General features: G+C 35.7%; 4 protein-coding genes across 5 annotated transcripts in view; 1 reads left to right on the top strand and 3 right to left on the bottom strand.

Moving 5' to 3' along the window:
* The window catches only part of LOC129001065 (neurotrimin-like), a 17,832-nt gene extending 2,453 nt beyond the window's left edge, over positions 1-15,379 (bottom strand). Inside the window, exons 1-10 of one of the 2 annotated variants that reach the window (XM_054428219.1) lie at positions 15,225-15,379; positions 7,343-7,456; positions 6,290-6,444; positions 5,330-5,387; positions 4,722-4,843; positions 2,927-3,068; positions 2,614-2,711; positions 1,807-1,984; positions 513-640; positions 70-265 (exon numbers count right to left, since the gene is read on the bottom strand). In XM_054428219.1, the coding sequence (XP_054284194.1) occupies positions 70-265; positions 513-640; positions 1,807-1,984; positions 2,614-2,711; positions 2,927-3,068; positions 4,722-4,843; positions 5,330-5,387; positions 6,290-6,444; positions 7,343-7,456; positions 15,225-15,261 (1,228 nt within the window). In that variant the 5' untranslated portion in view covers positions 15,262-15,379. The remainder of the gene's footprint in view (positions 1-69; positions 266-512; positions 641-1,806; positions 1,985-2,613; positions 2,712-2,926; positions 3,069-4,721; positions 4,844-5,329; positions 5,388-6,289; positions 6,445-7,342; positions 7,457-15,224) is intronic. The other variant, XM_054428220.1, reaches the window with a different exon arrangement.
* Positions 15,380-19,905: 4,526 nt separating this feature from the next.
* LOC129000437 (UNC93-like protein MFSD11) lies at positions 19,906-33,585 on the bottom strand. The gene is made up of 8 exons (XM_054427401.1): positions 33,511-33,585; positions 28,675-28,844; positions 24,431-24,607; positions 23,463-23,713; positions 22,471-22,596; positions 21,709-21,883; positions 21,020-21,155; positions 19,906-20,454 (listed from the first exon to the last, which is right to left on the bottom strand). Exons 1-8 carry the CDS (start codon positions 33,550-33,552, stop codon positions 20,257-20,259), a joined length of 1,275 nt encoding a protein of 424 aa, XP_054283376.1. The 5' UTR covers positions 33,553-33,585; the 3' UTR covers positions 19,906-20,256.
* A 2,628-nt stretch (positions 33,586-36,213) lies between these two features.
* On the bottom strand, positions 36,214-40,167 carry LOC129000765 (deoxyuridine 5'-triphosphate nucleotidohydrolase-like). The gene is made up of 4 exons (XM_054427754.1): positions 39,943-40,167; positions 37,831-37,967; positions 37,264-37,409; positions 36,214-36,708 (listed from the first exon to the last, which is right to left on the bottom strand). Exons 1-4 carry the CDS (start codon positions 40,155-40,157, stop codon positions 36,652-36,654), a joined length of 555 nt encoding a protein of 184 aa, XP_054283729.1. The 5' UTR covers positions 40,158-40,167; the 3' UTR covers positions 36,214-36,651.
* A 2,606-nt stretch (positions 40,168-42,773) lies between these two features.
* LOC129001525 (COP9 signalosome complex subunit 8-like) lies at positions 42,774-48,243 on the top strand. Its single transcript, XM_054428848.1, has 4 exons — positions 42,774-42,958; positions 45,326-45,393; positions 47,337-47,518; positions 47,965-48,243. Exons 1-4 carry the CDS (start codon positions 42,887-42,889, stop codon positions 48,198-48,200), a joined length of 558 nt encoding a protein of 185 aa, XP_054284823.1. The 5' UTR covers positions 42,774-42,886; the 3' UTR covers positions 48,201-48,243.
* The last annotated feature ends 23,846 nt before the right edge of the window (positions 48,244-72,089 follow it).

Genomic DNA, 72,089 nt, shown 5'->3' with positions numbered 1-72,089 from the left:
ATTCCACCCCAAAAAGTTAAAGTTGTTGCCAGTTATTTAATAAAAATCGTCCTAAGCTGGAAATTTTACCTTTTCCTTTGGTAGCGAATCTGAATATGTGTGAGGGTCGACTCCAGCCAAACCTGTTCCGTGACAGGACGGCAGCCTCGTATACCATGGAGCCCTGCAGTCCAGGCACAGTGTAGGACTGTGAGTGTATGGGACCAGGAGACAGTGAGTCAGCGGGCACTATCATCTCTGCCCAGTCTGTTTGTTCTGATGAACTCTGTAAACATGTTGTAGGTTATAACACCATGTAGCCCTGCAATCCAGGCACAGTATAGGACTGTGAGTGTATGGGACCAGGAGACAGTGAGTGAGTTGTTAATCCATAGAGAGTTGTTACCTAAAAGATTCCTGCAGCTGTCTGTAAATGTGAAAGGTTGGAGAGGCCCTTACAGCCTTTTCAATCAAACCACATTTATGTTACTTATCATTACTAAACACAATATTTTTATATTAAAAATCTGCACCTGATGTTTCCTGAACATGAGCTTGTACTCTATGATTGGTGAGTAACTTTCCACCTCCCAGATGAGTGTGTAGTTGTGCAAGTTGGACTGTCTCGGGCCTCTCTTGAACTCCGCAGGATTTGCCACTCCTGTAAAATAATTAAGTCATATTACTGTTAATATTATTTCAAATAAAAATTAATTTCAAATCCTTTACATTAGAAGTAATTAAGATTACAAATTGATAAGTAAATGATAACTTTATCACATATAAGGGGTTAGTTCATACATATTTATGTTTTGAATAGCAACCGATGAAAAAGTACCAAATGAGTTTGGTTTTAGTGCAAATTAACATATCTTTAATAAGTATTGTAAATTTTTATATATTTAGGAGGTTCTTATGAGACAATACTAAGAGGAGGCATATTTCGATGCTCAAATGCATCAAAATATGCCTCATACAATTTACATATGACCAATTGACAATTGACCATTCAACATACAGTATACTAGTCTATAATGTATGTTACTTATAAAAAAACCAAAATGTGCAATCTTAATCTTTAATACCAATCCCAATGCTAACAAGCGCTTCGAATATCCTATACACAGCTATACAGGTGTACAAGTAAAATAAATAAACTAAATTAAAAATATCTTCCATAAATTTTTAAATTTTGTCGTTTAATTTATTGGCTTGGGTCTTATTCGCAACAAATCAATTATTTATAATTATTGCTGTTTCAGAATTTCTAAAGCTGGGTTTTCCTAGACGCGGAGTCGGCCAGCGGAGAGCGGACAACGGAGAGCGGAATTGAAATTAACATGGCATTCCGCTCCGCTGCTAGGAAAACAGTAACATTAAATTACCTAAGACAAGCTGAGTCCGCTCTCCGCGTTCCTCTCTCCGCTGGCCGACTACGCGCCTAGGAAAACCCAGCTTAAACGTAAATTAGACTATTACCTTTGATTATGGATGAAACTATACTTTTTAATGACATGTTAAAGTTTTCCCATTGTATATAAATGAATGTAGTTTAATGGAGCCATCCAAGCAACAAAGTGTGCTGAAGTAAATTATTGGTTTCTGTTGTAAGCTATAGTTTCTATTATTGAATCAACTACGTAAGTACAGTAACAAAAATAAAGGGGAGAAAATGTAATTTTGAACAAAGCAAAGTATAGCACACTCTAAAAAGCTCATTCAAGCTATGATACACAAAGACTAAAAGCCTTTTTGTCCAACTTAAACATTTCTATAATCGATCAAACAGTTAATAACCAGCTCAAGATAAAGCCTTATTCAGTTCACCTGATAGATGGATGCTCTGTTGCGCACGTCCGAACATGTTAGTCGCTCTGCAGGTGAAGAGCCCGAGATCACCGACGGTCACTCTTTTGATGATCAGTTTGTGTTTGTCTCCTTCCCTGTACGCCATGATACGTCCGTCACCCAACTCTACGGCTCTTTCATCCAGGAACCACTCCACCTAGACAACTTGTGTGTTAAATATATTATTTTCAGTGCATGATTTTAAAAAGTATTGATTTTCGCAAAAATATTCCAAAAGAACACCTGCTACTCCAGTAGCCACAAGTTTGTTTGTTGTTGTTCAAAATATTTTTCAATATGTTTTGAACTTTTTGGAGAGTTAATTTGTTTTGTAATAAATAAGCAATGATTAATTGTTGCCCTGAGGTTATCCTGATCTTAAATAATGTTAAACATAGTTCTTAAAGAATACAGCATCACAGCCACGCGTATGGATAGAAATGGAGATGTAATAATTAAATTCACATTTTCCTTCTATCACATACTTTGTCTAAGCTGACAAAATTTTTAAAATACAAAAGTGTCTAGAGATTGGAAAACCAAAACATGGATTATATGGATTTATATTGAGTTTCTCAACACTCACACTAAACATTTCCGATCTGATTTATTACTGAACTGTTTTGTACATCACTAAAGACTAAAATCATTAATGCAACCAGTAAATAAAAATGCATAGGTACATGTTATTTTTATAAATTAAAAACTTTATCTTTCATGGTTAATCACTGTATGCAATCTTTAAGCAACCTTTTGTTTAAATATCAATGACAACTCTTTGCTTACTTTTGCCTCAGGATCAGCATGGACTGTACAACTGATTTCAGCTCGTTCACCAGGAGCAGAATGTACCCACAAGCGCTCGGCTCCTACTTCTGGTCGATCTGTAATCAAGAGAGGTAATACTGTATTAGGGGAAAAAATCATAGGAAAAATAAACAACTTTTTAACATAGAGTGAATAATAGCAATAGGATTAAGGCACTATATAGGGCAGTAATTCGCTGTGATGGAAGCCATGTGCATGTTTTTGACATGCTCAACGACTCATATTGTACTGAATATCTGTAGTACAAGGTTGAGTTGTATTGGTTACTTACAGAGAACTTTAAGTTTGATGTTTGCAGCCGTTGAGTCACTAACACCATTGCTTGCCGTACATTGGTAGTTGCCAGACATTTTACGATCAGTTGCCGTAAACCTCAGAGTTGCTCGGTTGTTGATCAACTCCATATCTTTTCCCTGAATAGAAAAAAGGTTGGTTTTGGTTAAGAAATGTTTGCTTGGTAACACTAGCTATAAATCAATATCACTTATCGTTTGTAAGTTTTAGTTGAGTTCAAATTTCACTCTAAATCCTTAGAATTTCAACAGATAATTAATTAAACTGTATGTTTTGAATGTTGTACATTGTATTTGAGAGTTGTAAGATATGACGATGTACATATGGATATTTTTGCTATGGATTGTTGTGTGTCAAAAATTAGGTATATCGTAAGCTGAACTATATTAATGGAAAATTTGGTGCCACTTGAGTTATAAATACCAGATAGACTATTAATAGTGGTTTATGAATTGATGTCTTTCTGAAGTATGTGTTTTTGTGTAGTTGTATGGATGTGTACACATCTGGAGGCCAACACCAACTTTGTATATTTATGTTATTTGAAATGATGATAATATTCAACATCCTCAGGCATTAACTGTGTGAACTCTGCGGAACTACACACAGTACAACTAGCAGTTGATAACATTTTCCATAGCTACTGTACCCACGTAGCACAGATGGTTGGGCCAACGTTGGCCAACTGTGGAACAGTTGGTCGATGGTTGGTTGGAGCTTCCACAACCAACCAACCGTTGTCCAACTGTATATCTCGTAGTTGGGCCAACCAATATTTACAACTGTGGACCAACATTGGTTCATTGTTAATGAAATACATTAATATGCATTGCTGGGTATCATACATCAAGCCAACCGTTGTCCAACCGTTTTTCACTCCGTTGGACCAACAAAAGATACTTTTGTTTTTAAACGATGGTCCATAGTTGAGTTTACACGACTTTCATTCTCTGGGTCTAGCTTTCACAACATAATTATAATAAAATATCTGGTTTTACAATACCTTTATCAGTTCCAAAAGTTTCCAAAAGTTTTTGGAACTGATGAAGGTATTGTAAAACCAGATATTTTATATATTACAGTTCCGGGGCTACAACAATGAATTTTAATAATTATAATAATGCAAATATTTTTTAAATTAATATTCTTTAACTTATTTGCAACAATTTAAGGGGAAAGAGTAATTAATCATATAACAGTTAATTATAATAGCATTATAATAATCTAACGGTAATTAATTAATCTATATTCAAATACCAGTATCCTCTCTAACTCCAAAAAAATAAAATATAACTACTTATGATGCCTTAACAGATTAACAGAATAATATTATACTGTGTAGTATCAAAAATGTTTGAAGTATTGTGACCATTGCAACTGTCGGCTACTCTTTCACCACTTGAAAACTCTCTTTATCAACGATCACAGATAGCTCAGTGGTAAGGTAAGAGGCTCATAAGTCGAAAGACCCGGGTTCGAGACCCGTCTGGGCCAAAAAATGTTGTTCTAGCTTTTTTTCAAAATTTGTTTTTATGAACTATTTAATCAATTTACTCAACTAATAATTATGCTTTACGTACTAAATCTTTATTATTTTGTGTGAAATAAAACGGTTGGGCCATTGTTGGACAATGGTTGGCTGGAAAACAGTTTAAAGAGGTGACATTTCTACCGTTGGCCAACTGTGTGGCTCCACAATTTACCAACGTTGGCCCAACCATCTGTGCTACATGGGTACTATAAATTGCTAGATCCAGTAATCTCTTTCTCACCTTGAAGGACCAGGTAACTATCGGAGGAGGGACTCCTGTAACTATGCAGCCCATCACTACCTCCTGTCCTAGCTCAACCTCCAGCACTCCACCCTCCGGCATCGTCTTGATGTGTGGTGGAACTGTACAATACCATACACAAACATCAGCTGAAGTCAATTAACTGTTTTTGCCAAACTAAAGACATAACTCTCAGATAGTGCTAATGAACAAATTTTATTTTCTTGTTATTTTAAGTGACACAATAATTAGTCATGTGTAACATAAAAAGCTGCAGTTAGTTCAATAGGTTTACTTTTAATTTATTGAAAAGTTCACGTTTGAAAGAAAAACAATATTTGACAGCTTTGCATCCACCATGTTACAGAATATACAATCACAAAATCTAACAACTTGCTACACCTTTAACATGACAGTGAGATGTAAAAATAATAAAAAATAAACAGTTTTTTGCTTAACTTTTTTCAATATTAATAAGTTAGTTTTGAGCTAGGTTTTGATATTTGGAAAGAGACTTTTAGGGCTTCTTTAGAATAGGTATAACTATACGGTATACTTTTTGTTTTGGGCTAGGAAACCAACTAAGGAATAATAATGATTATACATACCCAAAACCTCTATGGCGTGAGCTTGATTCACAGGGTTCCAAGGCTCTGGCCGAACAACCTGCCAAATATTTTTATACTTCAGCAATCTTCATACTTTGTGTCTTTTTTGTACATTAGATGATGATTTATAAAGTGTCAGAATAGATTAATTTTGGTCTTACTCCTAACTAACATTTTAATATAAATATTGTTTATGGCAAAAGTTCAATGTAACTCACCCTAATAAAAATCACATTAATGTGTCTCCTTAATGAATTCCTCAAGAAATGGAATGGTTCCATGCTAAAACCAAAAATATAAGTTAATCCTTTTCAATCGGAAAAAGTCCTGAGTTTCCAGAAAGTTTTATTTCATTTAGAAAAAAAAATTAGTTAAATGAAAGGTTCTGGTTAATTGTAGTTTCAAAGCGAGCCCCAGTTCTTGCAGTGACAAATGCTTCAAGGGAAAAAAGGTGTGAAGATTTTTTTCTACTGATAGCCTTTTTCGAATTCAGAGTGAAAAATACTGGGTATTTTCCATAGTTTAGGCCGTTTCAGCCAAAATGCCTTTCAATCTGTTGTTTTTATACATCTTTGTTAACATTATTTAAAAGCAAATTTGTGTAAAGAAAATGAGAATGTTCAAATTGTTGTTGGTGTACAGGTAGCAGTTTATATTAAATGTATAGAAATAGTCTGCATAAAAACACAGTACTTGTAAATTTTATAAAGTGACAAAAAGGTATGTGCAATGTGCATGGCAAAATTGTTAGAAGTAAGGTTATGTAATTTTCACAATTTTTTTTTCAACGTTGACAAATGTTTGACTGCAATCATTGACTATTGAATAGTCAAAGCTACAATCTAATGCACTGCTGCTGTTTTTTTTTTTAATCTGTGACTTTGTATGCCATAATTAAGAAAATGTCTCCCAATTGACGTACTTGATGTATTTCTGCCTATAAATAGTGAGTTTTCGTACCTGACAGATGTAGTCCCCAGTGTCAGAGTCCTTGAGATCCGCCACCTCCAGCGTCTGGTTGGGGAACACTCTGATGTTTGGCGGAGGAATCACAGAGGGATCCTTGGAGTCTGACAGCAACACACTGTCCTTCCACCACCTGATGTTGCTCTCACCTTCAAACAAATATTATCATATTAATCAACCGTAATTTACTGTCATTCGGCATTTACAATCATGCACAACACCACAGAAAAGTGATGCACAGAGGAAACATTCAATGGTACATTTAATGGTGTCTAGGCCAAAGTCCAACACCGTCCCCTAGTCCTCATGTACTCTAACTCTCAAGATGGAGAAAGACCTTGTACCATGTGCAACAGGAATTTCCACACAGTGCTCACTGTTCAGGCTCTTCCTTCTACAAAGTATATTTCTGGCACAACATACCAGAGCTGAAAGCGTTATTGTCCAGAAATCAGCGCTAGCAAGCTATAGATATGCGAAAGCATTGCTCAGAACTTGGTATTTGATGTATAATGAGGGCTTTTTTGGGAGTGCTTTGCTTAGTTTTAGTTTTCCACACCACGTAGTGTTTGATTTAAAAAAAATCATTGAACTAAGTCTCACTGTCCTAGAACTGCAAGTTAAGTGTTTTTGGGAAGAAGAGTGAAAAAATGCAAAATGAATTGAGTCAATAATATTTTTGTTTTTATAACTGAGATTGTTTTTACCAAAATAAACAGAGATTATTTTTTAAGTACAAAGAAAGTGAATAGGTTTTTGAAAAAAAAAAATCATTATTCGTACAACAATTCACTTTTCACCTTAGAATATGTATCCTGGTATGTTACAGCATCCCTGCATACAAGAAAACTAATCTAATGTATATGCATTAACAATAATCATAATAAAAATATACAGTTCAACTGAGGTAGACTGTAGTTTAACAATGTTAACGGTGTTACTTCATTAATCCTCTAAAAATAATGTGTACAAGTAGTCGGTGTTACTTCATTAATCCTCTAAAAATAATGTGTACAAGTAGTAGTCGTAGTCATTGTTGTGGCATACCTAAATTTTCAACATAGCAGGGTAGGAGCACAGTGTCATGTAGAAACGTTTTTATTGTTGTAGGTCTACTCTTGAACACTGGGCTGGGTACTTCCGTGCATCCACAGAAAATTACTGAAACATAAATAATATTTCTACTTCTAATTAAAACATTTTCTGGAAATATCTTCAAGAAAATATATACGAGGCAAAATATTAATCCACTATCAGCTAATGGCAATGTTTTCGAACATTTACCGTAGGTACAGCCTAAAAACTAAACAAATAAAATATAAATTTACAAGTTAAAATTATATTTGCTCCTGCAGGTGGAGATTAAAGAGTAACAAACTCACACAACTGTAAAATTTAACTTAAAATAATAGAAAGCAATTTTGACATAATTGCTTTCAAACGTAGTTTATAAAACTAACACCGCTTCAAATTGTGCAATATGAGATGAAAGGTCTACAAGCTGTTACCAAACTCAATAGTTTCATGTCAATGGGTCTAAACAAGTCAAATTGTTAGCCGAAGCAATTGGCTTGTACAGAATGAGACACGCAAACGATAGGGGAGAGAGAGTAATTAAGTAATTGCCAGCAATAAACCGGCTAAACTGCCGTGCCTACTCCTGGCCAAATAGCGTATTATTAATGACATCTGTTCCAATCTTGCAGACGTGAAAATTATCCCTACAGCCATTAATGGTAGTTAGGGCAAACTATTAAGTAATTGAGACATTTTCTCTGAAAAGGGTAGTTGAAAATACCATCTGCTAAAAACAGAGTATGGTATACAATGCCATTTTAGATATTTTTGCTTAAATTTAAAAAACATTACATCTTGCAATCACTGAGAACAATTTTGTAACTTAAATATGTACAGTGAAATCTAATTTAAATACTAAAAGAGTGTGAGAGATGTGTAGGTGGGATTAATTGTCTTCACATTGCAGACTGCAAAGATAAAGAACGAAGCGACTGCGAGAGTTAAAAGGTTAATTACGTATGTAAGTGCTTCCACAGAATACGGTAACGACCGACCTAAACAGCTGTTTTATGACGTCATATCCTGGCTAATTCATCCAGGTCCAGCTGTTAAGCAAAACGTGAAATTGCGAGTTTCAAACTTTTAAGTTTACGATTCCCTTACAATTTAGAATCATTGAATCAGAACCAAAATTTCTCGTTCATTAAAAAAAAAGTTCCAAATCAACATATACCCTCTACTAGTGGCAGTTATTGTTCGAGGTTTTGTGAACCGCTATCGTGTCGGATTTTCTATTAAATCAGCTGATTGTAAATCAACAATCAACCACATGAGCAGTAAACTATCTCAACCAATCAAATCAAACCAATAGGAACAATTTGTGTTTACTTGGTTGACTCTCAAAAAGCCTTTTTTCAACAATTGAATATCAATTTCGAGCAACATGTTTACTTTTACATACTTAAACCACCTTGCTTTTTTAATTTATAGAAAATGAAAACCCCATACAGAATTAGCCACAAAAATACTATGCAACATTGAAGGCAAGATCGGAGTACACTCGGCAAGACCGCGGAAGTCTATCCCACACCAATTGAGAACATTCCAACATCACTCCTAGAATCGTGTAAAAATGGGACGTGTAAAATTGTGTTAGACTTTTACACATTGCAGCATACCAGAGTTTAAGTGCTATTTTCTTTCAGATTATGAAATAAGTTCTAAATACAAGCAATACACACGATTTTGCTGCTTGTGATTACACAATTTATTAGCAAACTTTAATTAGGGCAATTTAAGTAACTTTTGATTCGAATTTTACGTGTTGGTGCTAATGTATAGGAATATAACAGATACGTCTAACAAAATGTGATACAATTGCACTTGTATTGTAAACATTTACATGACGTTAATACAAATACGTATATAAAATATGTTACGATGATTGTCCGGGAGTCTCCGATCGTGCCTGAAGATGAATTGTCGAAATCGATCAATCATTGTAACATTTTTACATATTTGCCGTCTTATGTTTGCAGTATAGTTTCAATATATCGGATAGTGCGGGAATACGTTTTTTTTTTTACATTCCTATAATTAAGGATCAGTTATTTTAACCCCGTGACCTAAATAACTTTCATGATCAGCAATACTTGACATTTATAGTGTCGTTCTGGAAATTAATAAACAAATCAATTAAATTCACATATTAGTAAAACAAATTAAATATTGGTCAGTTGTGTCAATCAAACTCCCCAAGACAAAATCTTTTACAGTAATTTTTATAAAAGTTGAGTTATCAGTTAACTGACACCAGCCTGTTCGATATAGAAAGTAGCGATAACAATCCCGTCGTTGCAACAATTGGTACAAACTGGGTCTTTGTGTGAAGCTTTGTGGTACAATTGGAAGATGGACCCACCTTCAATAGCTTCTAACTTTCAATTGAACGATATACGGGCCGTGGGCGGGTGTTGTGGGAACTTATACTCACTGCTATACCGTCTACCTCGGCAAACCAATAAGTGCGAATGTTTATCGTTAAAGAAAATAGTGTTTTTTATACGTCCCACCTTTACATAGGACGGAACCGTATGATGTTAACCCTACGGTCTAGCTCGGAACCCTTTTACACATTATTTAAGACTAGTCCTAGAGGGTTACTGCATTATCACTTGGCTAAAAATCCCTTGGTGGTTTGTGGGATTTGAGTCCGGGACCTCGGACACTGCAGTCCCGCTCTCTACTATTACACCAGCTTGCTTCCCATAGAAGAATAGTATTAGTTGTACTGTAGTTACTTCAAGATGTTTGGTAAAAATTCTATTTAGTAGTTTTTGAATTTACTTTTGATTTGAGATCTACATATACTGTAACTTCACGGGAACATCACATATAGCTGGGTAGTTGAGTGGAAAGTGTCTGCATAGTAATTAGAAGGTCGCTAGTTAGATGCTGGAAAAAGGTAAGCTTTTTGATGTTTTGGAACTAGACCCTTACATGTCATTCATTCAAAACACATTCATTCACTTGCCCTGGCTTTAATAAGCCTTTAATTCAGGCATTATATACCTATGCAATATAATCTAACCTATAACACAGCGAATAATTTTGTTGTCTACCTATTCGAGTCTATCTAGTCTATCTAATGGGGCAGTTAAACAAAAGCGCCCTAGATTTACATTCTTTACAAATGCGTTAAGGTACGTAACTACAAAAAATGTAGATTAACCATACTCATGGCAAATGTGAGTCTTTTCTGATTCTAAACTTTTAATTTAAATTCTCTCACACATGTCTAAGTAGTCTCACCACCTAATTAAATTTCTATATCTGCCTGTCGAAACAATACAAGGTATTAAACTGAGCTATTTCGCTCCCTCCGCTGACAGAAGGGTTGATGTTCCAGTGAGCTGATATTTCTAACTTTTATCCTCTTCAGCCTCAGGGGTTGCATGATACAGTACAATGATATAACATGCAGCCTGACCGGTTAGCGTCGTGGCTACCCGCGGTGTCGTGTTACTGTCAACAGTGTCAACAATCAACACATCAAACACATCAGGACCGTGGTCTGTACCGGACCACTGGCTGACAATATAAACGGTCTGTCTCTTGATGTCAAATAATAAATAGCTTATTCCCTATATGAGGAATTCGCTAAAAATGACAATTTTTTTACACTATGGGAACTGACAAATCAGCTGGTAAAACTGAGCCTGATGAAACAGCTGAACATAGTAGATTACAATGCTACACAGGCAATCTCCAACTTGTTTAATAAATCAGCCATAAATACGATACCGTACCCAAATTTCGTTTTATTCTTAGTGTAATTAATTGATCTTGTGAACCAGTGAGCAGTTCTTGTACGGTTTGCTTCACAAATGGAAATGCCCTGTACTTTGTTATGTCTTGTTTGTAGCTCAAAGTGTACGGTAAACGGTACTTCCAAATTCCGATGCAGAGGAAGGAATCATATCGTATATCTCAGGATGCGAGATTTAAAAAAAAACATCAAATATAAAAATGGATAGCCTCCAGGATTATCAAGATATACTGTTGGAAATGATCTGTAAAAATTGAAAAACATAAAATTACCCTAACAAATCTATAATTTCCAAACCATTTTAAGGGAATGACATTTTTATAGAAAATTCAGGTTAAGTGTAAGAAAGGGCCATGTGGCCCTAAATTTGCCTAAAAAAAACGATTTTTCATTTCATTTAATTTTTTTATAGTTGGTATTTTTTTTTTACTCATGGTTTACGTCACTAAATTGGGATAATTACGATTATTGCGAACCTTTTAAGAGTACGTGTTGATTTTGACCAAATTTAAGACATCACCGTCAAATAATGTACATGTTTTGGAATGCAAATTCATCGTTAGGAAAACGGAAACACCAGCAAACCAACCAACCATACTTTCCGCCCGTACTGACAGTATAGCACCATTGACTATTGGATTGATAGTCAAAGATAGCACTGTCCAGCGTCCACGAATTCTAGAATAGACAGGGTATGGATCATAAACATAAACAAATGGTGTTACTGGCCCGAAAATAAACACGATTTAACATTGCTTAGATGGAACTGTTAAAAACGCATGCTATTAGTATATGACTTGGGCCAGCAACGTCATTTATGTTTATGCTTCATACCGGTTCTGTTCTAATATTCGTGCTATTCCTATAGCATAAATGCCCATCAAGTTGTAACCGTTAACAGCCCAGGTAGTATTACAGGCGAATTCGTGTGGTTTGTTTTATTTTTATTTTATTCTATTGTGTTTGGTAATTATGATTGAAGATGTGGAAATACTAATTTTCAAACAGAAAAAACTGTGTGTGGATCAAGTTAACTAAAAACCCATTAATCGGTTCAAAATTCATTGCATTAGATATCCCTACAGTTTGAATGACAATGCAGTATATTTTTTCGGATTTATTGATGAAATATTACCTTTTATTCTAAAAAATTACCATTGTAGTTGTTTTAAAACTACGTACTACGAAAATTTTAATTAGTAATGTTGGTATTTATTGTTTAGAGGTAAGAAAAACCATGAAAAACTCCCTGCCCTTTAGTACATAACATTGAAAGTTATTGAGTTATCTAGGCGGTTTAGTTTTGCAGTTACACATTTCCTTATAAGATACCAGAGTTGTCCATATAACCTTATTTATTCTATGATATAACTAAGGTCTGCAACGAGCACCGGTCGCGACCAAACAAAAGGGTTAAAATCTGACCGTAGGTTCTTGTTCATCCACTACTATTCTATCCCTTCCCTACTTGATGAGTAGGTGATAACGGCGTCGGTGGTTTGATAATCGACGTGCAAGTATGAATCACGTTTTGTGATTTGGGTTCTGTGGGAGTGGGGGGTCAAACCCTATAACAATTACTTAGTTGACAGACGCATAAATAATACGGTTGACATTAACCCTTACCCGTAGGCCTACTGTCACGATGCAGGTTAATCGATTTATATGAGTAGGCTACAAGTCTAGACTGTTAATCAATTAAGAATAAAAATAGTGCTGCGCTCTGATTATGCTCAGATAAGAAGTTATTTTGTTGACGTGCGACGAGAAAGGTGGGAAGCTGGACAATAGCACGGAGTCATGATTATTGGATTAATATGTTACAATTAGTAAACTACCTATATGTATAACTATATTTTTGATTTTTCTATTACAACGTATTGATAGTTGATCATGGTGCGGTGACGGGGGCCAGTAAAATAAATATGGTGTAGTATTTTTACGTATTCAAGATATACTTCAATACGCAAAAACTGACAATATACCATACGTGTAGAAATACGCAGGATGGAATAAAAACTCTAAAGAAGTTTTGTTACATGAAATTAAAATATACTGAAAGTAAAAATATAGTAAAGTATAAATTATAAAATAATATGTACCTACTCTTTCAACCTAGTAAACGATTGATGATGTATAATTTACAGCATAAATCGTATTACCCGTAAATGTTTTTGACCCATGCCGCATCCGCATCGGAATTCCATTTAATTATACTTTGTATCAAGCTATGAACCGAAACCATTAACCGTTGAACGCACAAATTAATATTCGAGACACTATAATATTAGTAATGTAAAACGTTTGAAATTTAACTACCTACCTATAATTTCTGGAGGTGTGGAATTTATAACTGATGATTAAACTTACACTCGGCATTTCAACACGAGCTAGACACCGATGTGGAAGTGACGAGTGTAGAGTGTAGGATATGCAGTAATTAAACCGTTGTCAACTATGATTTGATAATAGTGCTTAATAATCCTGTTCCCGGCAGCTGCCTGCGAGGCCATCGGCTCAGCTGATCAATAGGCTGTGCTGTGAACGTCTTTCAGGTAGGTACGTACAATGTTTTATGAATAAACCCAGTTGATAACGATAACAGTCTGTGCATGTATTACATAGATCTAGATAATGTTGGGGTTCTTCTCGTTTTGTACAGTAACCAGAAACGAGAATACTACCTATCTGTCTGTCAGTCTGTCTGTGCGATTGTCTCTTTGACATGACAGTAAATCAAATGATGGCCTCCTCTTTATTAGCTTCTGTTTCGTAGAATCACGAGTAACCCTTTGTTGTTGGATATATTTCATAAGTTTTAGGCTAAAAATTAAATTAAAGACGTTTTCAAACAGTTTTAGAACACATTTTGATCATTAATAAATATTTACGATTTACCGATAACAGATTTACTGATAAGTTACAATACAAAGGTTTTCTGAGTTTTATAAATAAATGTATAAAACAGCATAAAGCCCCACGGCTCTGTACACATTTTGAGATAGGTATTGTTACTTTCAAAATCCTTCATATAGTTTCACCAGCGGTTATTTAAGCTGTATCCTTATTAGAACATTTTCCGGTTTCGCTCACACATTTGCACTGTTTTAAAACAAATATAAAAACAATCTGAAGTGTCAGTAGGCTTTGTCACTTTTTATTAATTTTTTGTCTGTGGTGATAATGTGTTTATTATTTGATTTGTTTTGTACTGAAATACTATTTGACGTACCGGTATTCATCTGCCACCAATTGATCTGATTTAAACAAGATTTGATATTACGGTTGCAATGAACAGGTAAGGGAACAAATTTGTACATTTATTTGATTAGCTGTATTTTATACACACTCTTACACATAAATAGTAATAAATTTATTTTTCTCTGATTGGAATTGTTAACAAGCTTGAGAGTTTACCCAACAATCAAAATCAAAATTTCTAAAATATCAAAAAAATTTATATCTTGAAGAATTTTTATTGATTGTGCACAAATAAAGAATTATTATAGTGATTTGTAAACTAATGTCACTAAAATATAATGTCTTATAAACTATATATTAAAAAATAAACATCTATATACTTCTTTAAAAAAAGTATGTATAGTAGGTTCGAACACAGTTTAGAGTGTGTTTGTTTCATGGACACTATTTTATTTTTGAGACAAGTCAATTAATTGCAAGTACGGCACTCAGTACCCTGTGTCTTGTTATCTTGGAGATGAAATGGATATTCTCAACTTTACCTGAGATTATTTAAGGCCCAACATTTACACTTTACACTAAACTCCATCCAACCACACTAAAATTAAAAATATGAAAAATGACATAGTCTCAAAAAAATCTACAAAACTCAAGGATGTGAAGATCCCTTATATTTGGCACATAAGCTGAAATTGGTTGAAACAACTGCTTTTTAAAAAACACCAAATATAACGTAAAGTAATCAAACTACAAAATTTAATTGAAAGTCTTTTTCCTAGATAAAATGCTAGAAAAAATTATAATATTTTAATGACAATTTACTATTACAATAATTTTACTAACTTCTCAATTACAGTAATTGCTTACAAAGTGGTGACTTACCGTTGGCAATTAGAAGTAGGATATGTGTAGCAGTCATCCTGTGTTAGTAGTTTAGTGTTGTAGTGAGCTCACTAACCACTGACCACTGACCACTAGCCACTAACTGTCTGTAGGAGTACCTCACTGTAGAGGCATCATTACAATTACCACTCTCCCCACGCCAAGACCCTCCTACTACACACACACACACACACACTTGGCACTGTCTCTGGTGACTAATTGTATCTGTAGGGATTGATAATTCCCCCTGCTGCAGAACCCTGCAGACTAAGTAAATTTCCCTTGCTTGGATTTTTTTTTAATATTTACCCATGTCAGGTTTAGTCCCTATTTTAATAATAGGTTTAAAAGTACTAATGTTTGTTGCTAAAGGGAAGGTAATAAAGTGTGTTAAATATAATAAATTATTTGGGTTTTAAGCTTTACAAAATGGTTTAGAAATGGAGAAAAAATGTTATATTTTATTTTTAGGGATAAAAAGGGGAAATATATTTCCATTTCAACAGTCTGATCATGCTGGTTGATAAACTCGTTTGAATAAATGTAGGTTAAACATTTTTTGTTTCGTCAAACAAAATTGGCTCATTTTAGCGAATTTCCCTATAGGGAAGTAGCTATTACCGTAGGTGGCACGGTAAGACCTAGACCCGGGACCGATTTACTTTTTCATTTTGATGTCCCCAGAGGCCAAAAACACCATTCGTTCAAATTTTTATATATGTATATATATATATATATATAGACTTATATATATATATATACGTCCGTGAACGCGATAACTTGAGTAATTTTTGTCCGATTTTGATGAAATTTGGTTTAAAGGTGTAAAGCGGGATAAACTTGAATGAGTTCGCGAACCAGCACGATCAGACCATGGGAACGGGGCTTTACGGGGGGTTTTATGGGGTAAAAATTGGTTTTTCTCACTTTTGACCCTCAAAACACAAAATTTCCCGATTTCTCTTTAGACCTTTTTAAAGAGCTTAAAAAAACAAACAATTTAGTATATAAAAGTATTTTTGTTTGATTATTAGTAACGGAGAAAATTAAAAAAATTGTAAATTTAAAATTCCCATGTTATTCTTATGGAGAATATTGTCAAATGTTGTAGTTTGCTTGTTTATGGATTATATTTTGATCAAACTTGGCAAATTTATTTATTTTGTACTAAGCTATCAATATTTTACTCAAAAACACACTTTATTAGTTTCCTTGTAGCAGCAAACCTAGGTACTCGTTAAACCTAATGTTATTAAAATATATTTAACTGAAAATAAATTCAGACAAATGGAAATTCGCTTAGTCGGCAGGTTTGCTGCGGCGGGGGTATTTACTAATCTTATTGTCCTAAGAGACTCACATATATATGAATCCAAACGGATATTATTTTTGCTGGGGTTGTCAGAATAAAAATTTAGATATTATTTTTGCTGGGGTTGTCAGAATAAAAATTTAATCAGTCCCGGGTCTAAGTCTTAGAATGATACCAACAGCAATTGGTAACGTTTTGTGGGAAGTTCACTAAAATTATTGTAATCAATAGAAATGTAAATGTCAACATCCTATATACTCCAAAAATTGGATATAGGTTACATAATATTGTTTTATATTGTTACATGAAGAGGTTAAATTTTAACATTCAAGTTGGACAAATCAATCAACATTTAAAAGCGGTTTAGCTAAAAAAATTGATTATTTTAAAATTAAATTATTACTGCTTCCCCTTACATGAATCTTAGGTAAAAAGTGATAATCAAAGTACATTTTTTTAAAAGAGGGAATACATTTTTCAAGCATTGTATAACAGATGAAACAACCAACCTACGATAATTTAATGAATCATATCCAGCAATACTATGGATTAGCTTAACAGCTCTAGGCCCTATACTAAATGTGTTATTGAGGTGGTGAAAACAAGACTGACATATTCTACATAGTTACAGCTCAGTTACAGCTCTACACCACATTGGCATATCAGTTACTTCCAGCTGTTACATAAACCTGTGACCTGTCTGTCACCAAATGTGGGACAACAGATCCTTGTTGCTCTGTGTGACTCATTTGTACCATAAATTTAGAGTGTCTTCTAATAAGTATTAAGTACCGTACCAATCAGCACCACAAAATGAGCATTATTTCAGTATTTTGATTGTGGGAGAAACAAGATTTTGAAAATTGAAAAAAAACTCTAAAACTTGTCCCTCCTTCCCCCCAAATAAGTCCAATAATCAAACTTTTTCTTTGTTTCTATGCCAATGGCTTTTTAAAATCGTTTTTGTAAGGGAACGGCCCAAAGCTGTGGTCTTGTTACTATTACATTTCAAAGGACCCTTTAAACACATTAAGTTGGACAGACTATAGTTTTTAAAATTGCAGATAGTTTATGTACCCGCAGGGGGCCCACGCTTGCGTGGGTACGTGGCCTGGCGACCACGCGGACCCTAGCTCTCCCAGAGGGGAGGTAATTGCCCGGTGTCAGACCCGGCACTTCAGGTAGGCCACAGTTATGGACGACTGGTAAGCGCCAGCCCCTTAGGGGGAGCCTCCAGTGACATTCCCTCCATTCAGGGTGGGGGGGTGTTTAGCTCTCAGTGACGCCATTAATTCCGCCTCTCCTCATCTACCTGTAACTGTGGTTGTGACTGAGTTCTTCGGGCTCGTCCTACCTGTTGTGTTCGACTGGCATTTTGTGAGGCATATCCTCGACTTTGGAAGTAGCCTCGTCCTGGGAGGTGAAAAACCTAGCCCCCAAAGGGGAGGTAACTGCTCGGTGTTGGTATCGGCATTTTCAAGTAGGCCACAGACATGGACGACTGGGCATTGGGTCCCAGTGACATTCCTTTATCCAGGATGGAGGGGTGTTTAGCTCTAGGAGAGATGGAAGTGCATCATATTCTCTAACCTACCTGTGTCTGTGGTTCTTTGGGTTTCGGCCTGCTTGTTGTGTGCGACCAGCATTTAGTGTGGCAAATCCTCGACTTTGGAAGTAGCCTTTCCTGGAGGTGAAAACGGGCAAGTACCCGTAGCTCACGGGGACACTCAAGGGCAACGTAACTTTCCACAGTGTGAGGGTAACGGTTTGTAGGCACTTATGCAAACCAATCCCTGTCTCTGAGCACGGACGGTATGGTTATCTTGAGTGTGGGGGGTTCTTCCCGGAACCTCAATTGAGTCAAGGGTGTCGCCACCTCTGGTGGATAGGTTCATCCGGGTGGGTCCCACTTCTATACCTGCCTCCTTTTGGGAAACCCTGATGGCCTGGCAGTGATGTTGGGTCTGACGGGCAAACGAAGTAGATCGGGTGCTGGGTCCGAGCCCGCCAGGGGTATCTGGGGATCTATCGCTCTGGTTATCTCTGGTTTCCCAGCAATGGGTAAGGCCTCGATCGGGTAGTGGTGTAAATGGGAGGTTGGGGTTCCCCCCGTCAGCGTGCTGACGGTCCCCTTCCTTCTGGCTATGATGGCGGGTTCTGCCTGTCAGGGATTAGATAGGTCCCGAGTGTTGCTTGCACTAAATGCATCGGGGCGCTCCATTATGGTCCTCTAGGGCTTGTACCTGGTGGAACCCAGGTGGAGTGACGCTTAAACAAGCAGCCGGAATCCCTGGTTAGGATTGAGGGGCAACCCTCTTTCCGAAGGGTCTGCTTCGGCAGCCGGCGAGCCTGATGACCTTAAGTCATCCGCCCATGATGTGCTAAAGGTTGATGCGTAAGCTTCGGCCTACATCATGGGGCCCGGGTATGTCCTCAAGGATAGGTACCGGGTACGCAGTCAGGGGGCTTCGGCTCTCATGACAAAGAAATAATAATAATAATAATAATAATAAATAGATAGTTTATGTAAATATTGTGAAATTTATGTTGCGATCTGACAACAACAGCAACCTAAAAACAACAGAGTCAATCCTTTAAACTATGTGAAACTAAGTAAATTTTTATTCTCTTGCATCTAGTTTGACCCGGTTGTCCAGGCTTGATGGTCTTTCTAAAGTAAAAGCTGATCTGCTGATATTAATCAGTAACAAAGCAAAACAGGAAATCTCACTCCATTCCCATCAACATCAACTACCACGTATTCGATATTCAAAGTAGTCATTTTTCTCTGATAGTTCTGCCTAGTTTCATATTAAAAACGTTGGATTGTCTAAAAAAGGATTAAAAAAAAGTAGTTGAAAAAATATTGCTCTTTTTTTAGAAAACAACATACAGTCAATACAATTTTATCTACAAATAGTGATATCTTAACATTTAATTTACAAATATTGAAATATTGAGCATACCTAACGACAAAATATACAATTACTAAACTATACATAAATACATAATTAGCTAGCAAACACTAGTCACTACTTACTGTAAAATCAATTTTAACATACACATAAGTAATTTTTTAATGAGAGGAAACTGAGTATCTGATTGCTTTATTCATGATTTTTACAAAATCATTCAGATAAATATAATTACATAAGGATTTTTTTTTGAAAACGTGAATTCAATGAAATTCTCAGGGAAAATCTAGTATGAGAATTCATGTAACCAAATATAATAAGGGGATAAACTTTCAAAATAGCAAACTAAAAAAAAAAATATAAAAAAATGTTTACTCAGTTAATGATATCAACATAATCAGCTTAAAAACATAGACTAACCAACACAAGTAGACTTCTCATCCCATGGTAAATTAGGATGCTCGTTTTTTGAGTCTAGTTCATGTCCGGTGACGCTAGTGTCAAAGAAATTGTGTTTCTATTATTTGAGGGTTAATGTCATCAATTGTGCTTTACTGTTTGGTTATATAACTAGGGAACGAGTTATTGTTTATGATTAGATCGTTTTATTTGGATAAAACGAGGATTTAAATTAATGAAATAACAAGAAACAAATTGTAAATAAAACACAATCTCTACCGTGCACCGGACAGAAATAACAATAAAATTGGCTTCAGCTGTTCCAAAAGGATGAGAAAATCTACTAAGGATTTTATCTATGCTAACGGTTACTTATCTCTAAGTTTTGGCCATCCATTAGTAACTGTCACGAGGCGGAGATGTCTTTTTTTATAGTTTCCAGCTGAAGATCGTTGTTGCCTTGTTGGCTAACAGCTCGGACGACGTTCTTGGTAACTTTGTAGAACGCAATGTTAGCGATGACAGCACATGGACCGAGCACTGCGGCTTGTTGATGAAGGTTGAGGTGGTTGGAACAATAGAACATCAGAGCCACCATGAGACCCTGCCAGGAACACAACCAGTTTAAAAGACTAAAAAGCTAAACAGCACAGGTTTCAAAAGAGAGAATATTTAAAATGGTAAATCTGTTTATTTTAAATTTTTGTGTACGCCTGTGGCACTTTTTAGGTTTTTTTGTAAGAGAATGACCCAAACCCTGGTCCATCTAACACCGACCTTTTGTCAGATAGCATCATTAGTTGAGAGCCAAATGACTAATGGCATCTGGGTCTGGTAACGATCTCACTTGGAATCGAACCAGCGATCTTCAGATTTGAATGTAAAACTATTCGTCTACCCAGACAGTGAAACTTCATAAGAGGTTACTTTACAAGACTGTTACTTCATAAGACTTCTTCTTAAGAGAAAAAAATAATGAAGTTGAGATTATCATCACTTAATTTGATCCGTATACTACAATCCAATTGCCTCTAATTTTCTAGTTAAGCATCTAAACTCTTTACCATACAAAATTGCTCAATCATCCAATCCCATAACACTTTTGCCTTATATAACCTAAATAAAAAGAAAACGGTATTAGGAAAATTAAATTGATATAAAGGACACACCTTGGTAAACTTATAGATGGCGCATGTCTGTGAGCTGTCCTCTGGGAACATGACAGCCATGAGAGAATACACCTGTGTGTGGCAACAGCAGTCAGCGAATCCCAGGAGAAAACTGCACATCATCGCCAGAACTGCACTGGAAAACAGAGACATATTGTAAACAACTGTCCAGAAGAAAATTAGTGTAGCTTTTCATGGTTCAAGATTGGACCCAGATGTCATTGGTATTTTTGTACATGGTCTCGGCTAAGGAAATAGCTAATCTTACTCCATAAAGAAACTACACCCAGATCATTTCATTTCATTTGAAGCTTACCCTGCTTAAAAATACATCAATATAGTTTGTTGCTGTTTCAGTATAGTGATTGGAAACGGATCAATTAACGGAATTTTCTAAATTTAAATTAATGTAATGTTAATGTTCTTAAACCTTTCCATTTATCAACTGCCTGTCCGAAGTGTAAGTATTTATCTTGTGGCTTTGTATTCTAGTAAAAAACGTTAACTTTAAAACTAAAAAATTGTATGCCATTTAGAAAAAGTACTTGATAAATTTACCAGAAACCAGGTGATTTTACTGTACTTAAGAATCAAATCAAATCAGTTGGTCCCTTTCCTCAAACAACGATATTCTGGTCCACAAAGAGTAAAGCAACTAACTGTATAGTGAGGTCTATACAACATTGTACCTAGGATCCAGGTAGGACTGGTCCAGTGTGTTGCCAAAGACAGAGTCTGCTGGTAGATTGAGGCACATGGTGGTGTAAGCTACGAGTTGACAAAGTAGTCCAGTACCAAGCACCCAGCATTGTCCAAACATGTGACGTTTGGTCCAGCCACTCAGCCATATCTGGTACACTCCACCTACAAACATTGGGTATTAGTTGACTGGAGGCTTACTGGTGAATAAGTCTCCAACTTGAACCAGAAGTGGAGGAGGGACAGTGGCTAACCACCTCTTTATTGGGTGATCTGACCTTAAGAGAGAACTCCTTATGATTAGCATAGATGTAACAGAATTGTACACTGTTGGCTATTTCTTAAGTAGATACATTCGGTCTGAAAAATCCCAGCAGCTTGAGAAGATGGTCATATAAAAAAATACAAACATTCAAATTGATATGCACCTTTGGTAGGAGCTAAATTCTTCATAATGCTCATTTCCCAGAAAGTTAGGATAGAAGTAATTTGGCAAGAACAGATTTTAGGAATGGGTTCTCTTATTTGCATGCGGTTGTTTCAGATGATTAATTAAACTTTCACAATAAAATATAATAGCTTTGAGCAATATTTTATAGAGTTTTACATTAATTCTGATTTTATTGATTCAAAGGAGTCGAGTGAGTATGTCCTAAGGGAAAAAAATCTCCACTGCAACAATAATACACGATAGTCACAAAGTACAATAGATAATTGTAGCATTTTGGACTTAATTCACAAAGTAAACTTACCAACAAGTTCACCGGTGCCAAGGAACACTCCAGATAGTACGACCAGCTGTTTGGCCGAGTCACCAAACTTGAGTGTAAAGCCGACACTAGCGCTGTAGATGCCACTGCGGAAAGCCTGCTGCATGCCTACACTGACAACATATCACCTAATACACTCCTCTGAGCTACACCTTGTGGGAAACTAGCTTAAAAAACTTACCTCTTTTATCATAAAGCTTTCTGACTGAGAAAACGGATCTCAACAACCCAGTAACAAAGCTTTACGGTAATGATTATTCATACGACGGCAATACTTGGTTTTTTTACTACAACCTTTGGTGTATCAAATTCTTGTCCAAGGTACTAAAAGATTAGTTACAGCTCAGGCTGTGAAGTTCTTAATGAACAAAACATTATTCTCTCTTAACAATCTGGTTCCTGTACTATGTACAGCACCACACTGTCCTTCTTCATTTATTTATTTATTTATTCATTTATTTTCTTCATTATTTATGTGCTCACTGATAATTATTTATGTGAGCACATAAATAATTACAAACGTGAAGAAGGACAGTGTGGTGCCTTCTCAGTGCAAAAGCATAGAGCGAATCTACAAAGCTGGCAATAGCTTTTCAACTGTCATAGACACCACCAACAATCTATCCTTGACCTTATGAAATATAAGGTCCAGAGTGAGGAATTTGCTTGGTTTTCGCCGAATTAATGTGCACTAAGATAGAAGGTTCAAAGCTGGAATATATATTTATCTTCCTCCCTCTCTAGGACATTGAGAGTCTCCCAAAGAAGTTGTATATAGCCAATATATCGTTCATCTGGTTCTCCTCAACTAAGGGCATGTCTATACAGCACTCAAAACTCTATTCATATGCAATACTCAGTCGAGTTGCTTTTAGACCTTAGCAAGTTGATCTAAAGGTTTTGATAATCACATATAAAATTTGCTAAAGTCAAAAGTTAAAAGCTTTCTCCTTGCGCAACAAATCATAACTTACCAATGAACATGAACGTGATAAGCAAGACCCTCATATCAGGAGTGTTGAAGATGTGCCAAGTCCTCTTGAGGGCTTGTACAGGACCTTCCTTGTGATCTTCAGTGTCCTTGGAGCCTCCCAGGACTGTGAACATGAGTAGAGAAGCTGCTGCGATGCTACTCATCACATAGATAACAGTCTTACGTGTCTCAGCGTCTATGTACTTCTTGCCTTCCAACTTGTAGTAGACGAATATGTTGCCGTACAACTCTCTGTGGATAGTGAATTAAAATGAGCTTAGGCTATTGACAAAGACAACCATAATTATTTATATTTTAAAACAAGTGTTGAGAAAGTTGCTGCAAAAATTCAACGTATTAAGCGAAGTAAATTTATTTAAAACAAAACTACAAATCCAGAATCCAGCAGTTAGAACTCTCACACAGTGTCAAATAGACAGTGAAACATTTATTTCTTCCGCTTTTCTTGACTATGGCAAAGCATTCAACTGGCAAGGACAAAAAATTAAGCATCACGGACTTGGTACTTTGTAACATTTTAAGTTTTATGCCTCCCTATGTTAGATGCAGAACAGACCACTCTACTATATCCTAGTGTTAGTCCACACACAGAGGCCGATTGTTGGCATGGAGCTAAAATACTGCTCTTTCATGGCGAAAGTATTGTAACTGCACAAACAAATCCAAAAGTTGCTCCAGAGACCTCTGTTTACTAGAGTGTTAGGCTACCAATCTTCTCTGCCTCAACGCAATTGAACTTTGTCCCCCGCAAGAGGCTACTGTACTTCATTTCATTTGTGTCGTTCAATAGACGATGGTTCTATACTACTTGGGTTCAATTCATGACACAGTAAGTTTTCACCTTGTATTAAGAGGGTTCACAGCAAGCCAGAAATCATATTCAAATTTAGACTCTTCATGCAGCAATTTGACACATAAAAACTATCATGCTTTTAGAATAAGACTTACGCAGAGCTGAAGATGACCCAGAAGATGCCTAGGTTTCGGTTAACAGTGTGTGGTTCAGAGTTGGTTACGAGGTAATGACCTTGCGAGGTCCACAACAATGCCTCGCTCACACCCACCACCACAGCACCCGTGTACATGGTCCAAGCCTCCTCTATGTTGAAGGCCATCAGATAGAAACTGTTAACACGAGTCACTTTAATCACTCGTCACTTCATGTACAAGTATAGCGGGGGAATAATACAGGAAGTCTAAGTGGAAGTGGGGTTCTATCTGAGGTCTATTGGCAGTATTAGTGGAGTTCTATCTGAGATCTAAGTAAAGGTCTATTGAAAGTATTAGTGTAGATCTATCTGAGATTTAAGTAGAGGTCTATCGAAAGTGTTAAGTGGAGATCTATCTGAGGTCTAAGTAGAGGTCTATCGGAAGCATTAGTGGAGATCTATCTGAGGTCTAAGTAGAGGTTTATCAGAAATATTAGTGGAGATCTATCTGAGGTCAAAGTAGAGGTTTATCGGAAGTATTAGTGGAGATCTATCTGAGGTCTAAGTAGAGGTCTATCGAAAGTACAGTAGACTCCCTCTTATCCGGACACCTTTTAACCGGACATCGGTTTAACCGGACTACACTCGGTAGAAATGACATCTCTTTAACCGGACAATTGTTATCAGCACATCGGTTTAACCGGACGACTAGATCGGCAGGAAGTGGGCGGTGCTAAGTGATCACGTGACTAGATAAAATGCTCTCTTAACCCTTTCAGACCATCGAAGTATATAACACAACTGGAACACCGGGTAGATAGGAGATGTGGGATAAAAAGCGCGCCGTTTCGGTAACCTTCCTCCACCACTATGGGGGACCCAACGCAGATATGTCAGTTCCTCAAGCCGTGCACGCGGTTGTTAATACGCTCCTGGCCGTGCATACAAAAGGTTGACTGCAATTAAAGTTATATATTCAGAATCTGCATTAACTGCAGAATCTGACAGTATAAATATAATCTTATTTAAATCGTAATTCGAATTTTAACAACTAAAAATGTTAAACAAATATCACACCTTGACATGAAAAAGTTACTAGGCGAGAATTTTTTTTATTTTTTGGTCAGAAGCAAACTTCAAGCGAGAAAACTGTAGCTAATGAGATGATCTTCAGCATATAACCAAGCAATTTCAAATAAAATTTTCTAGTCGTGTGTAATGGAGTAATTAGTAACGCAAAGAGGTTATTTATAAATTGCGCCGCAGGCCGTTCTCACTGGTTCCGCTGATCTTTATGTTTACGGTACTCCCAGAAACGTTTTTGAGTACAACCTGGTAGTTATATTAAATTCATTTTTATTACAGGTAACACATAACTAAATACTGAATTATCACCTTCTAGGTAAACTATTTACATACAATGTTACCGTAAATTAAAATATAAAATGTAGACTATAGATACAGGGACAGGGACTGGTAATCCCCCTTTGTTTAAATGTAACAAGGGATCGTGTATTATCTGCTTTGTTTGATAATTAATGAGAAATTTCAAATATTAAGGCTCAGATCAAATAATTGATAAGGTCATAAATACTAAACCTAGGAAGTATTTACAATAACAAAAATTGAATAATAAATTTACAAATCGAATTGTTAGTCGTGTTCCTTTGACAATATGAGTATTTGTATAATGTTGTAAATACACGATTAGTAAAACGTGTTTTGAGTGTCATTGTTATTCTGTATATGTTTTAAAATTCATATCATCACACATAAGAGAAAAGGGTTTGGTTAATAATACTAAACATTACTTTTAAGAATATGTTTAACTGTCCACAATCGTGCTTAAATATAGTACAAAGGTTGCATTACATGTTGTGAAACAAAACCAATTTCTTCAATCTCTGCCTTACACCTAACTTATTTTTGTTACATTCATTCATAATGTCCCTAGCATTGGAGAAACAAACGGTTTTGTAAAACAGTATCCCTAACAGTGTCATTCATGGGCGGCAGTCCGGTAACGGTATTGATATTTATCTTTTGCAAATAAATGAAATATATGATCACATCAATAGAATAGTTAGTTGTATTCTTTAATTTATATCAACTATTAAAAAATGTTAAAATTTATTTAGCTTTAGAATGATCGAGTAGCAAAAACATAAAGAGTTGCTGGACTGAGGAGGTTGGTGCGACATTAAATCAACCTCGTCGCGCTATTAATCACTATACTACAAACAAACTACAAACTTAATTGTAAATTTCTCGATCACATGTTAAAAATCATCTCTTAAACTACAACTTTGTCGCTTACAGTTTTCTTCTGATCCAAAAATAAAATACTTCCTCGCATACTAACTTTTTCATGTCGCAATGTAAAAATTGTTAACTCTTTTGAACTATGGAAATTCTATTTTAAATCAAAAGTAAAATTTATTTATACCATTAGATTCTGCATTTAATGCAGATTACTAATATATATAAACATTATTGTACTTAATCTTTGTTATTGAATGCTAGGAGCGAGTTAACAACTTCGCGCACTATTCGATGAATTGGCTAAAATCCGCTGGGTCCCCCATGTTGGTGCGGGAAGGCTGCCACAACGGAGCGCTTTCGTGAACACGTACCTAGCATTCCAGTTGTGTTATATACTTCGATGTTTCAGACCCAGCACACTCATTTGTGTAGGTAAATTTTTAGGTCCTGACAACCTAACCAACACGATTGTGTAAGTTAGATGTTTATTTGTTTTTTTTTTAAGTTTCTGGATCTTTCTGTTGCTCAGACCTGTACGCATCGATTGTGTAGGTTATGGAGATCAGCTGGGAATTTTTGTTTTTCTGTCCGCCTTCATGTCTTATGGTAACACTGATTGTTTTGTTGCAATGTAACAGTAAGATAGGAGAAAGGCAACTGTTAAGGTTAATGACTGTTTTATTTATGTTTTAAACGTATAGGCCTATAATGCTAATTATTGCTGAAACTGAAATGGTTAATATGGTATTATGAAGGTTTCGTCTTTAAAACAAACCTAATCAATAATTTTAGTATTTTTGAAATCTAGTTTAAAAACCAAAATTTATTTAAAATTTGCTCAGGACTTCAAGCGGTCGAGATGACTAAGATTCCCGGGTCTGAAAGGGTTATATTTAAGTAGAATAATACTGTATACAGTATGCATTTAAACGGTCCGTTCTAAAAAATTTTGGGGAAGTCAGTTTAACCGGAAAAACTTTATCCGGACTGGCCTCGATCCCGAGGAGTCCGGATAAGAGGGAGTCTACTGTATTAGTGGAGGTCTAAGTAGAGGTCTATCGGAAGTATTAGTGGAGATCTATCTGAGATCTAAGTAGAGGTCTATCGGAAGTATTAGTGGAGATCTATCTGAGGTCTATCGAAAGTATTAGTGGAGGTCTAAGTAGAGGTCTATCGGTAGTCTAAGTAGAGGACTATTGGAAGGATAGTGGTAGTCTAAGAAAACAAACAACTTTGTTTGGATTGTAAATTAATACCACAAAATTCTGCAATTGTTATAATTGATTTCAAAGCCGAACTAGCTTTATTTGAAGCATTATTTACTTAAGTTTTGTATAAATTTGTGTAAGAGAATTCAATCTTAGAATTTTAAATTTAAATATTTAGGCCAGTATGTACAGTTTATGCAACAAAATGTTCAATGTTTCATAGGATGATGTATAAATTTAAGCATGATGTCACATTTGTGTCCTGACTTCTGACGTTGTCTATTGTAATTTTATGTTGCTGAATGACAATAAAGATTATTATTATTATTATTTATTTATTTAGTATTATAAATATTAGCTTCACAGCTAATGACAGGAATATCAATAACCACTATCCTTTAAATACCCTTTACCAGCCTAAGGGGAGATTTTCCAAACATTTCAAAAATTTGGCATGATATAAAAAAGTTATCACTTCCACTAAATAAAAACAAAACTACGGCTAACTCCAAAATCATGTTTACAAAAAATTACATTTTTCCTGTAACCAACCATAAAGCTGGCATAGTGTTATATTTAACTTAAAATGCCAAGTAATTATTTCCCTTTTCCGTATTATTTGCATCATTTTTTTTCTTTTCGCTTAAAAAAAATTTTTAAAGAAAGTACAATGTCTTACCCGGTCTCACCCATCCTTAATACAAATCAAATGGTAGAACAAACTATACAACTAGGCATCTGACCTAACGTACATCCTTGAGTTAGTACATTATGTATGGTGTTGGTGACTTACATGTAACCGATGGTGGCCAGAGCCATAGATGACCTTGCCCCTAGCACACTGATGATGGAAGGAGCCAGCCACACAGAAACTGAGAACACAGTGTAGGCAATCCCTGTCACAAAGTATCCTTCTACCTTGAAGTCGGGCCTCTCGTCATGAATACTTGAGATTATTGTTTTCTGTAAAAATATGTAACATACATTGTGTAAAACACTTTTAATCTCATGGCGTTATTAGTGTTAGTGTTGACAAATCTGTTGAATTATTTCATCACTGTGAATGACTGGAATCCTTCTTCACTGCATTGGTGGGCATGGTGGTTGGATATAGAACCATGTGCTGCGCTACTCTTTACCAAAATGGTTTCAGTTTGCACTCAGCAAGGGACAGGAGTTACTGTTCAAATTCAAATCTTCTTTATTTGTTTCATGTACAGCAATACAATAAATAGCGTCACAGTTCCTTAATCTAACTCAGTACATTGCGTTGAATTGTTTAGTTATGAAATTTACAGTTGTATTATAAGAGTTTTTGTTAGCACCATTTATTGGTCGCCATGTGCTAGGACAAATTTACCATATTGATTAACCATTTCTTAGTTAATACATTATAGTATCCGATTAGAGTTCTGATGGATCAGAAAATGTCACTAAGCTAGATTGGTGTTCCAGCCGTGGAAATCTCATCACCAATTCAAAAATTATTCCAAGACCTGATTGGTATTTTGGAAACCTTGGCATTATTAGAAGATATTATACATCAATGAGAATGGCGTTTATACATTAGATATTATACAGGGTTGGGCAAATGTGTGGATACCCCTAGTTAACTTTTTAATGGGTGACACCAGGAAAACTAAACTCTACATACCTTCATAAAAAATAAAACTGCACTTTTTGGACGGTATCCCAATTTTTTCCGGGACCCCAAAATGGGGTATTTTGGGGTTAGCTCCAAAATTTTAAATGTAAAGCCCCATCGAGTGACACCTCATTTTAAAGGCCTTTATTAAAGAAGAATATCAGCGAAAACTAGAGGTCTCTATCTCAACCCAGTACGACATGGGGGTCATTTAAAATTTTCATCAGCCTGAGAGAACCCACTTAAATGTAGGCATCAATATCCCATATTAACTTTTTAGCAGGTTATACCAGGACAACTAAACTCCGCATACCTTCATAAGAAACAAAAATGCACTTTTTGGTCGGTATCACAATTTTGACCGGGACCCTGAAACGGGGTATTTTGGGGGCAGCTCAACAATTTTAAATGTAATGCCCCATCGAGTGACACCTCATTTTAAAGGCCTTTATTAAGAATATCAGAGAAAACTAGAGGTCTCTGTCTCAACCCAGTACAACATGGCGGTCATTTGAAAATTCATCGTACAATTTAACCTCATTAAAAGTTTCTCTCAGGCTGATGAAAATTTAAAATACCCCCGCCGCAGCAAACCTGCAGACTAAGCGAATTTCCATTTGACTGGTTGGATTTACACTGAAATGTCTACTTAAAAATATAACATTTATTCTTGATTTAAATAGAATTAGTTTAAAAAGTACTTAGGTTTGCTGCATCAGGGAGGGTAAAACTGTTTTTTTTTTGTAAAATGTGAATAGTTAGTAAGAAATAAAAACATTTTCCAAATTTGATCAAAATATGTTCACAAACAAGCAAACTACAACAGTTTACTTATTCTCCATAAGAATAACATGGGAATTTTAAATTTACAATTTTTTTGGAATTTCCTCCGTAACCATTAGGCGCATAATAACGCTTCAATATACTAAATTATTTGTTTTTTTAAGCTCTACAAAATGGTTTGGAAAGAAATTGCTAAATTTTATGTTTTTTTGGTCAAAAATGGGAAAAACCTATTTTTACCCCATAAAACCCCCTTAAACCCCCGTTCACATGGTCCGATCATGCTGGATCGCGAACTCGTTCGAATAAACGTACGTTTACACGTTTGTACCAAATTTCAGCAAAATCGGATCATTTTTGCTCGAGTTATCGTGCTGACGGACACACATATATATATATATAAATATATATATATATATAAATATATATATATATATAAATATATATATATATATGAATTTGAACGGATGGTGTTTTTGGCCTCTAGGGACCTCAAAACGAAAAAAAAAATCGGTCCCGCGTCCAGGTCTTACCATGAGTACTACGGTAATAGCTTATTCCCTATATGGGAAATTCGCTAATAAAATGACCGCCATGTCGTACTGGGTTGAGATAGAGACCTCTAGTTTTCTCTGATATTCTTCTTTAATAAAGGCCTTTAAAATGAGGTGTCACTCGATGGGGCATTACATTTAAAATTGTTGAGCTGCCCCCAAAATATCCCATTTCGGGGTCCCGGTCAAAATTGTGATATCGACCAAAAAGTGCATTTTTGTTTCTTATGAAGGTATGCGGATTTTAGTTTTCCTGGTATAACCCGCTAAAAAGTTAATATGGGATATTGATGCCTACATTTAAGTGGGTTCTCTCAGGCTGATGAAAATTTAAAATGACCGCCATGTCGTACTGGGTTAAGATAGAGACCTCTAGTTTTCGCTGATATTCTTCTTTAATAAAGGCCTTTAAAATGAAGTGTCACTCGATGGGGCTTTACATTTAAAATTGTTGAGCTGCCCCCGAAATACCCCATTTTGGGGTCCCGGGAAAAATTGGGATACCGTCCAAAAAGTGCAGTTTTATTTTTTATGAAGGTATGTAGAGTTTAGTTTTCCTGGTGTCACCCATTAAAAAGTTAACTAGGGGTATCCACACATTTGCCCAACCCTGTACATTAAATGACTACTGCGCTAGTTGTGGTTCAACAGGATTCCAGCTTAGGAAATTACAAAAACGATTCTTTGTAAAATTTAGGATTTTAATGGAGATTTCGCCTACCCAAACACATTTTTTTCCAAAAAATCAATTTACGTTTTACAGAATTGTGTAGGCACTATGTTAAACATTTTAAAGCAGTGAAGAGTAAGGCCGGGGCCACACTCATCTTATCTCGCTGAATTTTTTCCACGGGCGTTACCCGTGGGTTTGAGAGATACATTACGGTATATGGGGCAGGCCACACTAGAGTAAAAACGTCCGTGAACGCGTTTGTCAGTCTCACTGGTTTTACCAGCGAGACTGACAAACGGAATTGCACGTGTATTCTCTACTAACATTCCACGGGCGTTGCACGTAAAACTAGTCGCGGGGCATTGCGGCTTATGGGAGTGAACACACTCATCTTATCTCGCTGAACTTTTTCCACGGACGTTTCTAGTTTTAACCAGTACAGAGAGCGTGGAAGGGGGAAGGAGTGCGTATCACGGACACGGACGATTTTTATTGCCAGTGTGGCATGCTCTATCAGTCTCGCTGGTTTGCCCGAAAAATCTATCTCGTAAGACGAGTGTGGCCACGGACAAACTGTTTCACGTGCGTCGCACGTGAAAACGGAGAAAACAGTCTCGCTGGTTGAAAATTACAAGTGTGGCCCCGGCCTAAAAGAGGTGATGAGTGGGAATACAAGTTATTTTTTACTATGGAAACTAAAAATAACATGAGTATTAATATTTGTGTCAGTAATTAAATTTGTAGCTTCGTCTGAAGGTGAGGTTGCTTTCGAATAAACTAAAATATAACACATCAACCTTAGTCAAATATGTGTGCCAAAACTGTAATCTCACAAAAACATCAAACACTGACGTGCATTACTAATAATAGTAGAGATACTGTTATTTCTGTCTCATGTAATTCAATTGATTGACTTGATTAGACTGCTAAAATTAGTGTATAACTCTAAATAGTCGTCTTGAGTAAGCTTCATGGTTCGTGGTTCACTGAGAGTTGTTAAAACAGAAGAAAAAACTCTGAATGCATTTAAAATGTTTGTTTTTAATTTCAAATCCTATATTTAGAAATGATTTGATTATCCGTGCAAATTTTGTAAAAACTAGCAGTATGACGAGGCAAATTCTAGATGTAATATGTGCTACAAATTTGTACATTAAACCTACAATAATATGACTCTGTCTACCCAAATCATTTTCCGTTTACGAACAAATTAATTTGAGATGCTCTATAAACAACGACTTGAAGTTTATAAAATGCAAATTTATTAATTTAGCTAAAAACATATTTTTACAAAGTATACAATCTAATAAATAAAACCTTCATTTCACACATCCTAAGAATAGATTTTTGATTCAAATGTGGTCTGAAGTCCTGAATAAAATTGAATGGGTGAGAAAGATCTGGGATCCCCCCAAAAGAATTAGCTAAAATATTACAGTACCTACTATATTCTTAAAAGATAAACATGTTCACAGTATTTAATGAATAATTCCAATTCCAACAAATAGTGCTGAACTAAAATAATGCATATTCTTTCACGAGATAATATTAGCCTACTCGTTTAGAGGGTCAGCTTTTATATTTTACATTTAAGGATCATATTACACTCCCTGGTTTGGGTTGGCAAGATATGCTTGAAATGCTGTCAGTGGCAGTGAAATATTCTAACATTTGTTTCAAATTTTTATCGTGAAATCTTTTGTGTTTCTGGTAACAATTTGGACTCCTTTCCCATCCAGCCAAACTATCCGAATGTAAATCTTTACGATCTAGGCCCTTTGCTCTATGTTACATACTGTACCTATTCAATTTCTTAGAAATGATCTTTCATAATCTTTTAATACAAGTAACCCATTTGTAATGCAATATCTGAAGATAATGGGTACCAGATGTTTTAGTATAAAAGTAATTATTACCTCATTCAGAACATAAAATAACCACTATTAAATTACTAAAAATCACATGGAAACTAACCTGCATATTTAAAACTGCGAACTCCGCAGAGAACAATATCATAAGGTAAACACTGAGGAAAATTACATTGAGATCTTTGCGGTCCATTTTGGAGACTGATGCTTGCTCATCTGATCACTTATCATCTGCTAAACATCTGATGACTGATTGCTATCTACTGATAAGCAACCTCACAGTTAGTAGCAAATGGAAACTGCCAGTGTAATGTAATTGTGTAGTAAATTAAGCCTTTTGGATAATTTTTGCTTTAGAACATTCTAAGTGTTGTGAATTCATTTACCGTTATTGCCATGACCTTTGTAAAGGAAGAACTTCAAATACAGTACTGAGTTTTTCTCCTCTTCTATTTTTACCTAATTATGTACGACACGGTTACAGTTCAGCATTATCGCATGGGAAATTGCTATTGGTGTATGGTGGGATTCGAACACCTGAGAAAGTCCTACGCTCTCACAACACCTGTCATGGGATGGTTCACTTTTGAATAGAATTTAAAGTAAGTTAGAACAGCATGAATAAAACAACATCAGTTCTTCAGAAAACTGTTTAGATAGTTAAAAATAAAAAAAGACACGCTCACAATCAAATCTTTAAATTTAAAATTTGCCATTAATCAAATACTGACCTCCAGTTAGGGCAGAGTAAGCTAAAGTAGACTCCCTCTTATCTGGACACCTTTTAACCGGACTACACTCGGTAGAAGTGACATCTCTTTATCCGGATAAATTTTATCAGTACATCGGTTTAACCGGACTAGATCGGCAGGAAGTTGGGGGTACTGAAACGACTGTTCTCGTGGGAAAGTTTTGAGACCAGTGATTACGTGTCTAAATACAATGCTCTCCTAATTTTTAGTCAAATACTGTATAGAGTATGCATTTAAACGGTCCGTTTTAACGAGATTTTGGGGACTTCGGTTTAACCGGAAAAACCGCTATCCAGACTGGCCTCGGTCCCGAGGAGTCCGTATAAGAGGGAGTCTACTGTAGTTCAAATCTAACATCGCCATAGAGGTCTTTTACTTCCTTCCTATTACTCTACTACTAAACCAGTAGCTTACCACCCCTCACACCCATATGTGACGATTATGTTTAATCTTCATCTAAAAGATAAAAAAGAGAAGATGGACGTCAAGTATGAATCTTGTTCTGTGATTTGATTAGGTGTCTGTTGGAATGATTTATCCCGTATAAAAATCCATTGCTCATCAAAAGTGTATAATGAACCGGCGAGAATAGTAGTGGAAGAAGTAGAGAAGCTAATGTTTGTAACAGATTTGAACTGCCTTTTTTAGCCATAACTGGAGCTATTTAAAGATCTAATTTACAGATGAGACAAACCTTGTATTTTTTTTTTATCGTAACCATTGACAATAATTGTTTGTATACATTCAGCGTTTGGTACCATTATAACTTTAATATCTCCAAGTAACCTGGGCCAGTGTGTAAAAATCTTAAGCCTTGGTTTCTCTGAACCACGCTGCGTTATTGCGTGATCCGTGATTTGTGATACGCGGTAATCACGCGTGCGTGATAAAAAATAAGGGTGTTTTCTATGACTCCATCCTTGCAGCGCGTGATTATATCTTCAGCCATGGACAATATGGATGTCAGACTCGTTGCCGTAGCTTTGCTGCTGGAGGAAGAGGATAATGGAGATAATTTACTATTGAATTTAGTAAATGAGGACTCTTTGGCATGGAGAAGAAGGGTGTTTTAGAATTCTGATTACTAGGTATTTAATTGAACAATGAAACTAAGTTTAGGGAATTTTTTATGCTTCCAAAACAGTTGTTTTGAGTATGAGTATGAGTACTACGGTAATAGCTCATTCCCTATATGGGAAATTCGCTAAAAAAACCTATTTCGCCGTTTTAAATGTTGTGCTTGACACAATTAACTGTCAACAATTCTTCTTGATTCCATTGTTCTTGTAGTTCTTTTGGGTGAAACAATATAGTACTGAAAGCTTTTCATATGACTTGGCAGTAAAAACCTTGGATTTCATAGTTGCAGTTTCATTAACAACACAATTATCAGTCACCAACAGATGAACAGATGGTTATAACTACTGCGTGCCACGCAAAAAGTCTGGGATCCCAGACTTCAGTGCGTCGCGCAAAGGTATCACGCATAACTAAATTGGCGGGAATCACAGCAGAGAATTGCGCACGTGAAGTCAGAGAAAACACCCCCGTAGCAATAGCTGCAACAGACTTTTGCGTGATTACGTCATCGCGCATCCCGCATCCCGCAGTGACGCTGCGTGATTCAAAGAAACCAAGCCTTTATAAGATATCTTTCACAGAAACATGGTCCTTGTTGCTAGACGTCCCCAATCCCTCTTACAATCATGTCATGGAAGTTTTTGTCTTAATTCCAATGTCAAATAACATGTCTATACATCCAAAAATAGGAAGCACACTTTCTAATGTGTACGTACTGTTAGTTTTGGATAAAAATCGTATCATTGTTGTAATCTTCACACAATGAAATATGTAACTAACATTTGAATTGATATTGTAAAATAAAAACGTTATAGATTAATTGTTTTCTTTTACCTGATTAAACAAAAGTTTTATAAAAATTTGAACAAAGTACCTACTATCACAGTATAAAATCTTTGAAAAATTAAAATACTTTTTATATAAATTGCAAGTTACATTTACAAGGAATAGGTTTGAGATAGGACATTCATTACCAAGTCTTTACAAAACACGCTTTATTAAAGTATAATACTAAAGAAAAACATATCAGTCGAAAAGCTTGAATAAAAGCAAAATCAGGAGGTTGAGTATCATATTTGGGCACAAATGTTACAAACATAAATTTAAAAAAGCATAGACCTCCGTAGCAACAATTTTAACTTGGAAATTAATTACTTTTTTATATCTTCCTTTAAGAGAAGGAATATTCATTCAATGGATTTAAACATCACTAATCCTTACAATAAGCAAAGGGAATGGTCAGTTGGGCCATTGTACTATATAAAAAACACCACTTAAATTAAATTATGAAGGACAAATCTACCAACTTATTAACTTGCACAACAAGGAGACCGATCAGAAAGTTTGTTATATACACATGACTTATCATCTAATCTAATTATCACCAAGAAAGAGGAACACAATTTTCAACGACTTCAATTCTTCCCAGTAGAACCGAATCCGCCAGAACCCCTGGTAGTTTGATTCAATTCCTAAAACAAAGAGATCCACATATAAATAAGACTCATATAAAGTCTTATAATTAATAAAGATAAATTTTAATCAGTACCTAATGTCACAATTGAAATACACCCCAATTGCCTCTTTCCTTTCATTCACTTTCCGTCTCAACTTAATTTACTAACCAATTTGTGTTTTTATTTAACTAAACATTGAGTTCAATAAGTATTTTAAGAGTGAGTTTTTAAGTTTTAGCAATGCAATCACATTTCTCATTGTTGCTATTCTCTTGTGAAATCCAAGATGGCCGTTAGCTTCCATGGACTCCCGTGGAGAACAATTTAAAACTACAATGAACATTAATCTCACGGTTTACTACATACTTAAATTACTATGATGTTTGAAACCATCCAAGATGGCCGCTAGCCTCCAAGGACTCTTAAAAGGATTTCAAGTTAAATTTATAACCCTCAAAGAAAGAAAATAAGATACAAATTTGACTGTATCCTGATTCTTGGCTGAGTAAATTTAAACTTAACCAAAAATATTGCCAAAATTGACTATTCAACTCAACGACTCCTGCTTACCTCAACTTCCTGCAGTTCAGGGTAGTAGATCCTCTCACATATCAGTTGAGCGATTCTGTCACCAGGTTGAATCGTGAACGGCTCATCAGAGTGGTTGAACAGAATCACTCTGATGTCACCTCTGTAGTCTTCGTCCACAACTCCCGCTGAAATGAATTCTTATTAGAAACCAGTTAACAAAACATCAAACATCCTTAAACAAAAAAAATATGCATTCATTGGCAGATGTAACTCAGCAGCTATATTGAGTGAGTGTTCATAAAAACAAATTTTAGAAACGTCTGTATTTCTTAGGAAATATTTACAATAGCCTAACTATACGAAAATACTAAATATATAGGCTACAGACCCAATTAATAAAACCCAATAAATTGGTGTAGGCCTAAATACTAATTTATGTATTCAACGTAATCCAGGAGGAATGAGACCCAATAGATTTGCCAAGAAATGTACTCAAACAGAATGAGAAAAGTAAGTTGAACAGTTGTTTCCATTAATCTACAAAGCTTCTATAACAGTACGTATGATAATCAAAATAAGTTAAAATATCTGAATTGATCCTTTTACCTCCAACATCAATCCCGTTCTTCCAAGTCAAGCCAGAACGAGGAGCGATGCGGCCGTAGCAACCTTCTGGTAACTCTATTTGTAAGTCTGTCTTCACCATTTCTTTTGACCGAGGAGGTATAACATAGCTGTAGGCACTGAAACAGAAAATAATAGATTTTTTTTAAGTTATAAAAACTTAAATGCTAAAATTCTCTGCCACACCTTTGTGGCTGTAGACAATGGGCGCGTTCTGGGAACATGTATTGGTGCAGATGATCTGGTGACTTACTCGCCGGTGCCTCTTTTTGAAGAAAAGCCTTCCTACATGGGAGTGAAGTTCCTGAACCTGCTCCCAGAGACAATAAAAAGCTCCAGCATAAGCAGCACCAGACAACTCTTATCGTCTTGGCTTGTGGAGAGACCATTCTACACAGTTGAGGAGTTCATGAACTGGAGAACTTCACCGATGTTCCAGTGAGGACTAAACAACCCTCATAGTAATAACCATCACTACCGCCTCAAAGCCCAAGAACTTTATGCTATTTTATACTATTCTGTACTCTATGTTCAAGAATAAGGTATTCTGATTCTGATTCTGCCGCCTTGGGATCCCAGAACCTTTAGTCGCCGGTTTACGGTGCACATGGGATTGTTATACCACGGTATTTACTTTATAGTAGCCTATTAAAATTGAACCAACTTGCCCTCACAGAATTAATTACTGATATATTATAATTCACTTATTACGTAATCTATCAAACTGATAAATAATTGATAATTTATTGGATGGAACCCACTTTCTTGTCATAGCTGCACGTAAATTCATTGGTATCCCATAAAGATGCATTTTCTGCATAAAGTCCTGTACCGGTGCACCGGTTGTTCCCAGAACGCGGTCAATAAGAGTTCCTGGTGTTATGTCAACAGGACAACAGGTGAGTTGACGTTTTACGTCATACATATTTTGACAGGTTAGTTTTACCATAAAATAAACCCTAGCCTAATTTATTACAATTTTAATATCTGGGCAAAATATTTCCTGAAATCAATTAAGACTCCCAACTCTGAGGCTGATATAATCTAGTGTTTGTACATATTTCAGACTATAAATATACAAGAGGTTCTCAAAGCTTACAGTAGTGTGACTCAAGTTTTATTTTCAGACTAATATTGTTTGTTTTGACCGGAATCAAAACACAAACAAAGCCGACTGAAGGCTTCAAAGTTACTGTATAAATTAACGATAAGATTTTTTACAACATATCTAGGCTGCCTAAATTAAATAATAACAAAATAAAAATCGTTTAACAACAGAAGAGGTTAAAAAATGTGAAAAAAAACCTCATAGAAAAGTAGGAAAACAACGCCTACATGGATGTTTTCGCAACGATGTTATCGGTACATCGATGGTTGACCCATCGATGCTCATCCCTAAGCCTTAACTTAGTGACTAGCATTATTGATGTGCGGGCAAATTTTCATTACACTCATTTGTGTAGTAATCTTAAAGCGCGAACAGTGATCCCACATTGGGTTTTTTTAGAACCTATGGCAAACTTATATTGATAGGCGACCCTTTGGCCTACTTTTCTTACAACAATAGTTCTCACACTGGATAATTTATTACAAGGCCTACACCACTGATTACATAAATAGGCCTATCAACCTAGGTCTAAGACTACAGTTATAATAGGGTATTCAATCGTCCCGGGGCCCAAAGACATAGTCTAGTAAACAAGGTTTTAGGTTATTCAAATGGTTTGACATTGTGGTACTAAACTTAGCCTTTATCTTTTGAATGACCAGGCCAAACACATCATAGAAAAAAATGTCAGAAACTAGTTGGATTGAACTTACACATGGTTGAGAAAATGTTATTAAGTTGAACAATGGGCTATTAGACCTACTTAAGATAAAATTTGAATCGCCATTTTAGCTTGCCATAGGCCTAGGCTAAGTAGGCTATACTTAGAAAATAATTCTCAAACTAGCCTAAATTAACTTAGCCTAGCCTAGTAGTCGAGTTTGAGAATCAACAGTTGGTTCTTGAGCTATCGTTTGGGTAAGGCTCTGTGGTTAGCCGAAACTACATCATTCCTTACTAAAAAATATTAATAACTAATCATTTACCTTTTGATATCAAATCCTGCAGCTTTATCTGAACCTTTGGTTGGTGAAAAAGCTTTAGGAGAGAGCTTGACAAAACGCAAAAACCTGGAAGTTTCGACAGGCATTTTTGTGGAGTACGAGCGCGACAGTGGAAAAACGAAAAGAGACAAAGCTGCCGCTGGCAAACAAAAAGGTAGAATCTTGCATTTTTGACCCGCCAAAGCACCCCAAAACATGAATTTGAATGAACCGCTCATCACCTGTTGATTCATGTATAGGTTAGATTCCCTCCTCCAGTCCTGCGCGCTCCGCGCCACCATCACCAAGGGGGAAAACGTCCATCGTAAGGGACAGTACATAGGCATTGAATATTCTAGTTTTACTAACTTGCATTGCTGAGCATATCGAACAAACTTAATAACTTACAGACTTTACAAATACAAAGTGTAATACCATGTAATACTTAATAACACGGGACTTTTAGTATACATGATGCTGAAATAAACATTCTAAAAATACATTTTTATTCAAGCTAAAGATGTTATAAATTTAAATGAAATGTAAATATCCCGCTCTAATAGTTGCTCGATTTTGCCTATCCACATAATTTATTTGTAAAATCCAAAAATAACTAACTCAAGTACTTCTCGAAATACCGAATACAGCTTTCCCACACAGCACAGGATCCTGACCAGTTCCCACATATTCCACATATAGATCCCAGGATTTGAGAATGTTCCTAGGATCACTCTAAGATATTGCACATATCCAACACAAACGAATGCATTTTGAGGATATCCTGAGGACTTCCTATGGATATTCTCGGTAGGCTACCTATATTAAAACATATTTTATAGTATTGGATGTATTTTTTCAAGCGACAAGTGCTTGAGAAACGTTATTAAAAAGGATTTCAATACTATTTCAAATTAAACTAATAACGTTAAATGATTTTTTTTATTAATCATGTTTTCCGATCATGTCCATAGGACATCCTTTGGAGATCCGTAGGATATCCCCGTGGGACATAGTAACTATCAAACTCTAATTTTTACCATTTTATAATAATAATGATAATAATAATAAATAGACCTACTTACAATAATAATAATAATGCAACTATTTTCTTTTTAATTTAAATTCCAACTTATTTAAGAAAATTTATTGGTTGAAAATTTAAGGGAAATATTAATTATTCATAACAATTATAATCTATATTCTTATTACAGTATCCTCTACAACTCCCAGAAATACAATTTAACAACTTGATGCCTAAACAGAATCATAGTATCAAAAATATTTAAGTATTGCGACCATTTCAGCTGTCGGCTCCTCTTTAACCGCTTGAAAACTAGTAATATCAACAATCACAAATAGCTCAGGAGGTAAGGTAAGAGATTCGATCATAAGTCAAAGGTACTCGGTTCAAAACTTGTCTGGGCAAAAATATTTTTGTTTCTATTTTTTCCAAAATTTGTTTGTATGAGCTATTTAATTAAAATACTTAACTGGTAAAAGTGCTTTTCAGACTAAATATTTATTAAAATGGTATAAGATTACCTGTTTCCGTCTGTGATCCTAATTTGTAGTAATGAGCTACCGGTTTCCAGGTTATAACCTCATCATCAGGCTCTTGTCACTCTTGCGAGGTCGTCGAGTTTTACAAACACACAAAACACGGACATTTAAATAAATAAAATACAAGACATTGACGGACGAATACGATTTAACATAAAAATCTGGAACTAGTTCCACACACGACACGGCACGGGCAAACGTTTTGTCAACAACGTAAATATTAATTATTTTGTGTTTTTATGTATAATATCCTGGTGGGATATCCCAGGGATCAGGATTTGGGCGGACATAGGGATATCCCAGGAAGTTCCCCAGGATATCCTGAGAACATTGCGGGATGTACAGAGGATATCCCCCATATCCCACTGGGATATCCCAGGACATTCCAAGGATATTCTTGTGTTGTGTGGGAATTTTTAATAGCGTATAAATAATATATATTATATATTATTTATACGCCATTAAAACTCATTAAAAATACATTACAAATAAATAGATGTTCATTACTTATAAATATTTATTTCTTGTTCTACATAGGTAAGCCTACTCCAAGTAGGCTATTAAAATACAGCATCAATTGAGATAGGGACGCCTCACATTCGCACTAGTAGTAGTAGGAGTATGTTTTATCTATGGTAGTATGTAGTAGATGCGTATTTGAACAAAAATTAATAGAGTTAAGGAAGAGCTTAGACAGAATGGGTTGTGAGGTGTGATGACCCTCGTAGCTTTATTACTGACTAAGATGAGCTGTTCCATTAGTCAGGACCATCATTACTTAATATATTAGTAAATATATTAAACTGTAGATAATAGTTAAACTCTTTTAAAAAAATCGGTACGTATTTATTTAGCTAATGTTCACAGAGTTAATATAAGTTAAGGGGAATAAATAAAGAACTCTTACTCTTTGAATTTGAAATGCGTGACTGAATAATATTACGTTACATACCTTACATTTTAGATATATAAATCGCTATCTTGAACAAATACAAACCAACGATCCAAGCCTAATTAACCCAGAAAATTATCTGCAATACGAATTGGCCACAGTTATACATGGTTATACCATTGGTTTAGTGTTCTACATAATCAACGACTTAAGATTATAAACGACGTAGCTACATGACTGAGCTCTCTTCGTCCAATTTGAGCGGGATGAAAATGAAGCTAACCTAACTTCTGGACTTCGACTTCACTGTCAACTGTCACTCCTGTGGTTCTGTTCTCGTTCTGTTGTGGTTCTACTGTTCTGTTCTGTTCTAGTTCTGCTGTCTGTCTGTTGTCTGCTGTCTGCCTCAGCATCTGCCTGCACTTGGACCAATAATTTGTTTACAATACAACTATCTAATTTGATTTATATAGACTCAAGTTGTGATAAAATATAATGGTTCAGAACGTTGATCCCACCGAAAACTTCAATGCTATTGCAAATGGGATTGAAATGAAAGAATTAGAAGTAAGTAATAAACTGGACAAACCTAACTTAGTGGGCCTAGGCACTTAAGTTAGGCCTAGGCCTACCGAGATACCCTAGTTGTTGTTTGGAAGGTTTTTGTAACTATCTTGAGTCTTAAATTATTTAAAAAAAGCTACCAAACACAAACTAGGCCTATACCTAATCATTTTGACTGTGTGTGTAACATATAATTAATACTTCAGAATATTCTTAATAACTTGCTTACTTAATGTTCTGAACCTGCGACCATATACCGGCAAAACCCCACCGAGGGTAAATCAGTGACAAATATAATTAGGTAGCCTAATTTTTGGTTGGTTTAGAAGTCGTTAACTCGTTGTCTGCTGAAAACCTTCACTATGGTGCTCCCTAAACTGCAGGCGGAGCTCCAGCACGCTACTGAATCAGCGATCGCTATTGGCATTGAAATATCTCAGTAAGATGAATCACAAAAGAGCAGTGGTGATTGTTCTGCGTTAGGCCTACCCCGAAAGTGGACGTAGTTCACTGAAACACCAAAAGGTAGCAGCACTGCCTGGATCAATAACCAGAGTCTTTGTAATATGGCTTGAATAGAGAGAATCCCCGAAAACGGTACAAAAGCATTGCCAGTCAGAGTTTTACGGGAATACTAAGTACCAGCCTACACTAGAAAATAAAGCTCGTATTCTAAGCTACAGCGGGGCAACAATCACATTGTCTCCGGCCGAGTGCTGGGTTTAGACAGACGCAATATTTGGTGGGCGAGCACACTACTGTTAATAGCAGCAGGCCGCGAGCAGTGCCAGTGCTATAGCAGTAGGCCGCAGTCAACGTGTTAAAAGATAGTAATTTTATTTCTTCAATTCCATCAGCAACTTGTGCCAAAAGTTATTCCGTTTATGCTTTTCTATTATCTCTTCCTCAATATTAATTGATTCAATAGAAAATTAGACATTGCTACTATGAAAGGTTTGTGACCCTTGTAGGACTACTGGTAGTAGACCTATAAGTTAAGTATGGTACCTATATTAAAATATTTAAGTGTTGGAACTTTAGAAGACGTTCTTGTTTTATTATATTCATATAAGTTAATAGTGCCAAAACGTAAAATGTTAATGAAGAAGTAGTGTCTTATTTCATAATAGGCTACCGTACCATTAATTCTACAAGTATACGGTACTTAGATTACCTTTGTTGTTGTTGCCTTTATTGCTCATGCAACAATGTCCAAGAAATGAAACAGAGGAAGAAAGATCTTCCGCCATGAAAACACTGTGTCTCCGTCATCGCCGGTTGCCTAGACTGCGATACTAGTGACTGCACGTGTGTAAATATAGACTACGGTATTTAATGTTAGAGATGACATCCCCTGCATTTGAAAAAGCCCCGCATTGAGCCTCAACATCATATATAGGACAGTTGTCGATGGACACGGTCATATCCCGATGATGGCGAAGGGTAAAGACAATTGGACCTCTGTGTCACTGTTTGTCCATGGTTTTCTCCGTGCTGAGACCCTCGTCCTTGCCCAGGCTGTGGTCTAGGTCATAAGGTTGAAAGTTGTTTAAAATAAGAAGATAGCTCAAGAAGCCCCGATGAAGATATTAGGAAGTTCGACAAGCTGGAAATATGTAGCCAATAGGGTGACACAAATATCTTGCCTACTAAGGAACACAGGAAAAAAACAACAAAGTTAATCTAGTGTAATTAAAAAAAATAACATTCCTGGTTCCTTACTGTTGGTGAATTTAAAGTTAATGAAAGAATAAATTGTTGTAAACTCTTTTATTGTCTTACAAACACAACACTGAATTATATTTTGTAAACAACAGCATATGTACAATGTAAAAACATATGATGGTCCATCACTAATCCAGACTAGATGAGTTGGGTTGCAATATTCAACATCCCCCCTCACCCAACTTAGCTAGGTAAAAGTCCTAGGTACTTTTGAAATTTGTGATGTTTTGGTTCGCTTAGTCCTTAAGTAAAAATATCAGCAACCATGTATTCTGTGGGTTTGTAGTTCAATTTTATTTCTCCATTTTGTACTTTTTCCCGTATTTAGCTTTGCTACTGGAGCCCTCTTTTATTGCTTCATTCCATTCCTCTGAAGATTCTTAAGTTGAATCTTCATTGCATGTAGCTGACATTTGATAATCTTGTGTCCAAAGAGGAGGTTTTCTTTGCCTTTTCTGTGATACCCTTATTTCATCAGTGTATAAATGTTCATTTGAGCTTAGTGAGTCATCAGGTTGATTTTCAATACTTACGAAAAAATTTGATAGGCCATATCTTCAGTTAGTTTAGTAGGTAGGCATAATACAAACTTTAATCTAAAAACCAGTTGAACAGCAAAAAAGATTGATTATTCTTCTTTTTTAGGCAGATGGGAGTGTAACACCTCAGATGTACGGACAGCTGCTAGCTATTTATTTATATCAGCATGATCTGTAAGTAGCACAATTTGTTTTTCAGGATTAATGTTGCCAACAGTGTCATTTAGAGGCTTCTGATTGACTATAACAAAGGTTTAGTAATTGAAAAATTATTTTTGTTCATAGAATAAATTTATAAATGCCTCAAATTCAATTTTATATTTTTTTATTATGAAATTAAACCGTCATAACCTAACCTAACCAACCAAACATGCTGACAATGAAAAAATCTAATAAAGGTTTATTAATCGAAAAAATAGTTCTGTTCATAAAATAAAATTATAAATGCCTCAAATCCTATTTTATAATTTGTTTATTCTAAAATTAAAAAAAACTAACCAGACTTGCTTATAATGAAAAATCAAATGAAGGTTTAACCGAAAAAATATTTCTGTTCATAAAATAAAACTATAAATGGGTCAAATTCAATTTCATAATGTTTTAATTATAAAATTAAACCGTCATAACCTAACCAAACCAACCAAACTTGTTGATAATGAAAAAAAATCCAATACAAAAATTAGTGCTACGGGTGGGATTCAAACCCGGGTCCTTCGGATCATCAGCCCAGCACCCTACCCACTACACCACCGAGGCCGTTGGCATCAACTGTATCGACGCGGTAATGATGTTCCCTCAGCCAATCAGAAGCCTCAAAATAATACTGTAGGCAACACTAATCCTGAAATAAAAACTCAGCCTGTAAGTAGCTGGTATGAGTAAATTCAAAATACAAAAGTGGTAGAAATAGCTTAAACCATAGACTAACCAACACCACAAGTAGACTTCTCATCTCATTGTAAATTTTGAAGCTCGATTTTCGTGTCTAGTTCATGTACAGTGACTGGGCGCAATTGTAAACAAAACACGACCTCTACATTGCACCGTGCAGAACTAACAATAAAATTGGCTTCAGCTGTTCCATGAGGATGAGAAATTTACCAAGGGAGTATGTTTTATCTATGCTTAAACCCTAAAAACTAATAAAATTCACTATCCAAAGGCACTTAAATTTAAACCCTTAGGCCTACTTACCACTGCCTATGCAACCAACTCACTAATTTATGCAAACAGAACTGAAAAAAAAACTGTACCTGACATGTGGTGCAACCCATTAGTCAAAATAAGAAATCCAAACTACTAGGTAAAGGCTTTGGATTTTTATCAGAGTAATCAATTATGGCCAACCGTTCAGTCTGATTAAAGGTTGAGGAGTGGTACAAACAAAGTGTTTTAATAATAAGTTACAGTAATATGTTTTACTGTAGGCCTAACATAAAATAAGTTGGACTGCAAGCGTTGACAGATATTTTTGTACCTTAAATCAGGCATTCTGCTTCATAAGGCTTTATTCAATACATGAGATGAGATATTAAACTATACAATATGTCTGATGTCACAGGCGAGTGGTTATAGTGTTCGTCTTTAAATCTGGAGGTAGCTGGTTCGATTTCAAGCTAGATTGTTTCTGGACTGAGGTGCTTTTTGCCATTGGGCTATCAATAAATGATGCTACCTATCTAACAAATGGCTGGCGTTAGATACTAGTTAACAAGTCTATTGTTGGATCCTTCCATTACAAAAACTTGAAAAAAAAGCCAATGGTGTAGGTGGACACAAGTAAAATAGTAAAACTAAATTTTAAATAAATGATATTCACACTTCTAGGATTCAGATATGTGCGAAAAAATAAGTTCTGACAGATATATTATAAAAGTACTAAACAATAAATGTTAACTTTGAGACAGGTTAAGAAAATCGTAAGTTTTATTAGTTTTTTTTTAACTCAACATTTTTAAAAGTTTCCTCTTTTCTCAGGGCAGGAAAGCCTTTCTTTAAAGCCCTATGCAGCCGCACCTGTTGAACTGCCCTATGGATGCTGTGTAGATAGGTGAGGGTGAGAGTCACTTTGTCACTAAGACCTGCGGTTTGTTTAACCAAGACCATGTATTGTGCAGGTGCAATGCCAAGTACCTCTGGAACCGTATACCCAGTCAATGCAAGGTGGAGTATCCAGAGCTCAACCACATCTGGAGTGTAGGCAAAGCTATGTGGCTGAGAGACTATCCAGGGGTGTACAGCGCTCTCAACTCTCAACCTTGGTCAGACAACGTTGCTGAGATCATCAAGGCTGTGCAACGTAAGTCTACCCAACATTAATGGAGGAATAGTTAATAATAACTATAGTAAAAAAGTAAAAAACTAGCTTACATTGGAAGTAAAGGGAGACCATAAAACACATACAACAAAAATATATTTAGTCCCATGGGGGACTTTATCAAGTGTAAACAGAGAGAGCAGAAAAGTTGCTCTCTTTACTTTTGACAAATACTCCTAGAGAACAAAAAATTGTATGTTATGTGTCATCTGTTTGTTTTATGGCCTACTTGTACTTCTAAGGTAAAATCCTGGCCAAGTGCCTTTGCTTGAAAACACCACCAAAAAATTTAGCGTACCGGTAAGCAATTTCAGCCGCCATTGGTATATCAAATTATACTTGAGGGAAAAAACACTAATCACTAATATTTTCAACCATTAAGTAGTGAGACATGTTGTTTTAAACTAATTTAACTGCTTTTATCGCAGAGGAAGTGAAAAAGCAAGCCACTCAGCTCGTTTGTCGGGCTTACACCTCAGTCAGTCTAACTACCGCGGCCGCACTGATGGGGACAACACCAGATGCAGTGGCACAACTGCGGGATTGGAGAGTTGAAGGAAACATGGTCACTCCTCCCAAACCACTGCCTTCCCCTCCCATCGTCACCTCCAGTGAGGAACAGCTCGGAAAACTCACCGACTTTGTCTCTTTCCTGGAAAATTAAGTTGATATGTACCTGTGTTTAATATATGTAAATTTGTCATCAATGTGTTTCTATGTGGATTAAACCCTCTACGTTTAATGGTTGACATGAAATGAACTCTGCATTCCGCAGTGATGAATACTTTTTAGGAAATTTCAATAAACTAAGACTTAAGACTGTATACTCGGATTGGTACTTAAATGATGAGTTTGTTAGTGCAACAACTACATGCATTGTAAAGTAAACCCAGTCTTACAAAACTCTTCATTCTCTTGATATTAACAAATTATACACATTTGTCAGGAAGCTCAAATATTCATTGATTGAGTGAAATTGATTAGCCAATAGAAGCTCCCTCATCCTCTTTTGGAGTTTAGTTTAGTGATTGGCAGGTTACGAACCATACAGGGTTATTTGTTCATTGATTTCATGCCTATTGCTAGTTTGCTACCACGATTAACCTGGAGTTGATTATTGGTTAAGTTTGAAACCTATACAAAATGGATGTTTGTAAATCGTTGATTAATTGATAATTTATCAAAGACAACAGCATGCACCGTACATATGCAAAATCGTCCCGGTTTAAGTCATTAGTATCACAACTCACATTCATTTAACTCTTGCCCTTCACAGAATTTTGTCTAAAAATACACATGGTGGAAATTTTTTTTTCCATCAGCTGTCATAGAATGATAGACAATTCATAGCAGACACAATCATGTTGACATCTATGAAAAATACATTCAGAATGCAGTTGCTATGGATACAACATTCTAACAAATACTGGAGTGCAAAAAATATTTACTTTAACAAAACATTTTTGATGGTGCTTCTTTACCTAGAAACCGAAATAGTTTTTGCCATTGAATAATTTAAAAAATCTACTGAGATGTAATTGTAAAAAGTCTACAAAGAATACCAAACATCACAGAGCAGGGTTTAAACCCTGGCAAGGTACCTAATAGTCTCACACCCTGATGTTGATGGAGAACTTCTTGAGTGTTTCATTCAATCACCAATGTATGAACTGTCCAACACTTAAACCTTACACACGTGGAATTTAGTTGCAGCATTCAAGGTAAGCTAAACCTAAATTTACGCTATGAAATATTGCAAAGGGATTTTGGCTTAGCTTTAAACCCAGGAAAGCAATAAAGGAAACCCCATAATGCTTAAAATGCACATCAGGTATAATTATAATCTTTGGGATATCCTAACACTCAACTATAATTATGCGAGAATTGCATGTTTTGACAAAATAAAACATAAGAGATCAACAGTAAATGCATCTTCAACAGTGCTAGAAAAATGAAAACATTTTTGTCTAGTTTTGTCCTACAAATCTAGAAAAGAAAATTTTGGCTACAAAAATACTTCCACCACAGCAAAGCTGCAAAGGAAGTGTTTGGTTTTAGTTTAATATCTTTGAATTTTTCAACTAGTACCAGGATTTCCAAAGATAGCTTATCTTATCTGACCTGCATTAGTTAACCCAGAGTCAACATGTACTCCTTGCTCATTCTCTTGAATATAGTAGATTAGATTTTGACTGTTATAAAGGGAATTAATGACGTTTAACATGTATTAAAGTATGTGTTTTTATAATATCTTCCCCTTCTAAATGTCAGAGGAGTGCCATTTAATTTGTAAAAATACCAAAGTGTTGTGACGGTAAGGCCTCTACATGATTTTGTGACCTTCTACCTGCTACTGGTTCTACGGCTACGCAGAATCCCCTCATCTACCCGCACCTGGAGAAGATTCACCCCTTCAAAAATTGTCCGCCCCTGGTGATCTTCTCGCTCCCCGCTTCAGTCTATCGTCAGGCATCTCTACCAAACTCAAATATCAAGTAACTGTGTATATACTCATTTAATTAATTGGTATTACTCTGACATGTTCTCAATTTGAGATATATTTTGTAAATTAAAGTTTGAATTTCTCTTTCGCTACTTAGTCAAATTTTCTCATTCTCTCCTTTGAACCCGCCCCCAACAGGAAGCAAAATTATATTTGCATGATTGTATTTTTGCTTTTGCTTTATGCCATATTAATTCCCTATTTAAATAATGTTAGGTTATTAACGGGTACAGGTTTGCTGCTTTAGGGAAGCAAACCCAGGCAGAAACGCATAATAAACTTATATCAATTTTTAATCTAGCCTAGTTTTCGCCAAATCGATCCATAAAAAAACATTATAAAGTAAAATAAATCTACTGTACAAGGTCGTCGATGTGCATGGTGGAAGGAAAAAACATAGGTGTGCTATTCCCGTAAATTCTGACGTCACTTGGATTGCAAACAAAAGATCACCTGATTGTAACTGTCATTTTGGTATGTGTTTGTTTTGATTTGATTGTTATTGTTTTTGTAATGTTTTCAAAATAGTGGAATGGCGATTTGTGCATTTTCCGGTTGTAAAAATTACTATCGCAAAACTAAAGACTCCCAAATAAAATAGTATAGATTTACAGAAAATGATTATCTAAAACGACAGTGGTTACGATCGTGTGGTCGGTTTGGCATTAATGTGAAAAACGCACGGGTCTGTTCGGAACATTTCGTAACACCTTTAAAATTCGTAACCGCGTTTTAAGAAATCGGATAACAACTTAAAATGTAATGATCGACAAACCCTTTCTAAAACTGAACTGAACAACGTTAAACTTTCATTTTATTGTATAATTGACTGTTAAAAGTATCGAATTCAATATATTGTGGTTATAAAAGTGAACAACCTCTCATTAAAATAGAGTTCATTTTAGTCGGTAAAGGTTTAATTAAAAATTAGGTTCATTGTTATAATTGAACTAGGATACAATACATAAGACAAAATACCCTAAGTCATGGCATAAAAAAACAAACAAGACATTGCAGTACTGTACAGTGTGTGATAGTTGTAGGCCTACAATAAAGACAGTGTTCAATAGTTACTAATTAGCCTAGTTATGATTGTTAAATTTCTAACTCTATGACTTTTTAAATATTTAACATTGAAAATTACAAACATTGGAATAAATATCAAACAAACTTTTAAACACTCATTAAAACTTTTTGTTTTCTTACAGGCTCGTCTACCTTTTTAACTTCTTTAACTTATTTGTCATTTTTTTCCTTCCTTCCTCAAATGCAGCATTAGAGTTTGTGTTGAGGTGCTTTATTCGTATATAAGTTCTAACTTGTATCAGTCGTAACGCCGCTTCATCGGGGATATTTGGATACAATTCTTTGGTTTTAATCACTTTATCAAACACTTTGTTTATTATACCACGCTCTTTGCAAACACATTCACCATGAATTTCATTGAATGCATTTTCAATCTGTCTGGCAAAGCCTAAGAAATCGTCTGAAGGGACGCTTAACCCCCCTTTGGAAACAGTCTCGATCCACTGCTGAGATGTTTCTGGATCAACGCTCAATATGTGGCTTGAGGGTGTTCCCAGGTGGGGATATTTTTTCTTCAACTTAAATGCGACATAACCAGCCACATATCGCAGTCCTTCGTCCCCTATGATGTCTGCTGGTTTTGACTCTGGAGGTATTATGAATGACAGATCTAGAGACAAATCTTCTTCGTCATCGTCCATATCGTCATCTGGAGGCGTTGTAAGCACAGTGCCTAAAATCTTTGCGCTTTGGCAGAACTCCATTTCAACTCCTTCGCAAGCTGTAGGTACATATGTTTCAAAGGTTGAAACCAAGCACGTTTCATCATCCGGTTGGACATTTCCTTTCACAGCAAAGGCTGTAGAGGAATGTTTGCCTAGGATATACCATCGTAATCTATACGAGAACTGCATTGGATCTGGGTGGTCATACGCCCTACCCATACTTCTTATGTAGGAGAAGAAGTTTTCCAAGACATCTTGGTTCAGTTTTGATGTAATTATAAATTTAGTTTTATATCTTTTGTGTAGATCATCAAACATATCTTTGAGTGATTTATTCGTGATTAGAATTCCTTTTTGGAATGGCAGTAAGGATTTCTTTCCAAATACTAATATGGTTGAAATGAACTGAGACATATTATCCAATATGTTAGTCTGTTTCTCGATCTGAACACCAAATGCACATTTCTCAGGAATCTTGTGATTTGGTATTTGGGAATTAAGTACATCAAACCAATCATTAAATAACCCAATCATTTCAGAAGTGAGCTTCCAGTTAGGATCCGTCAATAGACCTTTTTCTCCTAAGAATTCCACAGCCTTAGAGGTACAGTTTGACATTAGTTGGGCAGCCAGTTTGACGTTTTGTTTATTTTTGACATGTATGTGGTCACTTTTCAGCTTGAAAGCAACTTTTAAGTCGGAATCTTGAAGCTCCATAATTTCTTCAAGACACTTAGAGGTTATGTGAGTTCCGTCAACAGTAATGAACCCTTTGTTCAAAAAGTGATTTCTAGCCAGTTTCAAGAGGTGTGGAGCGTCACCAAAAACGTAAATGTTTCTTGATTTGTCGAAAGGATTTGGAAAATAAGTTTTATTTGTAGTTATTCCTAATGAATTCCAAACTGCTCGGTTTTCACCGCCCAAATCGCACGTTACTGATACAATTTTGTATCCAGTCTTTTCAACTGAAGTGATTATCTCATTTAGAGTTCCAAGCGTCATTGGTTTGTCAAACTCGTAGTAAACAGGTTGCTTCCACTTTCCTGTTAGTCCTCTGATAAATGCGACTTGCACTTGCTCATGAGGACCAACAATCTGTTCATTTATTTTATCGAAACCCATTCGACCACTCACACTCATTTCGTCAAATGAAAGACATGTGAGTTTTTGAAATTCGGTCATTGTCTTAGCATATTGTTCAAGGACCAGTAACACATGTCTCATTATTCCTGGCAAACATTCAAATTTGGAGGCCCATTTTCTGAGAGTGCTCAAAGCAGGAAGAGGGTAATTTAATTTGCTTCGCATGTAGCGGTAAGCTTTTGCACTTATCGATCTGAGGCTGATGGCGCAAGCAATGTCCTCGTTTGACCAACGGACCCGTTTTTTCGGATTTAATAAAACTTTTATTTGTCCTGGTGTAAAGACTTTGGACAACACAGCAGTTAATTTCTCATCTTTATGTTTACACTGAGCATTTAGTTCTTTCATTTCTTCGTACAAAGAAGATTTTTCTAAAACTGTTTTACAAACTAAAGATTTCATTTCTTGTTTTAGTTTTTCGTTTTCGTTTTCTAGGTGTTCAATTTTTTGTGACATTAATCTCAATTTTTCTTGCAAATCTTCAATTTCGTTAGGTAAAGTTTGGTGTTGGATTTCAATATCATTTGATGACGATTCTTCTGTTGTTTGTGAGGTTGCCAAAGTGTTCTTCGTTTCCAAAGTGCCATTTTCGTTTGATTGTTGGATCTTCAAAGTTGGAATTGCATCTTTTTTTAGGTTCCTAAAATTGGTTGGTTTATAATTTAGAATTTTGAATTTTAAAGGTGTTACGAAATTGTCCTCAGTAAAATGTTCCGAACAGACCCGTGCGTTTTTCACATTAATGCCAACCCGACCACACGATCGTAACCACTGTCGTTTTAGATAATCATTTTCTGGAAATCTATAATATTTTATTTGGGAGTCTTTAGTTTTGCGATAGTAATTTTTACAACCGGCAACTGCACAAAACGCCATTCCACTATTTTGAAAACATTACAAAAATAAACGGTATCAGCATTCTGACACATACTTTCTCCCATAAGTTTGTCAACAACCCTTATCATGTGTAAGCGGTGAGAGTAAATATACGGAAATGGGATTTATACAATTTTGTTCACAATTTAAAGGACTACATACTAAATTTTTATCAAAATCTTTCGGGCCATTTTTGTGAAAATCGGATTTTTCCGTTATTTTATGGGGTTTTATGGGAAAATAACATAATTTACAATAACTTTTGAACCATAATTTTTACAGAAATGGGATTTGTACCATTTTGTTCAGAATATAAAGAACTATAACATACAACATTTTTATCAAAATCGTTCGGGCCGTTTTTGGGAAAATCCTATTTTTCCGTTATTTTATGGGGTTTTATGGGAAAATTCCCATTAAAAATAAAAAAATTTTAAAAATGAAAAAACTATAAAATTTTTAAGGACCATAACATACTATGTTAAAATAAAACCGGATTTTTTTCTAAAATCCTATTTTTTGTTATTTTATGGGGTTTTTATGGGAAAATAACATTATTTACCATAACTTTTGAACCGTAATTTTTACAGAAATGGAATTTGTACCATTTTGTTCAGAACTTAAAGGGCTACAACATACTACATTTTTATCAAAATCGTTCGGGCCATTTTCGAGAAAATCCGATTTTTCCAGTTTTTTATGGGTTTTTATGGGAAAATCCCCATTAAAAATAAAAATTTCAAAAAAATGAAAAAAACGCCTGGAGATACTATGGATTAGAACCTACATACCAAATTTCATCGAAATCGGACCACAGGTGTAGTCCCTAGCTCTGTACACATCCAGACACACAGACACACAGACACACAGACACACACACACACACACAGACATCACTTTGAAAACCACTTTTTTGGGTCCAGGGGGACCCAAAACGGATATATCCACTCAAAACTCAAACTCGAAAATTTTGACGAAAACAATACTTTCTCCATATACTATGGTATAGGGGGAGAAAGTAACAATAACAACCAAATCAAAACAAATACATAGCCTATACTAATTTGACAGTTACAATCAGGTGACCGTTTGTTTGCAATCCGAGTGACGTCAGAATTGACGGTGTGCTATTCCCACATATTCTGACGTCACTCGGATTGCAAACAAAAGATCATCTGATTGTAACTGTCAAATTAGTATGTATTTGTTTTTATTTGGTTGTTATTGTTTTTATAATAATAAAAACAATAACAACCAAATCAAAACAAATACATAATATACTAATTTGACAGTTACAATCAGGTGATCTTTTGTTTGCAATCCGAGTGACGTCAGAATATGTGGGAATAGCACACCTAGCACACCTATGTTTTTTCCTTCCACCATGGTCGATGTGTGTAGTGAGTCATGAGTCTTTGGTCATATTATTGTATTCAAAATCAAAATAACTCCATGTGACTGGATTGCAAAATAGACTAGCGGAGGAGGCGGCAGACGATAGCTCAGTTGACAAAACAAAACAGCTGACTTATCACATGTTGTGGCTAAATAAGCCGTCTGGCAGGCGTGCCAACCCTCATTCTTGGCTGCTTGTCCGACAGAAAACACTCACGTGAAAAAATATGACTCAGTGACCATTGCTGCCAGAGAGACAATGACGGTAGAGTTGTCGGGGGAGGCAAAATTACGACACTTCCACAAATGCTTGGTGACGTATGAAAGATGTTGTATTTATTTGGAGAATTGCCATAGCGTCGCGTCCGTGTTTCTTGAATCAATGTGACGTACATTCTACTTTGTATAAGCTTGCCCCTTATTATTCCGTACAATATTCTATTGTTTGCTTTGCTATTAATTAGAATGATCGTGAATTATGAGCCTTTCAACTTAGGTTCAGAATAGTTTTATATGGGCAGAGTCGTCATTAAAGGTGCCCATTCTATGGCAGCTCACAATTAGCCTACTTTGAAAATGTTGCTGGGGAATTCAATGAAAACCCTCTAAAGACCAAATCTTTATTTCAAAACATTTAAACCAGAGTAAAAAAAAAGAAAAAAAATGGTTAGTCTGGAAAATAGGTACAATAATTATATTATTTCAACAAAACTGCAAGTTATAAATCCGTAAACAAACACCCTTTCAGATTTACCATGCTTATGGATCAGCTGAAGACAAATTCAAAGTACTGTTAGTAAGTCCTTTGCTCAGTGGGTGGATTGGTCTAGGTCTACTATTTACTTTTTCGTTTCATTACTGTACAAATATTTTAACATAATCAAATTATCTATACCTGTATTATATTGTTTGTTGTCCGGTATTTTAGCCAAAGTGGTTTTATCAATGGTTTTACAGTTTTACCTTCTGTATCCAATAGCACAGAAAATAAGTTAATGGTTTTACGTTGATCTAGATTGCTTAGTTAATTTTATAGTCAATAAACTGAAATGTGCCTTGGGGAAGTGAATGTAATAAATACCTACAAAAGACGAACAAAAATACTGTATTATCAATTTCTCGTGTGGATAAAATAACATAAATCATAACCAACATTGAAACAATCGGGCAATCCTGCAAATAGTTCCGTGTCTAGTCGGTAGAATGCGCGGCGATCCACATCTTTGAAGCGGTCGACTCTGTTACCGACGCCCATAGTATGGAACATAACATACTGCCGGTAAATATTTTAACATCCAAAAAAGCTGGGAAACATAGAAAAGTATTTTAATTACAAGGAAGTTTAATTAACAGGAAAATATCACGAGCAAAATTAGCCAAGAATGTCAAAACAGGTAAATTTTGTTCTCTATTAATCCAATACAAACGTTTATTGATCAGTAAATATACTCCAAGAAAGAAGGGTTTATCATGCTAACACATTCAAGGAGGGGGATTTGATAGTTGAACCTAAATATAATATGAACGTCATCAGTGAAACAAATAATAGGTATCGTCATCTTGAAGATATATTAATATTTCTGCACTTCCACAGCGTATCAGTACACTACTAAAGAGCAACTCTGTATATTATATAAGATATTTCACACGATCCATTGCCACGATTCCGTTATCTTCACACCTATTCAACTGCGATTTATTTGTTCTCCCCATTCCATGAATTTTATCTCATTTCGACCTCACGATCGTTCAACAATGGTAAGATAAATTTACCGCTGCATTTAGAACCAAGGATACTTCATGCTTTGTAAGTGTAAGGTTATGTTTTATCATGGCCATTCTATGTTTATTTTGCGCTTTGTTGTTTTTCCCGAATATATTATACACGTAATTCATTACACAATGTATTATCAGCTTTTAGAGACAACCTGAAGGACTATTTGGTGCGCAGACCTCTCTATTCGTTGACTGAGCTAGAGGACACACCACTTTTTGGCAACCCGCCGCCATCATAAGTTTTTATTATTCTTTAATTAGTTATACGTTTGACGCAATCCATTCCGACATTGTCGGTCACCGATGCAGTATTCAATGAATTATTTAACTAAATTACATTTACAAATGGTTATTTTTTTAAATCCATATTTTTTAGCCCCTGAGCTGATCTTGTGACTAAATCATTAAATAGATATAGTTACCTTCGTCAATCAGCTCAGTAATGTTACAAACGTTTCGGCCGTTTCAGCATCTTCGTGCCACAATCAGACGTTCAGCATTTATTGGTGTCATTAATATACAAAAACACAAACTCTGTCACCAAGACGTACACATACATACAGTTTTTTTTTTTTTTTTTTTTTTTTTTTTTTAACGAAACAGGTCTGTTTATTTTATTAGATTATTTTTTTAGTTTGTCTAAAGTGAAAAGAACAAGATTAGTAGATCAAAATAAACAATAAATAGGATCACAGGCCTGCTTCAAACACTCCAAATGTCTTATCCAACCTGTCACAGTCTTAGATATTTCGCAAATAAAATCTTTTTGCGTAATTGTCGATGGGAAAGTCTCACTTTTCCTACCCTATAAAACACCATCATACTCTTTCCACCACTATACCATATAAGATATCTAATTTTTCCATTCCATACGACAATACATAAAACGCCCTTTTTTCCATTCTAACAACGTAAAGCGTTTCCAACAGGGCAAACAAAAACGTATTTATTACTGTTCACAATATCCAACGGGATCCATTCTGTTCTATAATTCGCCCTTTGGAGTTATAAATTTTTTTATTTTGTGTGTTTCTGCGCCAACGCCATTTTTTTACGTTTTGAATGGGAGCGGTCTGGTCCAAACCATGGTTATGTTACTATCTAACGTTGAACTTTGGTTCGATAGTTTCCTTAATTGAGAGCCCAATGGCAAATGGCATCTGTGTTCATATAAACTATCTCGTTGAAATCGAACCAGCGACCTTCAGATTTGAAGGCGGGAGCACTCGGTTATCAGGCAATGATATACTCTACTAATTATTTTCCTATTTTAAATTGCAAATCTAAATCAGCCTCTGTGGAATGAGTTATATGAATGATATTGATAGTTATTTGTAGTTATGTAAATTGGTTTGAGTTATAATAAGTTTGAATTATACTTTCTGTCTTTGACTTACTTGGCTAATGCAAATTTCGTCACTCTAGCCCAATAAACGACTTATTGAAGCAAATTTGAGATGAACAAGCTTTACTCTTATTTCAATAATTTCACAGAAAACTCATCACAAATTTACGGTGAATTCAAAAAGATTACACAATATTCAACCTCCATCCCAATGCTGGTGTAAGACAACTGTTCTGTACATTCTAACGGAATGCTAATAACTACTGTGAGTCAGTGCACTTAGACAGCACGCTGTACATCATAACCCGCCACTCCTGTATAATGCGAGCTGCGAGTGCATCATCGCTGGGGAATGCAAGGAAACATCGTCCTGTGCGGTGAACAGTGCGAGGAAACATCGTCCTGTGCGGTGAACAGTACGAGGAAACATCGTCCTGTGCGTTGAACAGTGTGAGGAAACATCGTCCTGTGCGGTGAACAGTGCGAGGAAACATCGTCATGTGCGTTGAACAGTGCGAGGAAACATCGTCCTGTGCGTTGAACAGTGCGAGGAAACATCGTCCTGTGCGGTGAACAGTGCGAGGAAACATCGTCATGTCCGTTGAACAGTGCGAGGAAACATCGTCCTGTGCGTTGAACAGTGCGAGGAAACATCGTCCTGTGCGTTGAACAGTGCGAGGAAACATCGTCCTGTGCGTTGAACAGTGCGAGGAAACATCGTCCCGTGCGGTGAACAGTGCGAGGAATTGGAAACATCGTCCTGTGCGTTGAACAGTGCGAGGAAACATCGTCTTGTGCGTTGAACAGTGCGAGGAAACATCGTCCTGTGCGGTGAACAGTGCGAGAAAACAACGTCCTGTGCGTTGAACAGTGCGAGGAAACATCGTCCTGTGCGGTGATGAACAGTGCGATGAAACATCGTCCTGTGCGGTGAACAGTGCGAGGAAACATCGTCCTGTGCGTTGAATAGTGCGAGGAAACATCGTCCTGTGCGGTGAACAGTGCGAGGAAACATCGTCCTGTGCGTTGAATAGTGCGAGGAAACATCGCCCTGTGCGGTGAACAGTGCGAGGAAACATCGTCTTGTGCGTTGAACAGTGCGAGGAAACATCGCCCTGTGCGGTGAACAGTGCGAGGAAACATCGTCCTGTGCAGTGAACAGTGCGAGGAAACATCGTCCTGTGCGGTGAACAGTGCGAGGAAACATCGTAGAGAATACAAGTGCAGCGAGACTGACAAACGCGTTCACGGACGTTTTCACTCTAGTGTGGCCTGCCCCATATACCGTAATGTATCTCTCAAACCTACGGGTAACGCCCGTGGAAAAATTCAGCGAGATAAGATGAGTGTGGCCCCGGCCTTTGTAAGAAAAACGAGTCTATTTTGGACATTTCGTACACACTATGCAACCAGGAATTGACTAAGAAAACAATTTGTACAAACAGACCGAAGTACCGAACTGACCCGTAAACCAAACGATCAAGAATAGAATACTCATTTCTCATATAATTTGTGTATAAATCCATGTTATTATAATATTCGCTGTTCAACCCCAATGTCAATATTAATCTCAACGTTGTCAACATAATAGATATTGCGGTAGCGCCCCCGCTGTGACGTCACTCAAACGTCTTATCCTTCCCGTGCGTTGCTAAGCGACCAGGGCCTACACGGATCTTGCTAGGCTTACTGGCTAATAATAGTCCAAAGTCCAAAGGAATCAACTTCTTCAATTATTGAGCCATTATTTTCCGCTGGAGAAATATTCTAAGCAATTATATAGGATCGAGTGGTATTATTGCACCAGTGCGTACACGCATGGAAGTTCCATAAATGTATCTATAGTTTGATTTTATAATTTTGTAATAATTTCTTAAAGATATTACGCTACGCAAAATAACAATGTGAACATTCGGTACAGTACTTAAATTGCAAAACCTACAATCAGATTTCAATTTTTATTCGGGCTGATATATATACATATATCTGAGATGGTTAAAGGACTGCACGCTGGGAGATTTTCTACAAAACTTTCTCAAGATAAACCAATTTTGAACTTTTAAAACAGGCCCCATACCATTTATTATAGTTTATATCTAAATGGCCTCGAACGTTTTAAAAATCTATCATTACAGATTAATTAATAACGTCCAATCAACCACAAGATACTTATAAATTATAACAGATTCGCAATTAACCACAGAGTAGACCAAAGTTGAACAACTTATAATCAAACCAATGCACTGCATTAAAAATAGACCAATCAGCGTGGCACGGCATCGTCCATAAAAGATGACAATTGGTTGAAAATCGCTCGTCTGGCGCGCGATTGGCTGAGCTTCAATAGTAATGAGCTTCAGTTATATATGAGCTCACCCACGCTCGACACGCTACAGAGCGTATAGGAGGGACGGTCCTGTTTATACAATATTTATACATTGCAAGCGTAATCGGGTGTAATGGATAATGTAGATTGTATGATAAACGTAGAAGTAACTTTTGTTTTGGGCATTGTGGTCTTTAGTGGTAAAAACTCATAAACCGTACTTTCAGTGTTGTTACGTATCAATAACATTAAAAATAATTCTATTCTGTGTGTTCTTCCATGAAGGAAATGGATCAACATATATACTTAAATTAATCATTGCATATTTACAGTACAGAGGGGTATCAAAAGAAATAATGCTTATTTGATCGAATAGATCCGCTAAAAGAAGCTATCGCCTCTTTGTATAGATATTCTATGGAGCTGCTAGATGAAGTTGTCGTCATATTGTTTCAACGATTCTATGGAGCTGCTAGATGAAGTTGTCGTCACATTGTTTCAACGATTCTATGGAGCTGCTAGATGAAGTTGTCGTCAGTTCGTTTCGATGATTCTATGGAGCTGCTAGATGAAGTTGTCGTCACATTGTTTCAACGATTCTATGGAGCTGCTAGATGAAGTTGTCGTCAGTTCGTTTCGATGATTCTATGGAGCTGCTAGATGAAGTTGTCGTCACATTGTTTCAACGATTCTATGGAGCTGCTAGATGAAGTTGTCGTCACATTGTTTCAACGATTCTATGGAGCTGCTAGATGAAGTTGTCGTCACATTGTTGCGATGATTCTATGGAGCTGCTAGATGAAGTTGTCGTCAGTTCGTTTCAACGATTCTATGGAGCTGCTGGATGAAGTTGTCGTCACATTGTTTCAACGATTCTATGGAGCTGCTAGATGAAGTTGTCGTCAGTTCGTTTCGATGATTCTATGGAGCTGCTAGATGAAGTTGTTGTCACATTGTTTCAACGATTCTATGGAGCTGCTAGATGAAGTTGTCGTCACATTGTTTCAACGATTCTATGGAGCTGCTGGATGAAGTTTTCGTCACGTTGTTTCGACGACTCTATCGAGTTGCTAGATGCAGTTGTCGTCACCAAGTTTCGATGGCTCTATTGACCTGCTAGATGAAGTTGTCACCAGTGGAGCTACTAGATGCAGTTTTCGTCATTCTATTTCTATGGCTCTATTGAGCTGGCTGTCGTCACTGTCTCGATGACTCTATGGAGCTGCTAGATGAATTCGTCACGAAGCAACAATCACAGACAAGGTGATTGGAGAGCGCGCCATGATTGGTAATGACCACGTGACCAGTGGACCGAGACGGATACCTGGTATTGTAGAATACAGTTGTAAAAATACTGAATGGTCGTGAATCGTGATCAGTTTGATGATAAGGTGTCGATCTGCAGTAGCCTTCGAGGCAGGATGTGAACGGCTCTGCCATTATTCGTCATCAAATGTCATCATCGAAGTGCTTCTGCTAAATTAAGTGATCTATAGTTGAGAGGTTGGATAAAACGATTTTTCTTGATTTGTTGCATAATACTGGTCTGGTAATATTTACCGGTATATGAACATAAGATACTTACATTTCCAAGTTGTATTTTGTAACCATTGTATATTAATGACGTTTTATATACAATGGAATTATTCTAAACCAATGAAGACATAATTAGAAAGAGTCACTAAATTTATTCGAGAATCTCAAAGCTACTTTTATACTTTGCCTATTCAATTGCAAATCCCACCAAAACAGAAAACGACAGTGAAATGCAAGAACAGCAATGTAGGCGGTAGATTACTTAATTGAACATCAGTGAGATCGCTGTGGTAAACAGGCTGTTTTATGATTGTTAAGGGAGAGTTATTCCTTCAGTTAGATCATTCCGTTATCGTGGAATGAATCAACACATTTCACATTATTATTTTTTGTATTGAACATCATTGCTCTGTATCATATGTAGAAGTGGAATACGAAAGTGAACTTTCATTTTTATCTAAGCTTATGACGTCTCAGAGTGTTTTGTTGAGTTTCATGTAGATTTAAATTTAGAAATGTGAGGAGTTCTAACCCCTTGTCACATTTGGCATGTTTTCAAACAAAGTTGTATGCATGTGATTTTGGGCCACTGAAAAAAATATACATAAACAAATACACACAAATAGCTGACCTAGTTATTGCCTAAATTTGTCTAATATTTACAGTTATGAACCTCTTTTCTCAGTAGCTCTTTTAAATGTAGTTGACATTGGTATAGTTACCTTATTATTTTATATTGCCTTGAGACGCCACTTCTATTCTGAATAAAGAACAGCAAAGACAATGTATGTAATTCCAGACGCTTCCTCAGAAGTTGTACTCTCCGCCGACGCTCGCCCGCATGCATATACTCCTCTTTTTAATGTTTCCTCCAAGTTCCTCTAGAGCATGAGCAAGGCAGAGCTCCTGCACGCCTTTAGCAGACAAATTACCAAAGAATTATGGAAGTCTTTTGGCTTTATTTAATTAAGTTAACAATGTAACACTCTTTATTTTTTATGTTAAGTGAGACTGCCTCTTAGAATCTAAATTTATCATTAAATGAGTGTGTAAAAAACATTGGATTAGAAGGGGTCTTCTTATTATCTTGTCATCTCAAGCATGATTAGTAAAATATGTGTTGAATAGTAAACCATTCCTAATTCAAATATATTTATTTTGTGATAATACAACATCTTGGCCTCGCCAAGTTTACAAAACTTGTCCGCAAGGTCCAATTGATTCACAAAAATTAACAACAAAAATTTTTTTGTTATAATAAATAATAATAAATATCCAAATTATCACTTCATATCACACACAAACCCCCACCAGGCAGCTAAACATTGTTTTATCGGTGCCTAATATGACGTGAATTCTGACACTTTAATCACCGCAACCTTTTCCATTTAAAAAGCCAATAAATTTAGTTTTTATCACAAAAACGCGTCCCTGTTAGATAGCCTCGATATGTTTGTCAAGTATCCAGTGAATGTGACAGCCATCATTTCTTGGTTACCGTAGCATTTTATGTGTTAGTGATATCTTTCAACCCTTGTAGAAATACGGTAAACATTTACAGGACTGTAAATATTCAAATGTCTACGAGAAAGTAGGTCTAAATAAAATGAAATATCTTACGAAGTGATCGGCTCGTGTCGACAGAAACGTCTCCGTAAAAATCTAAATATTGAGAAATGTGACTCCAATTTTAAAATGTCAATTGCTTTTTCCATTTTAATTGTGTTAAAATGATCCTATAGGGTCCTATAGCAGTCAAATTAAAATTCGTGTTTACGAATATTTATGTTTTCATCTGTACTATTATAAAATTTAGGGTCTGTCTGGGCAGCTGTCATGACTAAAATACTAAACAAATATAGCCAAAATTAACCAAAAAGATAGTCCATATATCTAGGAATGTCATAGGCCTATTCACTTCCCTGAGTTCCTCTCGGGCTACGCGTCTTGGATGTCTAAAGTGTTGAGGCGAGGTTTTCAAAAGTAAATATTAATTGGTCTCCATGAAAGCATGAGAAAATTCACAATGTTTACCTTCGCTTTGACATGTAAATGTAAACAATCAGAACTACCAAATGCTCATTTTCACAATTTCAGACAGCTGATCCAAGGAAATTCAATATATTTTACACAACTATGTGATGGGATTATTTAATCTAAAACTTTCATAGATTATGTATTCTAAATCTATTTCAATGATTATGAAACAGATTTTTCCCGTTGCGAAGTACGGGTACAGAAGATATTTTTACATACAATGTAATTTTAAATGACCTTGGGAAAACACAGACTATCCTTTTCCAGTTATCAGAGTAACCCGAAATGCTAATATTTGATTCTGAGAAAATTGTTTGCCTAAAACACTTAAGGTAACACAGTAGGTACTCAAATATGAAATTTTTTATATTTTATTATTATTATTTATTTTTATTACACGAATCCATCTGAATGCATAATTTGATTAAGAGCTGCCAATAAAGCCGTAGGATGTGTTTATATCACGCATTGCAACGCCACAGATATGTTGTCTGTACATAAGTTTCTACACCTCAGTGCAGTAAAGTTGTAAAGTTGTAGAATTTTACATCGTTCTCGAGGATTACATTCTAGACAGCATTTAAATAAGGCCACATTCAAAGGTCTTCGTCGAAATTTACATGTGCAATTTGTTTAGTAATTTATGAGTGAAGCTATGTCACACATCCTCATTTGAATGTAGAATTCCCTGTGAAATGGATAGGGGATGGATGACATTTAAATGTTATTTGTGTTTAGGTTTAGTTTCATTGAGCCTTCATGAGACTGATCCGGATTTTCTTACTGAAATTGCACTTACTCAACATAAACAGTTTACAGATATGATAAGCCCGCGTTGTGGTTTGTAATAAATGCCTTGATGAAACTAAAAGCTTTGATGTTCATAAAAAATTGCTAGCTGGAAATTTAATTGTACTTGTCTTGGAATAGACTTTTTTAGCGAATTTCCCTATAGGGAAGTAGCTATTACCGTAGGTCTCATGGTAAGACTTAGGCCCGGGACCAATTTACTTTTTCATTTTGGTGTCCCCAGAGGCCAAAAACACCATTCGTTCAAATTTTTATAAATGTATATATATATATATTATTTTCTTGCATTTTTAGGGCTACTAATATAATAAAATTAAAACATATATAACAAAGTACCCTTTTAGTAATTATTTTATTTTTCATGACGACATGTTTCGGAACTAAGTCCATTGTCAAGTCATTTTTACCATAACCTCATTCTTTAAACTAACAAAATTAAAAATATAATCATATGTAAAAATAATAAAATATGTTAACTAAATCTTAATACATTTTGGTATTAATTTTTTTCATTATACTATATGAATGTTTTTCTTTCTTTCCTTAGTTTTTCAATTTTATCGTAGATAGGTTGGTTTAATTTTGGAATCATTGTGTTGAGTATGTTGTTGGGGTCCTTTTTGTTGTGTATATAAATATTTAGCTCTTCTTTCACATTAAGTTTCTCACGTTCTTATTAAAAAGATATATAAAAAGAACGTGAGAAACTTAATGTGAAAGAAGAGCTAAATATTTATATACACAACAAAAAGGACCCCAACAACATACTCAACACAATGATTCCAAAATTAAACCAACCTATCTACGATAAAATTGAAAAACTAAGGAAAGAAAGAAAAACATTCATATAGTATAATGAAAAAAATTAATACCAAAATGTATTAAGATTTAGTTAACATATTTTATTATTTTTACATATGATTATATTTTTAATTTTGTTAGTTTAAAGAATGAGGTTATGGTAAAAATGACTTGACAATGGACTTAGTTCCGAAACATGTCGTCATGAAAAATAAAATAATTACTAAAAGGGTACTTTGTTATATATGTTTTAATTTTATTTAATATATATATATATATATGTGTGTGTCCGTGAACACGATAACTTGAGTAATTTTGATCCGATTTTGATGAAATTTGGTTTGAAGGTGTAAGGCGGGATAAACTTGAATGAGTTCGCGATCCAGCATGATCGGACCATGGGAACAGGGTTTTATGGGGGTTTTTATGGAGTAAAAATAGGTTTTTCTCACTTTTGACCCTCAAAACACAAAATTTCCCAATTTTTCTCTAAACCTTCTTAAAGAGCTTTAAAAAACAAACAATTCAGTATATCAAAGTGTTTTTGTACGGTTATTGGTTACGGAGAAAACTAAAAAAATGGTAAATTTAAAATTCCCATGTTATTCTTATGGAGAATATTGTAAAATGTTGTAGTTTGCTTGTTTATGGATATCATCTTTTGATCAAACTTGGCAAATATATTCATTTTATACTAAGCAATAATTATTTGACTTAAAACACACACTTTATTAGTTTCATTGTAGCAGCAAACCTAGGTACTCGTTAAACCTAAATGTTATTTAAATAGATCAATTGAAAATCAATTCAGCCAAATGGAAATTCGCTTAGACGGCAGGTTTGCTGCGGCGGGGGTATTTAAGAATTTAGCAGGTAGCCTATAATCTCATGTAAAGAAATAAATAGTTTTACCATAATCACTTCAATTGATGGAAAATGGGCAGGAATAGGTAAATATTGAAATATAATCAGTGGGGTCTTTCTACCATTGACAGTTAGTTAGGAGATCCACTATAAATTAAATATCAAATTACGTTGATTTAATGGTCGCAAAAAGTTGTTGACCAAATAAATGTGCTTCAAGCTTCTTATATTGTATTGAAATAAATGAAAATCACACTCTGAGAAATCCTAATCATAATCTGTGGAATCCTCTGGTATGGCTGATAGTTTGGTACAGGAGAATAAAATGCCTTAAATTTATTCGTATAAACATTTCAAAATATACCACTATACAGTCAAACATGAAATTTAAAAATCACACAATAAGATAAATTATTCATTCGCCATAACATCTAGCTAACATTGAATGTGAGATTCCAATAAATTTGTTTACCACCGCTCTTACAGCTTGAGGAAAATATAACTTGTATATCAATCAGTATAGTTGATAGTTGATGATCCACTCGCCAGATAGCACTGAGCCACATTCTCGCTCTGTATGACCTGTTTGTAAATGATAATAGCGCCAGCCGGGGTATGGATGGTAATGTATAATGTGCTGTATAATTGTAGCCGTTAACAGTCACATACCGGTCGTTCTGCCGTTTGTCCCAGGGCTTTACTGTCCGTCTACGTATCTATGCTATGAGAAACGTTATAATTCTATAATCTTTCTACTTTTACCACAGACAATGGAATAAACCATTAAAGTATTATATTGTCTGTGCTTTTACTCTTTATACTACTGTATTGTAAATCCTTCTTTGGATAGCCTGTGGGTTGCTGCGTGGATAAAACAATGTTAGCTAGACAAATAAATAAAGTATCAAATAAGTCTTAAATATCCCATATTTGTGATTCTCTGTTCATACACGTTTAAAGTGTTGCAAATCAATTGGGAAAAATCTGGGGAAGTTTAAAAGCAGCCAAACAAATGAATACCACGAACCAATGGTAAGGTTATGTAGATTGTTTATAAAAAAATAAAACATAGTGGTACAATGGGAAACCATGGCTAACGCGTTCTACCTCTATGCACATTGTATAAGCAGATCTATCAGTTTTAATGTAAGTTTAATCTTACCTTATTACGTCATGTATCGAGAAAATAGACGTTCGAAAGGTTTTGATTAATCTTGCAACTCATTCGACAACCTCTTAAACTGTAAAATTTATTAGAATCGGTTTGCAAGAATTTATTCAACTCAAACCTTAGGGTGTTATTGGATTCTCCATCATTTATAACGTATCTAAATCGCTCAAAACGCTGAAATCATGTTCTATGTCAAAATTCACGCGTTAAACTCATAAATAGTTTCATGAACAACAACTTTAACATCTTACACATTCTCAATACAGAAAAAATAGGTTACCAACATCCCTGTACATGTTTTTCAATTGTGATCCCCAACTCCCATCAATTGATAAAATCCTTCCACACCTTTTCCGTAAAAGGTGTAAAAGCCAAAGTTACTGCTACCCTTTCATCATAAACAACCCTATGCAGGAAGTGTTTAGCCCACAGCCTCAATGTAACCTATCAATGTCTGAACCATAGTAACTCACCACAGGCCTGAGGGATATCGCCACAATTTTGTCCACTTCGTTGTTTATTTTCGCCTTCAAGTACATTTACTTTATTATACCGCCCAAGTCCACAAACTGTTGTGACCTTGTAGCCCACGTTATTCACCCCGAGGGTCCTCTGTCTGGTCAACTTATCTAGCAGCAGATTTTGGGTGGTTTATAAAAATATGAGACAATGAAATAGGCAACTTGATGACTTGGTGGTCCTTGGGGGCTTCAAATAAGGATTCCAGGATGTAGGTAGGTTGGATAGAGAGTTTATGAATTATGTGTGTGAAATCGGTGATCGAAATCGAAATAGGTAAATTGAGTTGACCACCCCAAAACATTTTCTTTGCATTTTCACTTAATCGATGTTGGACTTGGGAGATTTAAATGAATGATCAAAACCAATAAGATGTTTGACAATGTGGCTAGTTCGAAACTTAGAATGCTTTCTTATAAAAGAATTTCCAATTGCTATTTTGCAACTTCTGTAACAGTTAGTGAGGGTTATTCCAAAATATTATGATTTATGACACTGTTAACTGAACAGCATAATGGATTCGTTTACTTCCGAAGACAAATGCATGCTTCAATCGGATATTTTATTAGCAATATTATGCTGATACTTCTACAAATTAAGTATTAAAACAATTGATGTATTTTTGACCTAATACGATTCTTAGCTATGTGAATCTGAAATTATATGTATTGAGAGAAAGGAATTTAAAATTCACAGTTGATGTAACTTGGAAATTGAAGACTCCCAGTACTCACACATACCAAAATCACCAATACAAATTTATATTTTACTCTGCCTTTGTAAGACTCATTTTCAACAAACCAATCAAAGTATTTTTTCGAACAACAAGCGATTAAATCATTGTACATCCTTCATACAAATGAGACATTGAACACGGGTGACTGGAGATGCCGCGGTGCTTGTTCAAGGCAAGGAAGTGTCTTCTGTGTAATTAGACACAATCAATATTAGCCAACTCATTAGCAGCGAGTACCAACTACCAAGGCAATCTGCTCTGGGCAAGAGAGAATGTAACAGAATGGATGGCGATCAACGGACGATCTATCATCTTTATCAATTAATTTTGTCAGATCAGGATATGCGGTGCTAGTATCATTCCCCCAGTATTCTTCAAGGGGCCCCCACTACTTGTTTGGAAACAAAGATAGCAAAGATATTAGATACCTTACTGACCTTGAAAAAATTTAATTTATTTCCCCACTACGTGGTCAAATTAGGTTATTGCTTATAATTATTTGTTAATAATTCTGATAACTTATTTAATTTTAATCAGTTGATCCTAAATCTCGAGTATGAAACACAACTCTTTTTTATCAATAACCAATCTAATCTATTGAAACGTTCATAGATTCAATAGATTTGTAATCAGATTAAGAAAATTTGGAGAGTGCACTCGACGCAACTCCGCACCGAGGGAATAACCAAGTATGCAAATATAAAACCTACAGTATTATCAAACTAGAGGATCAATGTCTTTCAATGCCTTTTTTTTAACGTAAACGACAGTTTTACATTAGTATCCTCTAACATTCACTCCCAGGAACGCACACTATTAGCTATGAGCAAACTTCTTGAACACTCAAGATAGATGAATGATATAATAGGAATTTTCTCTAGAATTTCCTCTGTGGGAGCTACAGCTAACAGCTGATTCAAGGCTGTGCACCTTTCTCCAGAGCGTCTGCCTCAATACAGCAATAAACATTACTGTTGTCTGTTAGTGGTTGTAAATAATCACAAGCAGTGAATTATCGCGATGTGTTTGTTGTGCGAGATTGTAAACTCGTTGCTTATGGTTTTAATCAACAAATTTGTTACGGTTGAGAGTTCAAAGGATTACGACTCGTTTGGCTATAGCGCCGTTAAATTGAGATTTTGCAATTTTATTTGCTATAATTCTGAAAAAACTACATTTTAGGTGGATATCTCACACTTATCCTGAATGTGTTTAAAAACATAACTCTGTAGCATTTCAAAAGACGACGTGGCGGACTCTGGTCATCTTACTATCGTAAGACCAGTATGCAGTACACCAATCCCCACCCCACTGCCGTAACTCGGATAAGTAAGCTGGTTATCGGTCTAGTGGCCCCACAACAGTTATGATAACGAGGTGTAATTGGTGGTGATTTATTGATTTATAATGTCCCGGTGATTGCCTGGCCACAATGGCCATTGTGTAGGTTTAGTGATTGTGTGGCTTCTGATAGGATAACTGCAGGGTGTCTAGGCAAACAACTAATAAAGTGACCGCATACCAGGTAGCTACATTGTACATAAACTGAAGAGCCGGCACTGGTAGCTCACTTGGCAGATCTTTGGAGAACTTCTTGTAACGTTTGGTTTGAGATACTGTTTCTCAAGTTACTATTCCTCAAACACTCGCAATAACTTACCATTGATTATTCTAATTCACCCAAACACCAACTCAAGATCTGTTAACCTTACAAAAATTATTGTGTGCTAATAAATTAGCCTTTTCATATGTCAAAAGGTTTATGACTGTAAAATACTGTAACAACTGGTCGATGAAAGTGCTCACTATTTGTAATAAGATGAACGGTTGGCATAAATGCTACATTAGTACTTTGATGTACTGATTTAAAGTGTTGAGCTCATAACAACTTGGCACGTGATAAGTGTAGCAGTGTCTGTCAGCCACTGTAAACATAGATTTTAGAGACTGAGATTTTGTATAACAGTGTAAAAATAGGATATTAAAAACCCTGATGACTAAAGAAATTGATAACGAAACAGCAATATTTGTCAAAACCAAAGCTGATTTCTTTTGTACAGTAATTTCCTAGGCTTTCAAACTGCTGTTAGAAATCATGCAGCATTATACTTGTCAAATCTATAGGCAGTTCAAGGATTTTGCGAAAACCAGTTTAGTGAAAAATCAGTTTGCAGATTAACCCATTAAAAATATACTTAAGTAAAGACTGGAATAGTGTTTAGGTTATTTTTTCGTTTAGTCCTAATGGTTGACCATTGTATGTCAATGGAATAAGGTTTTTTGTGGATGATGTAATAAAATGGATGACCTCTGCTGGAATAGGTGCTAAACTGGAAATGATGCTGTTTAATCCCCAAACCTAGATTGGCCCTTGACTCATGCAAATCAAACGATGGGATTCCAATAAACGTCGCCGCTTAATCCTGATTGATAAAAGATCGTTTTGAATAACAACAAAGAGAATTATCAGGGTGAGGTCAGAGTTTAGGTTTCCGCGGTGCAAAAGTCTCCGTGTTGTGGAACATTTTTCTTTATGTTGTAAGAAGTTGGTTTCTCTGAAGCATTTTTGCGAATCTCCCCATTTATTTGCAGTGAGTTTTGCAATATTTTGTCCAGCATCTTAGGTTGTTAGAGTACTGTTAGGATTTAATAATTGCATACAAAAAACTTGTAAGAAAATAAAATAAAATTCATGAGGTTGTTGTGCATTTATTTGCCCTGGAAATTAACATGCCCATATTTCACCAACAATGTAATTAAAAATGATTTAACTGACATCGCCGGGACGTTTTTTTTTATTATATCAAAGTTATGTAGCAATAGAAACAGACGCAAAGATTGCTGTCTTGGTTAAAAACGTGATTCGCCTATTGGGTCTGATGATGATTGGAGTGTCCAATCGGAATCGATAACCACACATTTTTTATGTATTTACCGTCTTGTTATTCTACAGTATAAGTAAAT

The sequence above is a fragment of the Macrosteles quadrilineatus genome, unplaced genomic scaffold, assembly GCF_028750875.1.
Source record: "Macrosteles quadrilineatus isolate MER2022 unplaced genomic scaffold, UCM_ALF_1.0 Scaffold_8__2_contigs__length_117827958, whole genome shotgun sequence".
Classification (NCBI taxonomy): Eukaryota; Metazoa; Arthropoda; class Insecta; order Hemiptera; family Cicadellidae; genus Macrosteles; species Macrosteles quadrilineatus.
The sequence above is the reverse complement of the archived record's forward strand: the minus strand, read 5'-3'. Positions and strand labels throughout refer to the sequence as shown.

What these genes read in the sequence shown, in the direction of transcription:
- LOC129000437 (XM_054427401.1), bottom strand. Translation starts at nt 33,552, where the DNA reads ATGATATTGTTCTCTGCGGAGTTCGCAGTTTTAAATATGCAG. An exon ending in TATCACGTTCATGTTCATTG is followed by an intron (nt 22,597 to 23,462) that starts GTAAGTTATGAT and finishes TTGTCAGTGTAG; the next exon opens with GCATGCAGCAGGCTTTCCGC. An exon ending in CAGTCCTACCTGGATCCTAG is followed by an intron (nt 21,156 to 21,708) that starts GTACAATGTTGT and finishes TCTGTTTTCCAG; the next exon opens with TGCAGTTCTGGCGATGATGT.
- LOC129000765 (XM_054427754.1), bottom strand. Translation starts at nt 40,157, where the DNA reads ATGTTTTGGGGTGCTTTGGCGGGTCAAAAATGCAAGATTCTACCTTTT. An exon ending in GAACGGGATTGATGTTGGAG is followed by an intron (nt 37,410 to 37,830) that starts GTAAAAGGATCA and finishes AATTCATTTCAG; the next exon opens with CGGGAGTTGTGGACGAAGAC. An exon ending in CTGAACTGCAGGAAGTTGAG is followed by an intron (nt 36,709 to 37,263) that starts GTAAGCAGGAGT and finishes TCTTTGTTTTAG; the next exon opens with GAATTGAATCAAACTACCAG.
- LOC129001525 (XM_054428848.1), top strand. Translation starts at nt 42,887, where the DNA reads ATGGTTCAGAACGTTGATCCCACCGAAAACTTCAATGCTATTGCAAAT. An exon ending in TTGAAATGAAAGAATTAGAA is followed by an intron (nt 42,959 to 45,325) that starts GTAAGTAATAAA and finishes CTTCTTTTTTAG; the next exon opens with GCAGATGGGAGTGTAACACC. An exon ending in TATTTATATCAGCATGATCT is followed by an intron (nt 45,394 to 47,336) that starts GTAAGTAGCACA and finishes TGTATTGTGCAG; the next exon opens with GTGCAATGCCAAGTACCTCT.